This window comes from Lathyrus oleraceus, chromosome 7 (assembly GCF_024323335.1).
Source record: "Lathyrus oleraceus cultivar Zhongwan6 chromosome 7, CAAS_Psat_ZW6_1.0, whole genome shotgun sequence".
Taxonomy (NCBI): domain Eukaryota; kingdom Viridiplantae; phylum Streptophyta; class Magnoliopsida; order Fabales; family Fabaceae; genus Lathyrus; species Lathyrus oleraceus.
Genome location: NC_066585.1, coordinates 545,193,576 through 545,265,664, shown reverse-complemented (window position 1 = coordinate 545,265,664; position 72,089 = coordinate 545,193,576). Strand labels below are relative to the sequence as shown.

Below are 72,089 nucleotides of genomic sequence, written 5' to 3'. Positions count from 1 at the left end.
CCCTTTGATAGACGAAGAAACTGAGGGAGACACATCCGGTCAAGCAAGGGGGCAAGGTATAAATTTAAAATACCTAAAACAATATTATGCCAGTATAGTATTGTCCGACGATTCAACCGAGTATTAGAAAATAATAAAAGCTCGGTGTTATATTATGATTTTATTTGGTAACTTTTTGTTTCCATAAAGTACATGTAATTCTGTGAATATAATATATTTACCTTTATTACGCAACATTAATAAGGTAAACACTTTGTCATACCCCAAAATTTGCCCGTTAATATTACAAGGCATTTTTCAAGGCACTCCAACTTATTGTTAGAGACATTGACCTTAAAGGAGCAAAGACCCAGCTCACAAATGGCCCAATCCAGAAAAAGACTCAAACTGGCATGCTCGCTAGGCGAGCAACTCCTTCGCCTAGCGAACCCTTCGCTATGCCACTCGCCTAGCGAAGCTTGCGAATACCAGAAAATTCTGGGCTTCATTCTGAGCCCATTAGGTCATAAAAAGAGCATTATAAATACCACAACTTCAGTGAGAAAAAGGGAGAACGAAAACGGAAGGAAAACCGGAGATAGAAAGAAGGCACAACAAACCCTGGAGGCTAACCAAGAGAATTCAGAGCAACCCTAAAGGAAACCCTGAAGGAAACTCATCCGCATCAAGGTCACCTCCGCCCAATTCAATCCGACTTGCCAACTCAAGGTTGCAATTCGATTGCAAACAGGTTTGTATTACTATTACCGCTTTATGTTCTTAATTTGCATGTGATATTGTAATTGAATTCATAAACATATTTGAGGTTTTGCATGTGAATTTAAGTGTGCCTGAATATTGTGAATGCTGAACCATGTAATTTGTGTATTGGACGCCATAAGGCGTGCAGCAGGCTGAGGTCATACTGTTCTGAAATTCAAAACCCGCAGCCACTCGCTAGCACATCGCTAAGCGAGCATGCAGCGAGTATTCGCTAGGCCTTCGCTAAGCGAGGCAGAGGCGAACGTGACAGTCGCTAATATTTTGGGTGTTCTGTTCTGTGCTTATTTGATCTGTTCTATGTTTAATCATGCGTTATTTTGCCTGACATTCCTACTGCTGTGTTTCTGTTGCGGTGTAATCCTCGATTGCACCCCCATTTGGTATTCTGACCTGTGTGCTGAATGTTGTAAGGGTTCACATATTCCCAGGAACAAGTAGCTTGCTAGGTATTCCACTTTATTTGTGGGATACCCTTGTGGAGATTCCTCCTAATTATTTAGTTGATTTTAATGTGGAGATTCATCCTAATTGTTTAATCGATTTTAATATGGAGATTCATCCTAATTACCTAATTGATTACAACTAACTAATTGATTATAAGATATTGCCTTTGAATATGTGATCTTGGACCTCTCTTTGTTGCCTCACGATATTACAGTATTACGGTCATGTCCCGCGAATGTGGGGATACACTTAGCAAAGACCCTTCGATTAAATCATCATGTCCCTATAAAATAAATCATTGTCCCTCGGATGTTGCCTGCGAATATACGATTTTGTCCCTCAATGACCCTTCGTTGTAGCCTACGGTTAAATGATGATCGTCCCTTCGAATGCTAAGGTATCCTTACAAATGTTGCCTTCAATGACCAATTGATGACCCTACGATGACCCTTTTACATCCAAGGGGATAAGACTACTTACTTCTCAATAGTAAGGACAGTTTTACCCTCATAAGGATAGGAAATGCCCATAAAGACCTTGGATAGGTATAACTCCTAAATGCTTGCTCACAGCTTAAACTACTTTTCACACCTCACACTTTTCAAAACCTCTATTAGAAAATCACCACTTGACATACATTCGTACTAGAATCATTGTCAAGTTATATTTTTCTAAACAGCTTTCAAAATTAAACGAGATAAATACTTTGTATACATTCGTACAAGAATCATTACAAAGTTAAACTCTCTTTTCAAAACATTTTCTAAACAGCTCTCACACACTTTTTCAGACAAGAAAAACATAAGTGATCAAGCAATTAAGAGCCTATGGATAACCATGGATACAAAGGGTGCTAACACCTTCCCTTTGTATAATGTACCTCCCGAACCCAAAATCTAATTAAGGTCTTTCCTGTTCTTTTCCACCTTTCCTTATTGGATAAAAGAAAAGTCGGTGGCGACTCTTGCTAACCGCGACATTTGCTTTCCAAAGCAAAAACACACAAAGTCAGTTCACCGTATGTGTAAGACCCCAATTTTGGGCCCTAAGATCCCTCATGGCCCATATCATATCATACCATGGCCTCAAGGATCATTGCATACCTAGCTTCCCTCCTAGTGGGTGGGTTGCCTTGTGAGTTGGTTCTTGATCACCAAGCATGTCTTGCATTTGTATATCTTTGCTTTTCATATGTTTACTAACCAAAAAGTACAAAAATATTGTCATCTAACCATGTTACTTGCAGATGAAGCAATCATTAGTCAAACAGTCAAATCAGTCATTAAACAGTGGATGGTGGCCATTCTTGAAGAATTTGGGCACCATGATCAATAATCAAGAGTTCATATATGTTGTGATATTATTTGGAATCAAGATCTCAAGGAATTAGGGTTTGGAATTCATCAGAAGTGGTTCAGTCATGCAAAACCCTAGAAAAGTCAAACTTGGTCAACTGTGGATTTAATCAGTGATTTGATGGTGGGAATTGGTTTGAGGGAGCTCATTCATGTCCACATAGGCCTCATATATCATTTCAAACATCATCATGGAAGAATTTGAAGTCAAACAAGAAATTTCCAAAAATAGAAACTTGACCTGTAATTGGAATTTGCCAAAAATGGAAACTTCTTGATCCTAAACTTACATCATGATACAAGCTTCAAATGAATTTTTTCCCAACATGAAAGTTGAAGATCTTGTTCTCCCATTTCCAAAAAGTCCAAGAACACTCAATTCCCATGTATGGTTGGCAAGATATGATCAATTCATTTTCAAAAATTTGTGAACTTCAAAAGGCCATATCTCTCAAACCATTTGGCCAAATTTGGTGGGGTTTTTTCCTACAAGTCACATTTGATCCCCTCTTTCCAAAAATGTCTTCATCATGCATCAAAACTTCACCATTCAAAATGGCCTTTTTGGACTTACATTAATTAATTTCAAGTGTGGTGCAAAAGTGAAATGTTGAATTAACCACTTCCAGCCATTTTTGCCAATTGAATATGTTCTGAATTGTCATTTGAGACATGTTTGCCAAGCCCAATTCGTGCAGCACACACCCCATTGCCAAGTTGGTGAAATTTAGCAAAATGACCAAAATGATTCATTTGAGATAATTGTGTTTAGCATTCCACTTAGTAACCTTAAACAGCTAATATATAACACATTTTCTGTCAAACAGAACCCTAGCAGCCATTCACCAAAACAGAAATTCCATTTCCTCTCATTTTCTCACTTTGTGCATATTTGAACTTTTCTCCAAAAAAACTCAAGAGAACTCGAGCTGGCCTTGGTTTGCTTCACCATCCATCATCATTTTGAAGCTGATGCAAGCCCTAAATCTCTACTGAAAGCAAGTTTTCCAGCACTGCTACTCAAGAACACATCCATGGCCAATTTCGATTTGAGCATTTTCAAGGAGAGCTGAGCTAAAATCCTTCCACTATTCACCTTCTGGAGCATTGTGGTTCATCTGTTTTTACACATCACAGCTAAACAACATCCAAATCATCACTGTGCTTCAGTTTTGGTAAGATTTCGAGTTCCTTCATTTCCTAAATCATGCCATGCTTTAGTTAGTTTATGCTTTGCTGATTCCAATGAACAGAAAATGTTGTCTTTCCTTCTGCAGTTCCCCACTGAGATATATCCTCGTGGATGACGGTTTCTTCCGTTTCCTCCCAACACATATATTGGGATGGATTTTCCTATTTGAGTTACATCCTCATTAGGACATGTCTTGATTCAGTCCGTCTTTTCGGATTATTCCCGAATTGGCTATTTGTCAAATGTCTTGTGCTTCCCAGTGGGTTGTTCCCCAGCGGAATAGTTTTGGGCCTCTACCCTCATACCGGTAGTTATAAGTCCTATTTTTCCTGGCTTTCTTGACAAAATTTGTGGTTATACACCTTTTATTCCCCAGCCAGAGTTTTGGTTTTCTACCTCATACCGGTAGTTGTAAATCCTATTTTCCTGCTCTCCAGCAGTTTGTGGTTTGTTATAAGCCCTATTTTGGTTTCCCGTGCGGATTTGTGATTTGTTCTATCCCCACGCAGAGTTGTTGGTTTTCTACCCGGTAACCGGTAGTTATAAACCCTGTTTTCTCCACTGGCAGAGTTAACTTTGTTGTTCATTCCAACCGATGACAGTTACTCTTCTGTGGTTTTCTATCCAATTTCTTTCGGTAGATGTAAACCCTAAATTTGTGGTTATCTCCATCCAGTTCTTGATGTTGAGTTTCCTTTGCTCGGATAAGTTGCTCAGATAAGCACTTATATCCCCAGCAAATCTTTTGTGGATAATTGCCGTATGCTAGCAATTTTATCCCCAGTGGGTCCTGTCACCTTTTGTCAGTGATTGCGTTCCCCGGATAGTTTATTGTCATCATTTTATCCCCAGCCTGTTGTTATGGATAATTGCTGTTTATGCAATTCATCCCTGGATCATTGATTTTTACCAGTGAATCCTCAGCAGATCGCCTTTCATTTACCCTCTTGTTGGTAATGTCTGTTGCTCCCCTTGATTGGTCGTCATTATATACCTAGTTTGGTATCCCGATGCCTTTCTTTTCGGTTGATTTATCCTTTATTAACCCAGTAACCGGCTGTGGATAATCTTCCATGCGAGTATGTTATTCACGGTCTGCCGGTAATGAATAATATATCTCATGCACTCTTCAGTTGAAGCCTTTTGTGTTTCCCTAGTCGAGTAAGATTCGTTATTTCCCTTTGTGGAATCGAATATTTCTTTGTTGTCGGATGATTGCCGGATGCTTGCAATTTATCCCTTTGAGTTATCTTTCGTTTACCCGGATGCTTGGTATCGATTGTCTCTCTTTTTGGTTAGTCACCTATTATATACTTCGGTATCTCTGGTGTCTTTTCCTTTCGAGTATATTATTCACGGTCTGCCGGTAATGAATAATATATCTCATGCACTCTTCAGTCGAAGCCTTTTGTGTTTTCTTTGTTGAGTAAGATTCGTTATTTCCCTTTGCGGAGTCGAATATTCTTGTTGTCGGATAATTGCCGGATGCTTGCAATTTATCCCTTTGAGTTGTCTTTCGTTTACCCGGATGCTTGGTATCGATTGTCTCTCTTTTTGGTTAGTCACCTATTATATACTTCGGTATCTCTGGTGTCTTTTCCTTTCGAGTATATTATTCACGGTCTGCCGGTAATGAATAATATGTCTCATGCGCTCTTTAGTCGGAATCTTTTGTTGATTTTTCCCAGCTGAGCAAGATTCGTATTCTTTGTAGAATCGAATATCCATCCTTTAACCAGTTCGTGTTCTGGATGATGAGTGTTTTGGCATATATACCAATTCACGTTTTCGGTAGATCACCTATTATATACCCAGTAACCGGTATCTCTGGTGCTTCTTACCATGCGAGTTTATTATCTACGTTCTGACGGTAATAGATAATATATCTCATGCGAGTATTCTTATCCACGGTCTGCCGGTAATGGATATTGTATCTCATGCACTCTTTGGGTTTGTGTCCCCAGTTGAGTAAGATTTGTTTTCCCGTTGTGGATTCGAATGTCCATCCTGTAAGTCGATTTGCTTTTTTAAGCCCTCCTTTCGGATGATGAGTGTCTTGGCATATATACCAATTCACGTCTTTGGATAGTCACCTATTATATACTTCGGTATCTCTGGTGTCTTTTCCTTTCGAGTATATTATTCACGGTCTGCCGGTAATGAATAATATGTCTCATGCACTCTTGGGTCAATCTTTTGATTGTTTTCTCCGCAGAGTAAGTTTCGTATACCTTGTGGAATCGAACGTCCGTCCTATAAACAAGTCTGCTGTTCTAGCTTTCTTCAGGATGATGAGTGTTTTGGAACACAAACCAATTTCACGATTTCGGATCTTATCCTATAAACAACCTACAACCCGGTTCAGGATAATTTTCCATGCGAGTACATTATCTACGTTTTGACGGCTATAGATAATATATCTCATGCACTCTTTTGTCGAACACTTTGTTTGTTTCCCCAACTGAGTAAGATTTGCATTCTTTACAGAATCAAATATCCATCCTATAAACAAGTCTGCTGTTCTAGCTTTCTTCAGGATGATGAGTGTTTTGGCATATATACCAATTCACGCTTTGGTCGGTCACCTATTATATACCTCGGTATCCCTGGTGTTCCTTCCTTTCTGCTCCCTATTATGACCTCGGTCCCTTGTGGAGTCAGATTTTCCTGAGTTCATGTACCTTTTTCAGGTCTTTCTCAGATGTTCGGTTGATTGATATCTCTCACCCTTATACCGGTCTTAAATATTCATTCTTCCTGAGTTTGTTGCCCTTATACCGGTAACACCTCATTCTTTGGTGCTTCCTCAGTGAAGTTTCCTGTTGCTTCTCCCCAGGAGTCAGCTTGTGTCTTTCCAATGGATTTATTTTCCTTTGGAGTTCTTTTCCCCAGTGTGAGTCCTTCACTCCCCAGTTAGGTCTCCAGTTTGATTTCTGTTATTCCCTAATCAGAGTCGTGTCTTGTTCACGCATTTTCTTTTCTCTTACTATCCCCAACTAGAGTCTTGTTAGAGTCTCTGTTCCTGGTGAGTGTATTACTCCGATGGATCGTCTTTTCTTCTGTGTGAATCATATTCCCCACAGAATTTGTGTCTTTTGCATGCATACATTTGCATCATGAGGTCTCTTAGGGACCAAAATTTGTCTCATTACTGTTATTTAAGCCCATTCTACCGCGTCGAGATGAAGATTTCTAAACTTCACTTCTCCGGCTAGAATGACCTTAAATAGGGGCATCTGTAAGACCCCAATTTTGGGCCCTAAGATCCCTCATGGCCCATATCATATCATACCATGGCCTCAAGGATCATTGCATACCTAGCTTCCCTCCTAGTGGGTGGGTTGCCTTGTGAGTTGGTTCTTGATCACCAAGCATGTCTTGCATTTGTATATCTTTGCTTTTCATATGTTTACTAACCAAAAAGTACAAAAATATTGTCATCTAACCATGTTACTTGCAGATGAAGCAATCATTAGTCAAACAGTCAAATCAGTCATTAAACAGTGGATGGTGGCCATTCTTGAAGAATTTGGGCACCATGATCAATAATCAAGAGTTCATATATGTTGTGATATTATTTGGAATCAAGATCTCAAGGAATTAGGGTTTGGAATTCATCAGAAGTGGTTCAGTCATGCAAAACCCTAGAAAAGTCAAACTTGGTCAACTGTGGATTTAATCAGTGATTTGATGGTGGGAATTGGTTTGAGGGAGCTCATTCATGTCCACATAGGCCTCATATATCATGTCAAACATCATCATGGAAGAATTTGAAGTCAAACAAGAAATTTCCAAAAATAGAAACTTGACCTGTAATTGGAATTTGCCAAAAATGGAAACTTCTTGATCCTAAACTTACATCATGATACAAGCTTCAAATGAATTTTTGCCCAACATGAAAGTTGAAGATCTTGTTCTCCCATTTCCAAAAAGTCCAAGAACACTCAATTCCCATGTATGGTTGGCAAGATATGATCAATTCATTTTCAAAAATTTGTGAACTTCAAAAGGCCATATCTCTCAAACCATTTGGCCAAATTTGGTGGGGTTTTTTCCTACAAGTCACATTTGATCCCCTCTTTCCAAAAATGTCTTCATCATGCATCAAAACTTCACCATTCAAAATGGCCTTTTTGGACTTACATTAATTAATTTCAAGTGTGGTGCAAAAGTGAAATGTTGAATTAACCACTTCCAGCCATTTTTGCCAATTGAATATGTTCTGAATTGTCATTTGAGACATGTTTGCCAAGCCCAATTCGTGCAGCACACACCCCATTGCCAAGTTGGTGAAATTTAGCAAAATGACCAAAATGATTCATTTGAGATAATTGTGTTTAGCATTCCACTTAGTAACCTTAAACAGCTAATATATAACACATTTTCTGTCAAACAGAACCCTAGCAGCCATTCACCAAAACAGAAATTCCATTTCCTCTCATTTTCTCACTTTGTGCATATTTGAACTTTTCTCCAAAAAAACTCAAGAGAACTCGAGCTGGCCTTGGTTTGCTTCACCATCCATCATCATTTTGAAGCTGATGCAAGCCCTAAATCTCTACTGAAAGCAAGTTTTCCAGCACTGCTACTCAAGAACACATCCATGGCCAATTTCGATTTGAGCATTTTCAAGGAGAGCTGAGCTAAAATCCTTCCACTATTCACCTTCTGGAGCATTGTGGTTCATCTGTTTTTACACATCACAGCTAAACAACATCCAAATCATCACTGTGCTTCAGTTTTGGTAAGATTTCGAGTTCCTTCATTTCCTAAATCATGCCATGCTTTAGTTAGTTTGTGCTTTGCTGATTCCAATGAACTTTGAACCATTGAAAATGATTGAGTATTTTAAGAGAAATCTGACTTTTTAGTTTCACACTCAAACTTGTTCTTGCTCGATGCATCTTGTTTAGCATGATTTGATGAATTTGGTTGTTAGAATATGCATGAGTGATGTTTGCTGGTCATGTTGGTATGCTTGTTTTCATGTTCTGGGCAAATTGATTTTCCACGATTGAATGAAGAAGATGATGATAGCACTGTACACGATGAACCCTAAAATTTTCAGATTTTCTTTCCCTGTTCACGTGCTGCATGGGTCTCGCTACTGTTTCATTGGCATGGGCCAATCAGAACATTTCATTGTTCTGCCTTAAGCGCTGCGTTTTGATAAGTGGCCTTGGTATTTACAAGTTTGCCATTCCGTGCCTAATTGACCATTAATTCATGTTATTGTTTGCAATTTTAATTCCATTTGATGCATCATCTTGCAAAAATCATAGCATCTTCAATAATTGTCCAAAATTCATGAAATTTTTTGCATTATGCTCTGCTTGATCTCTAGTATTTTATCATGATTTTTCCTGAATTTTAGGATGGTTGAATTTTAAATGGTATTAGGGTTTTGTTCATGTATCAATATTTTGCACATTTTACCAAAACCTTTGTGAAATAGTGATACATTATCCAATGGCCCTGAAATTATTTGTACACAAACTAGACACATCCATGGTGATTTTGATATAGAGTTTGTGAATTTATCTTATCTGGATTGTGAGTTATGAATTTTTGAAGTAGGGTGTGACAATTTGTGTCACACCATTGATGTGCAACTTCATGATTTTTGATACCATGCTTCTTGACCTCCAATTGATCTGAATTTTTGCATGAACCTACTATTGGATGCCTAGTTTACATGTGAATTTTCTTGGAATTATTTGTGGCATTTCCTAATTGTTTGAGATTTTCTCCCCTGTTTGACCAAAATGTTGACTTGTGTGATACATGTTCCCATTTCATTTGTGAAATTCTCATACTTTATTAGATGGACATGAAATTTGGTATGTGATTGATAGACATCTTAAGCTTTGTCATGGTTTTGATCCCATTCATTTCTCATATGTTGTCACTGATTTATGAATTTTTGAAGTTGATACATGTTTGGTTGACTTCTTTGAGCATGTTTGAAATTGTTTTGACTTTCTGATTTTCATTGACTATCTTCCCATGATCCAATTGAGCTGAAATTTTATATGCATGTCATGTTATGGATTATGATTGATCATGAATTATTTGATGATTTTTGGAATTGTTTATGATTGGTTTTGAGTTAAGCCTTGCTGTTGACTTCTATGAGCTTTCATTTGCCATGCTTTGACTTCTTTTGCTTATGAAATGATGATGATGCATGATATGAACATGGAACCAATTGAGTTTGCTTCTTAAATGTTTGAATTTGATTTTGATTGGATATCACTTGCTGTTTTGACTTTCTCATTCTCTTTTGACCCTAGGCTTGTCCTAGTGGTCCTTTTGCTTATGTTTGAGTTCATGTTTTCAGGTTAAGCAACAAATGCTTCAAAGAGAACAATACAAATTGATTGAGCTTGATTTGTTTATCATGACTAACTTGCTTGTTTTGTATGTTGCTTGGCTCACATGCCTTGTGTCTTGTGCTTTGCACATTTATCTGATTATGTTAACTGTTGATTTCTATCTCCTTTTGATTTAACCTTTGAGTTATGTACTGATTCTGTTTGACTATTTCAGGTACCTTTAGTTGCTTAGTTCTTTAAGAACTTGCTTTGCTTTGCTATTTAGCAATTTGCATTGAGGTATAATCCCTTTTCTTCATGTAGTTTGGAAGACCTGGCCTGTTACTTGGCCAGGCAACTGTCTGAAGTCCTCCTTAAGAGGCAATGCTTGTGTGTGTTTACATTTGTCCCAAGCAGGAAAAGTCCTTTAAATAAGGCAATTGGTAGAACCCAAGAGATAAGCAACCTATCTCCTACTATTCTGTGAGTCTTCTCCTTGCTCCAATTACATGGTTGTAGCATTGAGATCCAAGCCCAAGATCTATCGAGTCAATAATATGTGGAGAGAGTTCCTACTTTCTGAACTCCCACACCTTCTGATATTTAAATGCTCTCCCTGACCAGGGATAAGAGCAATGAGGCACACCCCTCATATCCTTTTCATCTGCTTCACCTTATCCCCTCAATGGCAAGGTTAAGAGCACCATTAACCTATTCCAGTTGGCTTCAATGCCCAACCCTTTTGTATGAGCCTCATTGTTTGGTTATAGTGTGTGCTGAATGATTTCATTGATTGATTGCTTATCTTCATATGCACATGTTTGCTTGTATGCTTTATGCATTTATCATCATTAATTGCTCATTATTGCATGATCATTTCATCTGTCCTTGTGACATTATCATTGTTGATTTCCCCATTGAGAACAATTGTAAGACCATTTATTGGCCATTGTTCCTATGATATGGAAGTGAGTATAAGACCATCACATTGGCCACTCATCTTATCTTTGCTTGATGCATTTGTTTGATTGTATGTGAGGATGCAATTATAAGTCCCTGTAAGTTGGCATTTGTTTTCCTATGATCACATGTTGCGTTTGTTTGTTGTATGTGAGGATGCAATTGTAAGTCCCTGCAAGTTGGCATTTGTATTCCTAGGACCATACTGTGGAGGTTAGAGTAAGCCCAGATAGATTGGCATCTGACATCCATGTTTTGCTTTTGTATGTGAGGATACAATTGTAAGTCCGTGTAATTTGGCATTTGTATTCCTATGATCATTTGTTGGAGATTGGTATAAGTCCAGACAGATTGGCATCCGGTATCCACTTTCTTTTCTTTTCTTTGTTGAGGAGATTAGTGTAAGTCCATTGAGTGGCCTCTGATATCCATTTCTGTTTTAGGAGATTGGTGTAAATCCATCTATTGGTATCCGGTATCCGCTTTTTGTTTGTGAGATTGGAGTAAGACCATTGAGTGGCATCCGGTATCATTTGTTTGCTTATTTTGCTATTGCTCATTGCCTATTCCAAAGGACACACTTGAATCATCTCCCATATGATCTCAAGAGGTGAACCTTCTAAGAAGTTTTACAATCCATCCTCATCCATTCATCCCCATTTTGTCCTAAACCTTTTCACACATCACTTTCAAACTTGAGATAGATATTGTGCAAACATCTTCATGTTTTTTCAAATTAGAAACTTGGACCCCAAGTCCTTGACTTTTTTCAAACTCCATTTCATAATACTTCTTTGAATTAATCTTAATCACACTTTGACCCTACTTTCATAATCACAATCAATTAACTTCACCCATTCAATTGTTTTGGCTTTGTCCATTGTTAATCTTTTCATGCATTAGCCATAGGTTTCAATTATCTTTGTGGTTGATGTAAACCTCACCTTATCCTTAGTGAGTCGACTATAAGACTTCCGTACTGAAAACAGGGCTAACCCCTCTAGTACGTCGAAGCTATCCTCGCATGGTGGATGTTGGTCTTGGTCGAGTTTTCTCCCATTGATAATGAAAAGCCTCAGTGCTATTGTTTAAAATTGAATCCACCAACTTTTGGAAATCTTTTAGCCGAACTACGGCGTTTTGATCCTTACCTTTGATGGAAGGTACGTAGGCAACGGGTTCATCCGTTCAAACCCAATAAAATTGTACATTCTTTTCTCATCATCCCAATCATGTTTGCACAATATTTATGTCAAAAACAAATAACAATTTTATACAACAAGTGTGAAAAGGGCTCCCTAGGAGTACCTAGGACGTAGTGGGTGCCTAACACCTTCCCATTGCGTAATTTACCCCTTACCCAGACTCTCTGATCTTTTTATTAGTTTTCTACGTGTAAAACTTCTTAGGCTTTTGTTCGCTTTTTAGCCAGTCCTTTGGATAAATAAAAGTGCGGTGGCGACTCGAAATTCATTGTATGCTTTGCTTATGGTTTAATCGATAAATCATATAGCGACGAATACACCACTACAGTATGACACACTTATAGTTGGGGTTCAGCTGCGTTGACCCATCTATATAGTGCAATGTGTAGAACTGCAAAAAAGAATACATGTACTTTTTTTCATGTGCTTATTTGCTTCAAGCTTAGGGATGGTCTAGAATGTCGTCGCTCGCAACGATAAATGAGAGCTCATTCGTGTTCCCATTTGCAACCAAGTAAGTCTAACACTTTACCATTCACCATTTAGTTAAGTATATTTATTATTTAAATTAACAGTAAATAATATTTTTCACTTCTTTTTATTATCTTAGGTGGTCAGTAAGGGGAATGAACTACAATAGGTGTCTGAAACACGCTATTGTAGTCTATCGAAATCTATTGGACCACATTGGACATGACGATGTAATACTCCTACCAAACTATATTTTAATTTAAAAATACTTCTCAAATTATTTTCCATCTAACGATTTGGTATTGTTTTACAGTTTGTTTGGAGGCCACATCTGGGTCTGAATCATGATGTGAACCATGACGATGCTGCAGTTTGGACAGCGAAGACACCGATTATCCGATTCACTACAGTGGAAATGCACCAAAGTGACCGGGTCAAACTGCAGTTCAGAATGCTATAATATATTCCAGAATCTCCCACGTGTTTGGGGAATTGGCATCAAAAAATGGTCGATGCACAGTGGGATTATTATGACTGGAGAGACTTTGCAAAAGACATGTGTCGTCAATGGAGGAATCGAAGACAACACATCTTGAACGAACCAGACATCCAAGGTGTAAGACCGACTCAACAATATATGGCATGGTTTAGGTCTGTAACAACTCAGCAATTTGTATCTGAGCCGCGGTATTTGATGGATCCGCGCCAACTTGCTTCGTCATCGTATGCCCCACATCAATTCACCACCCAACACCAATGTGAACCCATCCAAACCCAACAACCAACCACACAACATCAACCGACCACATACACACAACAACCACACACCCAACATCGCAACCCGTTCATGCCAACCACCCAACAACCAACCATCCAACGTCGCAATCCATTCATACCACTCACCCAAACACAAAACCAAGAATCAAACCCCGCAACCAAAACCGTCTATAGCCCAGATGATTCATATGGGTCACGTCATCATAGCCCCCCACCAATGAACACCCAGCCACTGTTTAACTATAGTTCGCCCAAGGAACTATTGCTTCGTTTTCAAAACGACTCAATGGCCCAATTTGGGCAACTATACCGTCCCCAATTCACCCAACCCCAACGCCCTAACTACGATGACATGGGCACCGAACTCCATTACGGAAGCGTCGTTGGCCAGAGCCCCTCCGGATATTGGGAGCAAATGATGACACATCTGTCAAATACCGTTGGAACTTCCGTCGGACCTTCCAACCAGCCATCGATCGATCAGGTCAGCACCCAAAGACCACAAACACCTCAAGAAAATCGTGGGAGACCTCGGAGACAAACTAACGCACCAGGATGTGGAACTGGGGGACGTTATAATCGGGCGGGTCATTAGTTTTTTGTTTGTCCAATGTAACCAATTATTACATATTTAATGAATTTATTTATTTTCATTATTATTTTTTATGTATTAAATAATAAATATTAAATATTAAAAATATAAAAAAAAATTTAAAAAAAATTAAAAATAAAATAATAGGAGGGGGTGTATGCGTCAGATGAATTGGCGCATACACCCACCTTTAAAAAACCACTCAGGCGCCAGAGGCATTGGCGCCTCCTCATGAGGGTCAATGTAGGCGCCACAAGCATTGGCGCCTCCTCATGAGGTCCGATGCATGTGTGCCAATGCTACTGACGCCTCCTCTTATTGGTATGAGAGTGCGTCAATTCATCTAGCGCATCATCTACCAAATTTGGTTATTTTGATATTTTTTTTTAAAAATTGGTTATTTTCGAAAAAAAAATTAGAAAAATTTGATTATTTTGAAAAAAATAATCTATGAAGATATACTGTCTACCGTTTAGAATACATATTGAGATGACCAATGACTATTAAATTCAGTTATCGAAATTGAAATGGCTTCATTGGTTACAAAGAATGGTGTGCTACTTATGGGAAGAAAAGAGTCTTTTGTAGCAGACGGTATAACATATTATTCTGCTCATCAATTGAGATTTAAAAATTAATAAAACTATTTAAAAATAAATAATGTGTACATAATGTTTGACTCAATAAAAATAAAAATAAAAATAATATTGGTCTCCATTAAACCAACTCTCAATTAATAATTCTAGATTTAAATGTGCAACATCTTATTTATTCACTTTTTGAAAAATGACATTTCTATCCCTAAACTTAAAAAAAGAAATATTTGATTCGACCTAGGGTCTCACATTATTATTATTAAATTAAACTATATACTATATACTTTATAATAAGTTGAAATGTATAGGACTAAGATGTGGTTTTTCTGCTCAGTGCTAAGTGCTAACCATTGATAATTTTGTTTAGATCTTCCGTCAATCAAAGCTACTATGATGAGAGGACGATTCCTCAACTTCTTTCTCAATCCAACCCCAAAAAAATGGTCTCTTCTTTCTCTTACCCATCACAAATCTCAATCTCACCAATTCACCTCTGTTTCAAATCCTGTTGAACCAAATTCAAAGAATCTTTTACCTCATGATAATGGAAAAATCTTCACACCAAGTTTTGGGATCATCAAAACCTTGCATACTAGTTCTGTTGCTGAACAGTCTGAAAAAGAAGAGGTTGAAGATTCCATGTGGATGAAGATGAAAGAAGAAGCTAAAGATGATGTTTCTGTTGAACCTATTTTGTCTGGTTACTATCATATTTCAGTTCTGTCTCATAAATCATTGGAGAGTGGTTTGGCTAATCACTTAGCTGTTAAATTAAGCAGTGTAAGTCTTCCTAGTACAACTCTTTCGGATCTTTTTGGTGAAGTTTTGGAATCTGATAAAGATATTATGGATGCTGTGAAGAATGATATGAAAGCTGTTAAGGAAAGAGATCCTGCTTGTATAACTCATGTTCATTGTTTCTTGAATTTCAAAGGCTTTTTAGCATGTCAAGCTCATAGGATAGCTCATAATTTGTGGACAAATGGAAGGAAGGTTTTGGCTGTTATAATTCAGAATCGAGTTTGTGAGGTTTTCGGAGTTGATATTCATCCGGGAGCGAAGTTCGGGAGTGGAATTTTGTTCGATCACGCGACGGGGATCGTGGTCGGAGAGACGGCTGTGATTGGAAATGATGTGTCGATTCTGCATAGCGTGACGTTGGGAGGGACTGGTAAGTCTCATGGCGATAGGCATCCGAAGATTGGCGACGGGGTGTTGATTGGTGCGGGGACTTGTATTTTGGGGAATGTTAAGATCGGTGAAGGTGCGAAAATCGGTGCTGGTTCGGTTGTGATTAAGGAAGTGCCTCCGAGGACTACTGTCGTTGGGAATCCGGCGAAGTTGGTTGGAGGGAAGAACAATCCTATTAAGCTTGATAAGATTCCTAGCCATACTATGGATCATGTTTCAAATATTTCTGAGTTTTATGATTATGTTATTTAGAGTATTGTTGTGAAAAAACGATTTGCAATTTTAAGTTTAGAGTTTTGAGTTTAGTAATTTAAGTTTCAGGGTTCTTGTTTGTTATGTAAGAGAGAATTTTGGTTCTCCTGGTAGCAATAATAAAAGTGGAGATAATAAGAATAGAGTAAAATTCTCTTTAGACTATGGTGTTGCTTATGCACAATGGCTGCATTTATGTATGTCTGTGTTATGTTATGGTCATGTAAAGTTCTCTTTATTGGATCAGCAATATCTGTGAAGAGAATGAATCTCCTTTGTTTTTCTATTAAGGGAAATATTCTATTTGTTATATGTGAAGGAACCTTTTGGCCATACGATTTAGGCATGATTTTCCTCACAGTTCATTCAATTTTCCAACAAACTAGACTATGTAGTATCAAGGTTACTACTACCAGAAACACTAGTGAAACTGCCTTGTTTCAAATAGCTTTTTCATCTTCTGCAGTGATTTTACCAATTTTATGGCATTTCACAATTCTAGAACTAAAGGCATATTTTTGCAAATTTAAAGTATTAATTGAAAGTGTAGAATGGTAGCTTAAGTGAATTGAAGAAAAATATCTTGAACTAAAAGTTTGAATATCATTAATCTCTAATTTTAGAGTTTTGGTGATAACACTATTTAATAACAATTTATACTCTGATGGGAATGCTTACACATCTACCTAAAAGAGTTATAATTATCTCCATCTAAAATGAGCTATGATCATCTACCTCTAGATAGTGAATATGATCATTTGTGCTAAAGTCACCCATATTTTGGGGTGGTAAAACGGGTCCAGTATGTCAAGCATGTCCGTTTAGCCCGTATTTTTTTGAAACAGATCAAGATCTAAACAGACCAGATTTTGGGGTGGCAAAACGGGCCTAGTATGTCACCCATATCCTTCTTGTTTCGGTCTTTTTTTTTCTCCAAACTTTTACGAGACAGATCTAAACAGGACGGTCATACCCGTTTGCCATCCCTACCAAGATTGATGATCTAAACCTCACCAGAAATATGATTATATATATTTAGACATAGATTATCATTTACACCCAATTCAAAGTAATCACTTGTGCCCATATATAAATGATTTGTTGAGATGATTCATCATTCATTCAATATTCTCCAACTGTCACATCATAACACTTGTGTTAGTCCAGTATTATGATAGTACAATTCCCAACAAATCTATTCTCCCATGGTTCAACAATTGACCAATCAAATATTCAAGACCTCTATAAAATGAAGAATTCTAATATCTAATTTTGAAGACTAAACCTTTTAAGAAAAACTTTTGACACTCACATTCTTACAACCTTACAACATTCCTGTATTTTGCATTATATTGTCATATACAAAAAGACAAAGGCTATTATCACTATTTTGTTTTTAGAAACATTGTTAACTTGAAATTTGAGTTTTATTGAGTTTACCTCTCTTTTTAAGTTGTTGTTAACAAACATCTATTTTTAATTCAAGGAAATCTTTAAGTGTGAGACAAATGAGTACTTATAGATTTAAGGCAAAGAAAGCTAGGAGTAAAGAGTCTTAATGGTTGTAGTAATCAAGATTGATGACAATGAAAATTCTTCAAATGTGAAATGAATGGACTATTTTTCAGTTGTTTAGTGAAATAAGGGAAAATTCCTTCTGTTATTAATAGAATAATTGTTTTGCCTCATATATGGAATGCGTATATAAACATAAGTGAATTTTTATAAAATGGAAGTTATTTGATAGCATGACGGAACATGAAGAATGCAAACCTGACCACAAGCAATCTTTTCAAGTACAAAAGTAATATACATCTCAATGTATTTTTTTAAGTTGGTGTTGAATGGAATTACCTTATAAATAGATAACATTAACATTGTAACACTGTAATATAGTGGCTTTCATGACAGGACATTGAATTTCTAAGAGTAAATTTCAAAACCAACAATATTCAAAAATATTAGAAATACCATGATACTCTACTTCTTCATTATAACGAGAAAGAGTCGTTTGTCGTTTAACAGACCATGAAACTAAATTATCTCTAAGATAAACACAATAATCGGGCATGGACATGCGGGTATCTAAACATCTTCCCTAGTCAACAACAATATATGTGGTGATTTTGTCAACCGAGAAGGGAGAAAGATGTAACCTGTGAATGATTCACTTAAAGGCGGTCATGTGTTGCATTCTTGGATCATATAGAGAAAAGCATACCTATTGAACGACATAAGAGATATTATGTCTTATGAAAATAAGATATTACGGTGCTCCAACAAGACTTATATATTCAGAGGGATCGTGATATGAGTTGCTTGAGGTTCCACTAAGTTTCGCTTTTGTATTCACTGGAGTAGAAATCAGTTTTCAAGCAGACATGGTGTAACACCCTAAAGCTCCACATACAAATTATCGCATAATTCAATAAAAACTACAATCACATAGGATGTCACTCACATCAAATATATCCTGCTCCATAACACGAGTTACGTTATTTCACATAAAACCTATCATCGCATTCTCACCTTCACTTAGGGTATCATCGCAACGAAATCATCATTAAAAAATTATTAAAGGTATAGCATCCCATGATATTTAGTCTCAAACTTCAACTTTCATAACATAATTAAAATGAGTTATATCAATTAACTCAAACGAATCTGTTGGAATCTCCACAAAACAAAAATGGTATTTTCTTCAACATAAACAGCATAATAAGTAAAACAAACGCTCTCAACCTGATGTTACATAATCAGAGCAAGACACCACTAATCAAAACGATAAACTAAAGAAGTACTCCAAGAGGAAGCTTTCACTCACTTCAACGAGATCTACTCCTAAGTAATTACACGATGCACATGTAAAGGCAACATTCATACATAAGGGGTGAGAAATACTTTCAATAATAAAAAATAACGCATAAACAATCGAAGTAGGTTAAATACAATACAATTCAAATATAATCCATTTTGTACCACAACACATGTATTCAAGTTTCACCCATTTCATCATAATACACAACTAATATGCAATGTGACTCTCAACAATATTATAGACACATATGCATGAGGTACCGATCTCAACAATGATTATCATTACAGGAACTGGGTCACAATCAACTACGAATCTATGGGCTTCACTCAGCAACCCTGAGCTCCAACACCGAGCTCCAAGCCTCAACATCAAGCTTTGGACAATTACCGGTCACCAACATCGAAACATGTAATCGCCTATTTCATAATAACAATAACAACTCATGATGCATGAGTGAGTGAATGCATCATCATCACAATTTAACAACAATTAATGGTATCACATCAAATCGTACAAATCATGTACAATAACCAAAGGGTAGTTCCCACACCGAAACTATGCATCTCAACTCAATATGTTATCATTATAAGTATAATAATTCATCTCATAATCACATCAACATTATCACAACAATTGCAACAGCATAAACGGTATCACATCGAACCTCATAGATTCCTGTACAACATCAACAACATAGTTTCACATAAAAACCATGCATCTCAACTCAACATGTCATCAAAATACGACAATCAACAGCCTGCAATTATATTAGCAATTTACCACAACATTTCATCATCAACGGAAACTTAACATTTTGCTAAAAGGTTCATGACATCATCATGAAAACCACAATAATACACATATAATACTAGTTCAATCATCCCAACTTTCACTACCACTATGTAGTTCAGCGTGTTAGCTTTCCAACACTTTGAACAATATCTAAATCGGACTCACATAATGAAAGTTATGACCAAAATCGTCGGGATATGTCAACTAATTCAAAACAGATTTTTCTCAAAATTACATTATGCAATCGATTGTCACTAAAGGGTTTTCCAAATATTACACTAGTGCAATCAATTTCAATCAGGGTGCAATCGATTGTCACTGAAGATTTTTCTATAAAAAAAACTGTTTTCTCTGTTACGATTGCAGAACCAATTTCAACCCTTTAAATCTCATACCAGTCCCAAATTAATCAATCAAAAACTCTCAAAACCACATTTTAACATCACCAATGGATCAAACAAAATTAAATCCACACAACTACAATTTTTCCTCATGATTTCATCATCCAAAATCATGCCCTAAAACACCAATTTTTTATCAAAACTCAAGAACACACCATACAACAACCACCTATCATTACAATTCAAATCAATCCATGGCAAACATAATTAATATCAACATACAAACAGATTTACCATTCAAATGTTTATCAATTCACATCACATTTCATTTATGATCAAACACTATTTGAGATTAAGGAAACTTCTCTATCCTTTCATGATTTAGCATCGATAGATGAATAATTCTCCCTCTCTCCTTACCTGATTATTCCAACAAAGATGAAAGAATCCTTGAACTTTTTCTCCTAAGTCCTTTTTCTTCTTCCTCTTGTCCTAGCCCTTCTTTTCTATCTTCCAAATTTTTCACGTAATATGTAAACTGGCTTTTTCTCCACTTTTCTCCTATTTCTAATAAGCATATTCTTCCTAATTATGTTTTCTCTCTATTGCCCCCAACTCATCCCCCACAATTTACCAACTATCCTTAATTCATTTACACCTCTTTATTTTCATCATTATTTTAATATTCCCATATATTACACCTCTAAATAATTCCATTAACTTCTACACCGCATAATCATTTTAATTGATCCAATCCATCAATAACTCAAAGCACACAAAAACATATATAATTCACAAATACTTCGATAAAAATGAGTAATTGAAAATGGGGTGTTACACATGGAAGATATCTCAATGATTTCTTCGACATATTTATGTTGAGAAAGAAACTTACCACATAAGTGTCTTATAACTGAGATACCTAGGAAGTAGTTGAGATGACCTAAATCTTTCATAGAAAAATCAGAATTCAATTTAGATATTATAGACTGGCGAAGAGTGTCCAACGATGCAGTGAGAATGATATCGTCCACATAAAAAAGAATATATGTCGTGTCATCTACACTATGGTAGATGAATAAGGAGTGATCACATAACTATGAGAGAACCCCAAAGAATCAACAAATTTAGTGAAGCAATGATACCAAACACGGGGCGCTCGTTTGAGAACATAGAGAAACTTCTTAGTCAGCATTATCTTTTTCATGACAACCGGAAAGATATGGTATACCAAGAATATGACACTCTTGTGGAGTCAATTGATGATGATTAGTACCATTGGGAATACATCGAGTTATTGGGATAATCTCGTTATATGGCAGCACGACTAAATTGGATAGTGTTAGGGTAGAAGTGGGTCCTGCCCTCTGACTAGTCGATTTCCCACGCGGACTTTGGAAATAGGATTTGCACCATATTTGATGGGTGTTATATCCCTTTTTATGAATTTATGTTCTCCAGGATAAAATGTAGGTTGCCTTTTAATAGGTTCAAAGAAGGGATGTTAAGGCATCTAAGGATTTCCCATTCCCAACTACACCCGGTAGCCTGAGCCTTTGTAAATGTGTTATAATATTAGTTTAAATACCAGAACCAGGAGACATCTTTGTGTTGGTGTAAGCCCTAGAGGTCAATACTTTTGGTACTTGTATCGAATTATTTATTAATAATAAAAGGATTTTTCTTTATTATGTTTGTTTAATAAAGTCCCTAGAATAGCTAGTCCGTTTAATGTATCAAATGTGACTTAATCATGAGATCCCATTAAACATAAGGACACTATTCTTAAAGTATCAGTAGTCGAGCTTTGTTGTGAAGTGGGATAACATTAAAGCATTAAGACTATTATGCATATAGACTGATGATCACATCTCATGGATCATGGATAAGGAGTTATCAAGTCTTAAACATAAGTATGAATATTGAGAGTAATATTTATACTGGATTGAACCGCTATGAGAATATTATATAGAATGTTATGCTAAGTGTCATAGGTTATTCTCATGGTGATAATGGTGTATACCATCCTTTGACCTGAAACCACTATGTACCCTAGATGTAGAGTCGAGTGCCTTATTGTTGATCAAACGATGTCCATAACTGGATGACCATAAAGACAGTTGATGGGTACTCCACGAAGCATGCTGAGGGACATGAGTGACCTAGATAGAATTTGCCCATCCTGCATAACAGGATAAATGTCTACGGGCCCAATATTGAACTAGACAAGGATGACACGGTCTATGCCTTGTGTTCAATATAGACATAGGGGCAAAATGGTAATTATACACATAAGTATTATCACAAAAGGATTTGTCAGATCACAAGACATTTTTGTATCTTGGGTAGCAGTGATGTGTTGCTAGATACCGCTCCTTATTTATTATGTTAAATACATGATTTAATATAATTACCAATGTCGCGAGAACCTAAAGGGTCACACACAAAAGGACGGATTGATGAGAGATAGAGTAAATAAGGAATACCATAAGGTACGGTGTACTTAAGTGAATTACAGAACATCGTAAGGTACGGTGCACTTAAGTAGAATATGAAATATGGTAAGGTACCACGTGCTTAAGTGATTTTAGTATATCATAAGATATGGGCCACAAACACTTAAGTGGATTTTTTAGCTTACAACTCACACAAGTGGTTCTATAAATAGAACCCCTGTGCAGAAGCATTTGTGCAGTTGTAATTTCGTTTATCATCGATTTAAGTTGAAGAGAGGTTTCTACGTGTTTGATGCCAATGTGAGCTTCTCGATCGATAAGGCCTTTTGTGGAGGCCAACACTGAACCCTCCAATTTATTCTCCTTCTTCCTAAGATCTTCAACTTGCTTTATCAGTTGCTCAATTTGTGCTTCACATATGGAAATTTGTCCTCTGTAGGCTGATAATTGGTATTGATCTTTTTGGGCCTTTGCCTCCAAAGCATCCACTTTATTATTGTAATGCTACACTGAGGTCTCACTCTTTAGTCGATTTGTCAGCTTTTTGTCGAAGAAGGTCAACATATTAGTATTTTCTGCAATTGATTGGCCAATTTGATCAAAGAGGGGCTCGAAGTCCAACATGAAGGGAACTGCAGACTTAGGTATTTTTTTACCACTGAGTTTCTTCAGCATCTTCATGATGTCAGACTCTGCCAAAGGGTTTTGCTTAAGGGCCTGGAAAAGATCGACCCCAAAAGCATAGGCTTTTAGTTATTTAACCAACAAACATACAGAGTCCTTGTTGAGATTGCTTTCAGCAATCGAAGAACTTGAGGAGCGACTAACAACACTCATACCTCGACTCTTGACCAACCTTCTCAAAGCTTTAGTAGGACTTTGTTCCTTGATAACCATGACATCTTCTCGACTGAGGGATGTGTTAGATGAGGAATCTTTAATTGATGGGTGAGTAATATCTGCAGCACCAAAGTACTTGGTCACACCAGGTTGTGATTTAGCGCCAAAGGAATCTGCAACTTTGCTTGTTACCTCATTTGACTAAGGTCTTGCATCCTCAAGGTCTTTATCATCTTCTGAAGGAGTGTCCTTAGAGTCCTCAAAATCCTCAGATAAGGCATCTGAATTCTCTTTGTCGGAAGCAACTAGACCTCCAGTCGAGTCATCATCGTCATCTGATTTATCTGAGTCTTGATTCTCCTCGGGAAGTGGCACAGGTTTGGTCGCTGGTGCTGGATTGGTAATTTGATCACCATATTTTCTCACATCTTCATATTTAATGTCCTTATCGGCTGGTCCCCAGTGATGGTCAGATGTATATAATGAAAGCTAGTGTTGGGAGGTGTCGACCAATCGATGCTAGAAAAAGAAGGTGCTTTGGGATCCTTGTCGAGGAGTGGACCTCCCTACAAAAGGAAAGAAGAAAATAGTCAGTCGACATAACTAAAGTTATCAGAAAGATCTTGAAGGGGCTGATATACCGTGGTTCGAGCGAAGGAGTCGTCAGATGACTTATTCTCTAACACAGCGTTCCCCATTGGCGTAGGAAAGACACTAGTTCGAACTTCAATGTTATTTCCTCCAATATGGACAACAACCTCATCTTGAACTTTTGTTGAGATATGGTTCCAGAACCAGACGGGTAAGATTTCTTGAGCTTCTTCTTTTTATTTTTCTCAGTCGACCGAAGCTCAGAGGCGACAACAGTAGTTGGTCTAGGCTGAGGGACTTCCATTTGGGTAGGCTTTAGTGATTCCTTAGGGTCATCATCCTACTCCATCTTTTGAGTTTTTTGGAAAAAAGGAAATAAGCTAAGATAAATAGATAAGCATAAATAAAGGAGAAATAGAGTTAGATTTTCAAACTTGAGGTCTCTTCGATGTGCAGCAAGCACATCCTTCTACTTTTCTTCGACGGAGGAGGAGGATGAGGAGCGGTTGTAGTAGTTGCACGCTTTCGACCCTGGAAGAGAGAAGTAATTATCAAATCAAATGTGTAAGCTTTTGCCTTTGAAATAAAAAAAGACAATGTGCAAACCTGTTTTGCCACTTCCTCTTCGACATAAACTTCTTTCTTTTACTTCACATTCCCTTTGTAGGTAGCAGCAGTCGAAGTAGTTTCTTATTTCCGACTCTATAAATTAAAAAGATGAGTTAGATTGCTTCTATAAAAATTTAAAGGTTATAAAAATACTAGTATTACCTGTAGCGTTGAGTCAGAATGGTCACTGACAGCAGCATCCTTTGTGTTTTTCTTAACAATAACATTTGTAAAGAAATGTGACATAGTTAGTCCAAGATACATAAAAGGAAGGAAAGTTCAATCCAACGAGCCTTGATGCCTCACCATCATCAATGTAGGATAAGACTTTGATGTGATTGATGTCGACATGATGGTGACCCTGGTAGTTATGTATGTCGTACTTGGTCGGAATCACTCTCTGGATAGGTTTTTCGTAAGCGTTTTCTTGGTCTTTATAATGTTTCCACAAATAACCCATCTTGGGAATGGAGGAGAAAATTCTAAGACCATTTCACATGAAGGCAAGGGTGGAAACTTTGTCTTATAGAAAAGTAAAGCAAAAAGATATTTATCCTTCACATATGGAGGAAATTTTAGCTTTGATAGTTTTTAATAAGTTTTTCTTTTAAAGTAGCAGTTGCAACAGAGATGGTTCGACGAAGGTCACGAGGGTTGTACACAGTTTCAAAGTAGCATTGGAAGGCGCAGATTTCTTTAATGTGTGTACTCGTTCCTTTCTTAAACTTTGTTTGCAAAGAAACAAAATTTACGGTTAGATGATGCACCTTGGTTATCACATCGGAAAATTTGGCAGCTTGATAATCCTTCCACCAGGTTTCTAACTCCTGAGTATAGTAGAAGGACCTTTGGAACTTAAAATGGGTAAGCTCTAAGTTATTTTCAACTTGTTCAGCACGAAGTTCGAAATTCATCTCCTTGGACATTCTGACAACTCTCAGACATAAATCTTTCTTGCGCTGAAAATAGGAGTTGGGTTTAAATTAACAAAAGACTAAACTGTTGAGCCACAAGGTTGGGTTGATACCAAAATAAACCTACTTGACTTATCTTGGATGAAATCATTTTTGGCAGCAACTTCGGTGTTAGAAAAGCTTTCCAAATTTCATTAGATTCAGCTTTATGTGTAGCATAGCACGCAAGGAATTCTCTTTTGAACCATGTAGGTCCATGAAGTCTATCCACAAAGGGGGCATGTAGGGAGTAAAGATGTAACATTTTGCAAACATCATGTAGTATTTAGTGAAACTCTCTGGTGTCAAACACTCTTTGTCAATAGGAGTAAGCAAGGTCAATTGACTTCCTTTAGTAGACCAGCCCTTGGATTCTCCAGCAGGGTGATTGGGTTTGTTAGCCACCAAAGATAGCTCAAAAGTGGCATTAAGCCAGAGTTAGAGGAGCCAAAAGGGACCCGATATTAGAAGTGTGCCTTTGGTATTATTCGTGGGCATAAACGTCTTCATGGCACTAGATGCCAGACTTGAAGCTTCATAAAGTGAAGCCAAAATTAATTAGTTTAAGCAGACGTTCCTCCCAGCATGTAGTTGGTTGGAAAGAGTAACAAACGATTTCGCCACTTGCAAAGAACTTGAGCAGAAAATAAAGTGTGATAGCCACAGAGATAAGAAGGCAACATACTTTTCGTCAAAAACTTATGTGGTAGCTTCGTCGAGATAGTCAGCAACGAAGTTGGTAAAGTTGGCGCATTTTGAGTTGAACCTAATAATGTCGTCAATTTAAACAAATGAATCAAACACTTTGCATGTTGGTCGAAGACCTGTGATGGCAGTTACATCAAACAATGTTGGCATAAGCATGCCACAATGCAATTGGAAGGTGTTCGTCGAACCCTCCCAAAAGTGGAGTGCAGCTAGAAACATGTTCTGGTTATATGCAGAGCCTACCCTAGATAATTGGATCAGGTCAAAAAGATCTTGATCTTACCAAAATTTCCCTTTCTTGGACTCTACCTTATTTATCCAACTAAGGTAGTTCAATTGGTTGGTATAAGGAGCAGGGCAAAAAACACGAGTAGACATATAAGTAAAGTCTAAAGGGTGATCTATGGATGCTAAAGGTTTATTCGATGGTAACAGGGGGAAAACTCACTAATTCTTGCTACGTTCGTGTTTAGATCATGGAAAGGGCCAGAAAAAACACGTGTAATGTCAGAAATGGTTAAAGGTATTATTAATACATGTGATTTCCAAATGAGTATTTTTTCCTTCTAAAAAGGAGGCTCAGGAACGTATAGTTGATTCCCAGCGAGAGTAAAGGTAGTAATGGATGCAGCCAATGCAATCTCTTGGTTGGGAGTTGATGTGAATGCCATTAGAGTGAGTAGAGTTTGAGTTTTTGCAGAGGAAAACTTGAAAGCTTAGTTGACGATGAACAAAGTTTGAAGAAAATAGAAGAGAAAAAGAAGTCTATTTAAAGTTTTAGAGGGAAAAATTGTTCGATTTCTTTATTTTTCTTTAGAAGGAAAATTAAAATCAAACTTTTTGACAAGTGTCCCGCTAAAAGTGAGAAAGTGAGAAGATAGAGTTTGTGTGTGGCTCGTGTTCTTCCTAGGAACTCGGAGCCATGATGGTTCTTCTGAACCTGCACGCCTCGAAGAGATGTTATAAGGAGTAGGCATGATGACGGTGACTTTAGCGCATAACTTTGAATAGTGGTGGAACTTCAAAAACACCACTTGTCTTTCAAAAATGAATCTAAAATGACATTTTTTGGGGGCAATTTGTCGGATAAAAATTTCCAAAAGGGGAAATTCAACAGAGAAAACAGCTGGAATTTCTGCAATCATAAGGCAAAGTTAAAATTCTTTTCGACCAGAAATCTTGGAAGGAAGCAACAACATTCGACATTGAAGAATTTGGTTTGGTACTTAGTGGAAATTTCAAAGATTTGATCATTCATCAATTTGAAAAGTAGAAGAAGGTTAGACTAAAGCATATTCAAATTTCAAACCAGATAATTGTCTTTTGTTCTTATCCAAAATGCCAAGGACACGTGGAGATCAATCGAAGACTAGTCAAGCATGCAGAGATGACGTGTCAAATGGAAAGGCATTTGAACATTGGAGATTGTTAGTTTTGTAGAATTATAAATAGGAATTCTAGTGTTAGGATTAGGGGTGGAAGAAATCATTGTAAACTTCAATATACACTAAAAGTACCCATACGCAAGCGAGAAACGAGTTTTCTTAAGAAATGTAGTTGCCCACCACTTTATCACTTATGCAAATAAAGTTCTTTTCCATTTAATTTACTTTTACTTGTTTTATTTACTATTCAAGTTACTAATTTCGATCTAGTCGAAATCAGTTGTTGCATTTGCTTTTGAAAATTAACTATCTTTCTAAAATAATCAACATTCAATGCAAATATTCTGACAAATTAACGCATGCTTTCTTTCCCCAGAAACTTAGCACAAACTTGCCCCAGGATTTACTAGTTTGGTCCTTCAAATAATAAATTTAAAATTAAGTGATTGTTTACAAAAAACACTGATAAACAACACCTTAGTAGCCGTCTGGGGAGTAACCTCTGTAGTAGTCGAAGCCTCTGTCTCAGAAGGATGGGACACCATTGTCGTCTCAAAAGGATGTGGCGCATCTGACTCTGCCATCATCTACATGGTATCCTCAACTTCTTCCTTAATATCCTCAACTTCTTCCTTAATATCCTCAAAAACAGGCTCATCGTCAGCATCTCTGGTCCATCCAACAAGAGCTCTAGATTATCTATGTCGAGTATGGGAGTGTCAGGTCAAGGTTGGGGGTTGCAGGATAAAACCTCAAGGGATGAGTATTCCCCTAAGGTGATTTATTTTCCCACCCTAATATGTTCTCCCAGACCCTTGGCAAAATTCAAAAATGCCCTCAATTTTCATAGATGCATTTTTGAACGCATTATTTCCTCACTTTTCCAAAATTTAATTCAGAGATGCATCTTCGTATTTGCTTTGGGGTTTGTTTGAAGATGCACCTTCGAAAGTGTTTAATGTATATATAACGCGCGCCAAACCCTTCCTTTTCTCCTTCTTCATTTTCAAAAACTTTTTTTATTACCATTGGAGCTTGTGAGCAACATACATCCAAACCATTTTTCAAGATTCTTCAAAGATAAACACTACTTCTACTTCAAGCATTTCAATCCCAACTAACTTCACCCATTCCTCTTCAATACTTTTTTTTAGTAAGTTTCTCATTTAAAGTGAGTAGGGCTAGGCTTCAAAGTGAGCAGGCGAGAGTTAGGCGGGGATCCATCCCTAAACCTCATGAGGGGGATGCATCTACCTCTAGGAGCCGCTTGTCACAGGGGCCCTCATCACAGGGGCACGTTTCCCCTGATCACGTAGACCGGGATGAAGCTCTTGTTGCTACACATGATGGTGTTCCTCCACTTGCAGGCCCTTTTCTAGGAGGGTCATCTGAACCTCCTTACTGATATACTATAGAGATCGTTGTTGGGCATGTCTGGGCTGGAGAGGTATTTTTGTTAATGATTGTTATTTATATGTTTTAAACATTTGCCCTATGACTGGTATTTTATTTTACTTTTATGTTTTTACAAGAGCGCAATTGTTTGAAGTTTGTTAACCACAACAGAAAGATTTTGAAGTTTTATCATCCAAATGATCATTGGTTCCAGAGTGTCCTCCGGTACTCCGATCTTGCAGGCATGTGTTGCTCCGAGTACAAGACCATTAGCCATGGCATGCAGGGGGTTTTGTTAAGAGATGGCATAAGGAAACTGTAACACCCCAAAATTTGCCCTCCTCATTCATGCATTCATTTAGCATTTCATATTGCATTTCATCATGTCGATCAGAATTAGATCCAAGAAACTTTTAAAAAAAAACGAAAATAAATAAATAAATAATTTTTTACAAAAAAATAAATAAATAAAAATAATAATAAAAAATAAATAAAATATAATAGAAAAACTTGGACTTGGACCTCTCTCATTTGAGCCCACAAAGCCATGAAAATCAGGTTATAAAAGAGGGAGATCAGACAGAAAAAGGGAGAGAAGCAAAAATACTCTGAGGTTTCCTTGAAACAAAACCCTTGACAAAACCTGGAGAGAAACCTGATAGAGAACTCAGAGCAACCCCCAGGCAGCTCTGAAAAATTCAATCTGACTCACACACTTTCATCTCACGCAAACCCTAACATTGCCTTGCAAACCCAGCCGTGCCATTTGATTTCAACCGGTCTCTCCCATCAGGTTTGCCTCATTCCCATGATTTTATGCTCTTAATTTGGATCATCTGAATGTATGAGGTATGATGGATGAATTTCATTATGTTTTTTCCCACGGGTTTAATTATGCATGAATGGTTGAAACTTATGCCTTGAATGTTTAATCACATGATTTCTGAAATGTATGCCACGGGGTTTGAGGTTTCTGAAACCATATTGTTATCCATGAAAAAAATGCTTATCGTGTTTCACTAACCCTTTTGTTGAGTTTTTGTGAGGGCTCACAGACTCTTGCAGAGATGGTTTGCGTGGTTTTCCCACTTTATTTGTGGGATACCCCCTGGAGGTTCATTCCAATTACCTGTAGTGACTCACCTTTCTTTGATGGCATTAGCTTGGGAGATCCCTGGGTTTCTTACTCCTTTAATTGTTGTTACTTCGGATCTTTATCCATGTAGTACTTTTACCTCTTTTTCCGCATTATATCGCTTTCTTAGCTGGAAGACCTCGATAGGAGGCATTTGTTTTCTTTTGTTTATTTACTTCTGAGCCCCTTGTTGGCACATTTACTTTATACATGTTTGTTTTGTATGTGTTCGTATCCCTGCAGGTAGCGCGGTTCCTTCGTCAAGGACTGCCTTTTTGCTCTTGAGCATCCCAAACCCTAAAACCCAAAGCAACACGTTAACTCCTTCTACTACAGGCGAGTAAGTCTCCAAAGGTCAAGCATCTGGTAGATTGCGTAGTGACGTCGTTCGTCCAAAACCCAATCCATAACCCCATAGTTAGCCGAAGTACGGCTTGCTCTGATTCTCATTCCAGATGAGATACGTAGGCATAAGACGCGATGTCTTAGCGAGCACACATCCCCCCAACCCATAGGTCAGCCGAGCTACGAAGACTCTGATTCTCATATTCAGATGAGATACGTATGCAGTGGATGCTACATCCGCGCGAGTCATTTTCATTTAACCCCCTTTTTTTTAGTAAATAACACATTAGATAAACCCACACCCTTTAGACAAGAACTACAAAAGTGGATCCGTAGAGTACTACGGATGCGTAGGGGTGCTAATACCTTCCCTTCGCATAACCGACTCCCGAACCCAAGATTTGGTTGCAAGACCCCGTCTTGTCCTTTCCTTTTTCAGGTTTACTTCGAGCGTTTCCTTTCCCTCCTTTGGGATGAATAACGCACGGTGGCGACTCTTCTGTCATTTTCTTTCGCCAGTTGTTTTTTCGCGCACTGTATTTTTCAGGTTGCGACAGCTTGCGACTCTGCTGGGGACACTAAGAAGTTGACCTCTTGCTGGTCCATCTTCCCTAAGCGAGTCCCTCCTAGCTTGTGTGATTTCTTGTTTATTGGGTGTTCATGCTTATGTACCTTTATTTGCTTACCTGCTTGCATGCATCTGTTGTATCTGTTGGATCTGTTTGTTTGTTTGTTGGGATGGGGTGTTCTATGAGAGATAAGCCCATTACCTAGGCTTGAGTGTACACACAGGTTTTAGAGTGGATAATCATGAGGCTTGCGTGGCGTGTTGCTACGTTAAGTCGTTCGTGAAGAACCACACCCAGACGAGGTTTCTTTTGGATATATTATGTCTTACGGGTGTTCCGTAACGGCAGGATGTTCCTCTAGAAATCGTCGACTCTGGTGACCATTTCCCGAGAACTCAGTCGAGGCCTCTCCTCCGAGACGTGATTATGTTAGCTCTGGTGGGCGCATTCTCGCTGCTCAATCCGAGGATCCCGAGACTGGGAACTTGCTATTAGGATGTCCTGTTGAGGGGAGTCAATGGAGGTCTTTTGTCCCGTAATAATACAAAATCTTCAGTGGTAAACGTATTATTCGCGACTGAAGGGCTGAAGCTGACGAACTTCTGTTCTTAGAACCTACCAGTGAGGGGCCGGCTAAATTCAGGAAACCTTAATCTCCAACCAACCCGGTTTTCTGGAGCAGAGTTTTGGTCTTGTATTATATTCCTCAGTGAATTTCTCTCCAGGCAGTGCAACCTGACAGATGTTCAAGCGGATCCATCAATTCTGATTGACATGTGTCATACGGTGAACTGACTTTTTGTGTTTTTAATCGCAATGTTGCGGTTAGCAAGAGTCGCCACCGACTTTTCTTTTATCCAATAAGGAAAGGTGGAAAAGAACAGGAAAGACCTTAGTTTAGATTTCTTAGGTTCGGGAGGTACATTATACAAAGGGAAGATGTTAGCACCCTTTGTATCCATGGTTATCCATGGGCTCTTAATTGCTCAATCATTTATGTTTTTCTAGCTTGAAAAAGTGGTTGAGAAATGTGTAGGAAATGTTTTGAAAAAGGGAGAATTTAACTTTGTAATGATTCTTGTATGAATGTATACAAAGTGGTTATCTCGTTTAGTTTTGAAAGTAGTTTAGAAAAATATAACTCGGCAATGATTCTAGTACGAATGTATGCCAAGTGGTGATTTTCTAAGATGTTTTGAAAGGTGTGAGGTGTGGAAAGTATTTTAAGTCATGAATAAGCAATTAAGAGTTATACCTATCCAAGGTCTTTACGGGCATTTCCTATTCTTATGAGGGTAAAACTGTCCTTACTATTGAGAAGCAAGTAGTTTTATCCTTTGGATGTAAAAGGGTCATCGTAGGGTCATCGATTGGTCATTGAAGGCAACAGTTGTGAGGATACCTTAGCATTCGAAGGGGCTATCATCATTTAACCGTAGGCTACACCGAAGGGTCATCGAGGGACAAAGGCAACATTCGAGGGACTATGATGATTTAACCGAAGGGTCTTTGCTAAGGGTATCCCCATATTCGCGGGACATGACCGTGATACCGTAATCGTGGGGTAACAAAGAGAGGTCCAAGATCGCATATTAAAAGGCAAAGTTTTATAATTAATTAGATAACTATAGTCAATTAGGTAATTAGGTCCACATTAAAGTTAATACATTAAGATCAATTAAGCCATTAGGGTGGATCTTCGCCATAAAATTAATACATTAAAATCAATTGAGTAATTCAGGGTGAATCTCCATAAGGGTACCCCACACATAAAGTGGAATACCTAGCCGGCCATTTCCTCGGGAATATGTAAACCTTTACACAATTCAGCACACGGGTTAGAGCATCAAGGTAAAGTACAATTGAAAATTGCACTACAACACAACAGTCATAATCTCAGGCCAAATGATGCAGAATTATAATAAGTCTTGGATAGATAGACATAAGGCAGAATAGAAAAGAAACAAAGCAGCCACTGTCCCGTTCGCCTCTGCTTCGCCTAGCGAAGGCCCAGCGAATGCTCGCTACAGGCTCGCTTAGCGATGTGCTAGCGAGCGGCCACGGGTTTGGAGTTTGACAGCAGCATGACCTCCGAAAACCTGAACTTTTATGGCATTTGATTACAGGAATAGCATGGACAAACATTCATGATATTCAAGCATATTTAAATTCGCATGTGAAATCAAATTACATATTCGAAACTTCAATCATGATGCTTTATGTATATAGAGATTACCGATTAAAAGCATAAAACAATAGTGATACGCAAACCTGTTTGCAACGGAGCTGAAGACAACCTTCATCTATCACCGATACCAAGAGTGATCAGTCCTTCCCAACATCGCAGCTCCGTTGCAAACAGGTTTGCGTATCACTATTGTTTTATGCTTTTAATCGGTAATCTCTATATACATAAAGCATCATGATTGAAGTTTCGAATATGTAATTTGATTTCACATGCGAATTTAAATATGCTTGAATATATCATTCTTCACTGGACGGGCCTGATCGAACTGAAGACAACCTTCATCTATCAAGAGAGCTGTCTTTGGCGAAGTTGAGTTGCCAGTTAAGATTGGACCGCATGTATTCAAGAGTACCTTTTATGTGATGGATATCCAGCCTGCCTATAGCTGTCTGCTAGGTCGGCCTTGGATTCATGTTGCCGGTGTTGTTACTTCTACCCTCCAGCAGAAGCTCAAATATGAACTAGAAGGTCAGGTCGTCACTGTCTGTGGTGAAGAGGATATTTTTGTTAGCCACCTGTCTACATTTAAGTATGTAGAGATGGACGGCGAGATGCACGAGATGCTGTGTCAGGGCTTCGAAGCCATAAACATCAATGAGGTCGCGCCCGAAGCTGTCTTTTCACCTGAGTTTGAGAAGGTCGGGACTTCTATCTCTTTATACAAGCAAGCTGTCGAAGTGGTTAAAGCTGGTAATGCCCAAGGCTGGGGCAAATTTGTGGAGCCAGTCATCAAAGAAGACAAGTTTGGATTGGGGTATGCTCCGGGATCTCAGAAGAATGAAACTGGTACTCTCTCCAGCGGGGGTTTGGTTTCTCCCCACATCGTCAATGCTGCAAATGAAGACAAGGCTGACAGCGACTGTGACTTAGATAGCTGGATTCGCCCGTGTGTCCCGGGAGAAAAGCTCGACAATTGGTCGTCTGAAAAAACCGTCCGGGTTACTCTACTGAAAGAGTGATTTTTATTGTTTTCCTTTATTACATGCATAATAAAGTCTTACACTTTGCCCAAGGTGTAACGGCTCATTTGTAGGGTCATCCATTTAGTTACATTTCGCAATTATTTTTATCATCAATAAAGGACGGCTTTTGCAAACAATTTTGTGTTCTCTTTCTTTCAGTTTTTTTCTACTTTTACAAAAATAAATGGCAATGTTTCTTTTTTCGTTTTTTCTTTCTTTCCAAAAAAAAATCTCATTCTAAGGTAAAGCATGATCCTCCATCATGCAGAGCTGACCACCCGGATCTCACTACTAACAACACTGCTATGGCCAAGTATGACTTCGACAATCCTATCTATTAAGCCGAAGAAGGGGTTGAAGAAGATTGTGAATTGCCTGAAGGGTTAGCCAGATTGTTGAAACAGGAGGGCCGAGCTATTACACCTTATCAGAAGGTGATTGAGACCGTCAACATCGGTACCGCAGACGACAAGAAAGAGATCAAGATCGGGGCAAGTCTACAGGCCGAGAGGAAAGACCGTTGATCATGTACTTGACTGTGTTAGAAAGGTCAATGGGTTGTGTGCTCGGTCAGCATGACGAGTCAGGTCGAAAAGAGCATGCAATATACTACCTTAGCAAAAGTTTACCGACTGTGAACAAAGATACTCATTGCTCGAGAAAACTTGCCGCGCTTTGGCATGGGCTGCTCGCCGACTAAGACAGTATATGTTGACTCACACGACTCTATTGATATCAAAAAGGGATCCAGTCAAGTATATTTTTGAAAAGCCAGCACTTACCGGAAAGGTTACTAGGTGACAAATGATACTGACAGAGTATGACATCCAATACACTTCACAAAAAGCCATCAAGGGAAGTGTCTTGTCAGACTATCTTGCAGAGCAACCGATTGATGATTACCAACCTATGAGGTTTGACTTTCCTGATGAGGACATCATGTTTCTCAAATCGAAAGATTGAGAGGAACCACTCCCGGAGGAGGGGCCTGACCCTGAATCCAAATGGGTTATGATGTTTGATGGGGCGGTCCACGTCAATGGTCGCGGAGTTGGTATAGTGTTGATCACACCGGAAGGGGGTTCATATGCCATTTGGTGCCAGAATAACTTTTCCCTGCACCAACAATGAAGCCGAATACGAAGCTTGTATCCTAAGACTTGAGGAAGCCGTCAATATACAGATTAAAACCCTGGATGTATACGGGGATTCAGATTTGGTCATCAATCAAACCAACGGGAAATGGTATACACCTCAGCCTCATCTGGCTCCTTACAGAGACTACATGAGAAGATTGTTGACTTTCTTTTGAAGAAAACCAATTTGCTGATGCTTTGTTTACCTTGTCTTTGATGATTAAGGTGCTATGCTGGAACTACGTACCCAGAATTGACGTATCTCGGTCAGAGACGAATGAAGAAAGCATTTGGTCAGAAAGTGCGCCCTCGGGGGTATCAAGTCGGTGAATTGGTACTCAAAAGATTTCTTCCTCCCAACACAGATCACAGGGGCAAATGGACACCGAACTATGAGGGTCTGTACGTGGTTAAAAGGATTTTCTATGGCGGAGCTTTGATGCTAACAACCATGGGTGGCGAAGGATTCCCGTCCCCTATTAACTCAGACGCAGTTAAAAAAAATACTTCACATAAAATAGACCCGCTGGACAATAAAAAGAATAGTCCAGGCAAAAAAAGGGCATCCCGACGAACCAAAAAAAAATAATAAAGAGGTTCGGGCAAAAATTAGGGATATAAAAAAAGAGTACACCCGGTGAGTCGAAAACCCAAAAGGGCGGCTCAGGCAAAAATGGGTATCCTGGTGGATTGAAAACCCGAAAAGGGGGCGATCCAGGCAAAAGTTAGGGAATAAGCGAATGACTGTGATCTGAGTTCATCAGTGTTATATCACCGTTTCATTCAATCCGGCAATCTTCGAAGGTTAAAGATCGACTAATCATCCACTTCAGAAAGCAAGATGAGCAGAGCGTCTTGAGGACATACGAGCCATAGCAGAGTCGAAACTCGGTGGGACCCCGTATCCCCATTGCCATTAGGATAGTTCTCTTTTTATAGCGATCACCTCTTTTCAGGGATCAGCTTCCTGATACCCTCGCCTATTCCTGGCACAAAGTTTCTCCCCAGTAAGAGTCGAATAATTCAATTAAAGAGCCTCTTTATTTTTCATTTATCAGTTTGTTTGCAAAAATGTCCGAATTTTTGATAAAACATATTGCATATGAACATAATGGTGGCTTTTGCAGATGATTTGCACAGGAAAACATTTAAAATTGCTTTGAATGTGCTTAATCCCGGACGGTGAATTCAAACCGAGTAATTCCCCCGAGGCATACGTGTATTTTTGGTTGCAGGTCACAGGAACCGGATGCCAAGTCATGAATCCTCAACCCCAAGCGGTTGACAAAGTCTCTCCTCAGCAGAGCATGTTCCCCAGCAGAGTTGACAGTATCCAGACTATATATCCCCAGCAGAGTTGACAGTGTCAGACTGTATCTTCCTAGCAACAGCGGAGTGGTTGCATAACCAACAGATGAGAGGGTGGTGTTCCCAGTGTTCATCTCATTCCCCAGCAGATTATTTTTAACAGATTTGTTAATCCCCAGCTTGAGGACGATTAGCAAGTTCATATCCCCAGCAAAGGTCGTTTCCTACGACATTTCCCCAGGAAGTGTTTTCCCCACAGACTCTCCTCATATCAAGCATACACATAAGCTGATAAACAGGTTCTTCCAAGCAGACTGAAGAGTTACTTTACAACCAAGGTCATGAGATCCAGCCAGAGGATCAAGCGTGAGTGATCCAGCCTGAGGGTCGTTTTGAAGATTCAGCTTGAGAATCGTTTTCCAGTGATCCAGCCTGAGGGTCATTTCGAAGATTCAGCCTGAGAATCGTTTTCCAGTGATCCAGCCTGAGGGTCATTTCGAAGATTCAGCCTGAGAATCGTTTTCTAGTGATCCAGCCTGAGGGTCGTTTTGAAGATTCAGCCTGAGAATCGTGTTCCAGTGATCCAGCCTGAGGGTCATTTCGAAGATTCAGCCTGAGAATCGTTTTCCAGTGATCCAGCCTAAGGTTCATTTTAAAGATTCAGCCTGAGAATCGTGTTCCAGTGATCCAGCCTGAGGGTCATTTCGAAGATTCAGCCTGAGAATCGTGTTCCAGTAAGCCAACCTAAGGCTCAATTTGAAGATTCCCCAGTGAAGTCGCCTACAAGCTTTATTTCCCCAGCAAGCCCAAGTCTAATTGAGGAGTCGTTACAACATGTTCTAGCCCGAAGAATATGTACGAAGCCCAAAAGTGGAATATTCTCGAAGCTGCATATCTAATATGAAGGTTGGGTGTAGATTTCAAAAAAGGGTCAACCAGCGCATGCCTCAGATGCGGGATCCTAATGATGGGAATTTATCATCAAAACAATCCAGATCTAGCCAGAAGATCGAAGTAGATTCAGCCAGAGAATCGAAACAAAGAAGATATAGCCAGAAGATCGAAAATCGCAACAATTCAGATCTAGCCAGAAGATCGAAGTAGATTCAGCCAGAGAATCAAAGGAAATAGATTCAGCCAGAGAATCGAAACGAAGGAGATCTAGCCAGAAGATCGAAGAAGATCTAGCCAGAAGATCAAAATCGTATCCAGCCCGAGGATCAAAATTAATATCCAACCAGAGGACTAAATTGAGTATAGGTTCAGCTAGAGGATCGAAACTCCAGATTAAGCCAGAAGACTGATTCAGATCCAGCCAGAGGATCGGAAGAAAAATAAACATCGCGGTGTATTTCCGCGTTTTTGTGGTGTTCTCGGAGCGCAAATTTTCGGTCTGTCTTTGGCATTCAATCACAGCTCACCCCGTTTGTCTGATAAGCTGTTCGCTTTCATCCTACTCGGGTTAGCCGATGATTGAATAAGGGCAGCTGTAACACCCCAAAATTTGCCCTCCTCATTCATGCATTCATTTAGCATTTCATATTGCATTTCATCATGTCAATCAGAATTAGATCCAAGAAACTTAAAAAAAAAAAAAACGAAAAAAAAAACGAAAACAAATAAATAAATAAAAATAATAATAAAAAATAAATAAAATATAATAGATAAGCTTGGACTTGGACCTCTCTCATTTGAGCCCACAAAGCCATGAAAATCAGGTTATAAAAGAGGGAGATCAGATAAAAAAAGGGAGAGAAGCAAAAATACTCTGAGGTTTCCTTGAAACAAAACCCTTGATAAAACCTGGAGAGAAACCTGACAGAGAACTCAGAGCAACCCCCAGGCAGCTCTGAAAAATTCAATCTGACTCACACACTTTCATCTCACGCAAACCCTAACATTGCCTTGCAAACCCAGCCATGCCATTTGATTTCAACCGGTCTCTCCCATCAGGTTTGCCTCATTCCCATGATTTTATGCTCTTAATTTGGATCATCTGAATGTATGAGGTATGATGGATGAATTTCATTATGTTTTTGCCCACGGGTTTAATTATGCATGAATGGTTGAAACCTATGCCTTGAATGTTTAATCACATGATTTCTGAAATGTATGCCACAGGGTTTGAGGTTTCTGAAACCATACTGTTATCCATGAAAAAATGCTTATCGTGTTTCACTAACCCTTTTGTTGAGTTTTTGTGAGGGCTCACAGACTCTTGCAGAGATGGTTTGCGTGGTTTTCCCACTTTATTTGTGGGATACCCCCTGGAGGTTCATTCCGATTACCTGTACTGACTCACCTTTCTTTGATGGCATTAGCTTGGGAGATCCCTGGGTTTCTTACTCCTTTAATTGTTGTTACTTCGGATCTTTATCCGTGTGGTACTTTTACCTCTTTTTCCGCATTATATCGCTTTCTTACTTGGAAGACCTCGATAGGAGGCATTTGTTTTCTTTTGTTTATTTACTTCTGAGCCCCTTGTTGGCACATTTACTTTATACATGTTTGTTTTGTATGTGTTTGTATCCCTGCAGGTAGCGCGGTTCCTTCGTCAAGGAAGGCCTTTTTGCTCTTGAGCATCCCAAACCCTAAAACCCAAAGCAACACGTTAACTCTTTCTACTACAGGCGAGTAAGTCTCCAAAGGTCGAGCATCCGGTAGATTGCGTAGTGACGTCGTTCGTCCAAAACCCAATCCATAACCCCATAGTTAGCCGAACTACGGCTTGCTCTGATTCTCATTCCAGATGAGATACGTAGGCATAAGACGCGATGTCTTAGCGAGCACACATCCCCCCAACCCATAGGTCAGCCGAACTACGAAGACTCTGATTCTCATATTCAGATGAGATACGTATGCAGTGGATGCGACATCCGCGCGAGTCATTTTCATTTAACCCCCTTTTTTTTAGTAAATAACACATTAGATAAACCCACACCCTTTAGACAAGAACTACAAAAGTGGATCCCGTAGAGTACTACGGATGCGTAGGGGTGCTAATACCTTCCCTTCGCATAACCGACTCCCGAACCCAAGATTTGGTTGCAAGACCCCGTCTTGTCCTTTCCTTTTTCAGGTTTACTTCGAGCGTTTCCTTTCCCTCCTTTGGGATGAATAACGCACGGTGGCGACTCTTCTGTCATTTTCTTTCGCCGGTTGTTTTTTCACGCACTGTATTTTTCAGGTTGCGACAGAAACGTCATGTTCCCACTTCTCCATTGACGAGATGACGATCACCCTGGATGATGTTGTTTGTCTTCTACACCTTCCAGTCAAAGGAAGGTTACTTGATCATTCCAAGACGGTTACATGACTTGGTTCTATAGTGTCTCACACCATGTCATGACATCAGACGCTCTTGGACGTCCACCTAGGTCTGCTCATGAGGAGATCTTGGAGAATGAGCAGGTCAGGGATGACCATGCCATTGACGTGTTGCCGATCTGTCAAAATATTATGTGGATTACGTATGAGGGTATAGAGTTTGGGTTGTTTGAGAGAGGTGGTGATAATATGGTTGCCCTAGAACGTTCCATTCTTACCGAGACACGAAATGCCTTGGGTTACCAACGACAGAGGAGGAGCCACAGGGTTAGGATTAGGCATACGCAGTAGGTCATGCTTTTATTTCTATTTTGGGATGTTTTTGTATTTTTTACCATACTTTAAGAACAATGTTCGTAATATGATTGAATGTTTTTTAATTAACGCATTACTTGTTCTACAATATTCGCGTTTATTGATGTTTGAATCAAATAATGGAAATGTTAGTCTAATTAAAATGACTTCGGATTCATAAAAAAATACAAACTTAGGACAGTGTTTCGGCTAAAAAACATGAAGAATAGATTTCAGAGATGCGTTTGCGAATTCACCCCAAAAATCTGCATATATTCATTTTCGGACTAAATTTTAACAAAAATGATATTTTGTACATTCGAAGATGTATCTCCGAAAAAACCTAAAAGCATTTTTAGATTTTCAAAGATGCGGCCTACACGACCACGATGAAATTACTTCCTCTAATTCTCTGAGTCTTCCGTTAGATACTTAGCCTTAGGATCATTTTACTTCTGTTTTTTAAGTGTAATTTGTGCCACATAATAAAAGCTGTTTTTTCCACTCTTTTTAACTTTAATGAACACCTTTTTGTGTTTCAATGTAAAAAAAATGTAATATTTAGAACTTCATTTTAAAAATTAATATTGTTTTTTAATTATTTATCGTAGGGGAAAACAGATGAAAAGGAATAATAAATGACAAAATTATCAATACTTACCTAGATTATTTGCATATTTTAAGTGTAGAAACTACTTATCTTAACCATTACATAAGGTGACAAAGTTAGATGGTATATGTAATTTATGTTCTTCACCTAAAAGTTCAAGCTTTTTAAAGAGAAAATCTATACTTTGTCCCTGAACTTTTATTATGATAGTTCTATCATGAAAGTATAAATAAATTTCTTCTTTATGAGATTTCAAAACTCCAACAAAAAAATCAGAAAATACAGATGATTAGCCAAAGCACATTCCAACATATAGGTTCAAAAGTATTTGAAGAGGAAGTACCTCATTCGTTACAGGACTACATTTGTAATAAGTAAATAAATTTAAAACTAATCAAACTAGTTAGTACTAATTGTAAAGATGTCAGGCCCCTGAAATAGGTAGGTTGGTGCTAGAGATCTCGAATCTCACTGGTCGGTCCATACAAATCTTTACTATGTCTTCAATTGGGCCATCCGCTATTAGACGCTGGAATCTGTCCCTGTAGATTAGTCGGTCCTGGAGTCGGATTGGGCCACCCGCTATTAGACGATAGGATTTGTCCCCGCGGATTAATCGGTTCTGGAGTCGGATTTGGCCACCCGCTAATGGACGGTGAGATTTGTCCCCACGGATTAGTCGGTCCTGGAGTCGGATTGGGGCACCCGCTAATAGACGGTGGGATTTGTCCCCACGGATTAGTCGGTCCTGGAGTCGGATTGGGACACCCGCTAATAGATGGTGGGATTTGTCCCCACGGATTAATCGGTCATAAAGTCGGATTGGGCCATCCGCTAATGGATGGTGAAATTTGTCCCCACAAATTAGTTGGTCCCGGAGTTGGACTGGGCCACCCGCTAATGGACGGTGGGACTTGTCTCCACGGATTAGTCGGTCCTGGAGATGGATAGGATACGGATGTTCCAAAAAAAATGCAAACATTTAAATATCTTAAAAGTCATCTTTATAGAAAATATTTAACAATATTACTTAGTTATATACATGACATTGTATATTCGTTCTATAATCAGACATGATTCAAAAATATTGTGACATTCAATTTTACCATGATTGATGAAGGATAATGCTGCAAAAGCATGTTTGAGATAAATTTCTTTACTACAAGAAAAGAACGCAAAGAGATGGAGAACCATGTTACAGATATATTCAGACAGTAAGATTCTATCACAATTTCACTATCTAATATCAGTAGCAACAATAGTCAGTTAGGGGAAGTAGAATAGCCCTCAGCTAGATACCAGATTCCATTCTAATACACACAGCCAAGTGCTCATAAGTAAACATTAAAAAGAAAAACAAGTGTCATGAGAATTGATTAATTATCATCGATTTTTTTATTGTGTCGTCAGTATAACTCCATGTTCAGTATTATTTAGGTTTATGTGTGTCCAATCAATTATCAATTTCTAATCATTTCACTTCATCTATAATGCATACCTTGAATATTGTAACCAAATGTTATGAATAAGGACAAAGAAATTACCACAGTAAATGATGGAGAAGAACACGTGGCACATGATCCACATTTTGAGGAGCCTAGACGTGGATTGAGGACTAAATTCCCTAACAGAAAATATGCTGCAGAATTTTAATAAGTACCACAATGAGTGGCAATGATAGGGTGGGAAGAATTTAGTGGATTGATATCCTGACTCTCTCTCCTCTCTGGAAGCTTCTATGCTTTTCTGTTACTGTATTCCTCTTGCAATTGGCTTAGCCATTTTCCATCAATATAACCACTATTTCTCTGCTACTGCATTTTGATTGCACTGTCAGTACTATTTTTAATTGCATAACCAAATTGTGTGTGTACTGTTCGATTGGTTTATAACATTTGGTGCTCTCATTGAGCTCTTCAATGGCTGAGAATACACGCATGAAGAGTATGGAGAACTCCATCGCTGATATGCACAAAACGTTGCAGAAGTTTCTTGAAGATTCAGAATGCCGTCACAACGAATATATGCAATCTCGTCACCTGGATCAAGCTAGATTCGAACGGGTTGAAAATCAGCTTAGCTCCCTTCATGTGACGCAAAACTCTTCTAACAAAGCGACCCCAACTCCAACGATTCAACCGTTTCAGATGCGCAACATCAAACTCGATTTTCCGCGTTTTGATGGATCTGAGGTAATGAATTGGATCTTTAAGGCTGAACAATTCTTTGAATTTTATGCTACGCCGGATAACCACCGTCTTACCATTGCCGCCGTGCATATGGAAAAAGACGTTGTGCCTTGGTTCCAAATGATTTCTCGAAATGAGCCGTTTCAGTCTTGGGCCATGTTTACACGGGCCTTGGAAATGGAGTTCGGCCCATCTCCGTATGAATCCCCACGACCCACTCTATTCAAACTCACACAAACCACTACCGTCTCTGAATTTTACACTGCTTTCACTGCATTAGCCAACAGAGCACAAGGTTTGAGTCCTGAAGCCACCCTTGATTGTTTCATAAGTGGCCTTAAACCGGATATCAAGCGTGACGTGATTGCTCAAACACCGTCGTCGTTGTCTCGCGCCTACGCCTTGGCCAGACTCTTCGAAGACAAATACTGCCCTACACCACCACCAAAACCTAACAATTCCACCGTCAACAAGCCGTACCATTTCCCTGGCCCAAATTCCACACCTCGAAACCCCACAAATCCACCATTACTTCCTAACCCTAAACCAAACAACCCAGTGAAAAGCATTACTCGTGCCGAGATGCAAATCCGCCGCGAAAAAGGGCTTTGTTATTACTGCGATGAGAAATTTTCCATTACCCACAAATGTCCAAACCGTCATTACTTCTTATTACAAATGGAGGAGGATGACAATGACCCACCACCAGATTCCCTTGCCACCACTTTCCATGAACCACCAACAATTGGAGATTCTGAGCATCACTTGTCACTTAATGCATTGAATGGCTCTCATGGTATGGGCACAATGCGCTTTCAAGGTCAGATTCAAGGCATTGCAGTTACAATTTTATTGGATAGTGGCAGCTCTGATAATTTTTTACAACCAAGGATTGCTCAATCCTTGCAATTGCCAGTCCAAGCTAATACACAGTTTCAAGTTATGGTTGGAAATGGGAATTCCTTGACTACGATGGGTTACATTGAAGACTTACCTATAGCTATTCAAGGAAACACATTACATATCCCTGTTTACTTATTACCTATATCTGGAGCTGATTTGGTGTTGGGAGTCCCGTGGTTAAAAACCTTAGGACCACATATTGCTGATTACAATGCTCTGTCTTTAAAATTTTATGTCAAGGATAGCTTTATTACACTTTATGGTGAGAAATCTAAGGGTCCAAGACCGGCACAGTTCCATCACATCAGGAGATTACAACATACTCATGCTATTGATGTTGCTTTTTACCTTCAGTTTGACAAGATTGTACCTAAGGATAACACTGTCAACGCTGATCCACACCCTGACATTGAAGTTATATTACAAGCATTTGTTGATGTGTTTGCTGAACCAAAAAGTCTTCCTCCAGCTAGGTTCCAAGATCATGCTATTCCGTTGGCGGCAGGTAGCAACCCAGTGAAAGTGAAACCATATCGATACCCCCATAGTAAAAAAGAACAAATTGAACTCATGGTGAAAGAGATGCTTGACCAAGGTATTATACAACCTAGCTACAGTCCTTTCTCTTCCCCTGTGTTACTAGTTAAGAAGAAAGATGGCTCATGGAGATTTTGCACGGACTATCGCGCTTTAAACTCTATCACTATCAAGGACAGTTTTCCTATCCCAACTGTGGATGAACTTTTAGATGAACTCTTTGGTGCGCAATATTTTTCTAAGTTAGACCTTAGATCCGGGTACCACCAAATACTGGTCAAGCCTGAAGATCGACATAAAACTGCCTTCCGAACACATCAAGGCCTTTATGAATGGTTGGTCATGCCCTTTGGCCTTTCGAATGCCCCTGCATCCTTCCAAAGCTTAATGAATCATGTATTCCAGGCTCAACTCCGAAAGTCCGTATTGGTATTCTTTGATGATATTCTTATATACAGTCCGACGTGGTCAGCTCATTTATCTCACTTGACTGAAGTGTTGCAGCTCCTACGCCAACATTCTCTATTTGCAAAAATGTCCAAATGTTGTTTTGGATTCAGTGAAGTGGATTATCTAGGTCATACGGTTTCTCACCAGGGCGTACAAATGGACAAATCCAAAGTACAAGCTGTATTGGATTGGCCATTGCCTAGAACGCTCAAACACTTACGAGGTTTTTTGGGTCTCTCAGGTTATTACCGCAGATTTATTCGAAATTATGCTACTATTGCTGCACCCTTGACAGCATTGTTGAAGAAAGATGCATTTGTATGGAACCAACTTGCAACTGAGGCATTTCTAGCTTTACAGAAGGCCATCACCGTGGCTCCTGTTTTGGCACTTCCGGATTTCTCTAAACCCTTCATTTTAGAGACTGATGCATCGGGTACTGGCATTGGTGCAATTCTGAGTCAGGACAAGCATCCAATTGCCTATTTCTCTAAAAAGCTCAACAGCTCGATGCAACACAAGTCTGCATATGTTAGAGAACTTTACGCCGTTACTGAGGCTATGGCTAAGTTCAGACATTACATATTGGGTCATAAATTTATCATCCGCACAGATCAACAAAGCTTAAAGGCCTTAACCGACCAAACGATACAAACCCCGGAGCAACAAAAATGGCTGCATAAGTTTCTAGGATATGACTTCACTATCGAATATAAACCAGGCAAGGACAATGTAGCTGCTGATGCCTTGTCTCGGTCCTTTTGTATGGCTTTGTCGGGACCTGTCAATCCTCTGTTATCACTTATCATCACTGCAGTCAATGCTGATCCCTCTCTATCTCAGATTAAATTGCAATGTTTGCAGGGAACTTGTCAAGACCCTTTGTATCAAGTGAGACAAGACATTCTATACTGGAAGGACAGAATAATAGTGCCCAATGTGCCTAGCATTATTCAGTCAATTTTGCAAGAGTTCCATTCATCTATGTTAGGAGGACATGCTGGAATTGCACGCACCAAAGCAAGAATTGCTTCTCAGTTCACATGGCCCTCAATGTCTCGAGATATTCGCTTGTTTGTCTCTCAATGTCTAATATGTCAACAAGCTAAATACTCTACTGCTGCCCCAGCCGGCCTACTGCAACCCTTGCCGATTCCATCGCAAATTTGGGATGACGTATCCATGGACTTTATTACCGGGTTGCCACCATCCAATGGATTCACGGTTATCATGGTCGTTGTGGACAGACTTTCAAAGTATAGCCATTTTACTACTCTCAAATCTGACTTCACTAGTGTGAAAGTAGCTGAAGCATTCTTGCACAATGTGGTGAAACTCCATGGTTTTCCAAAAAGTATAGTGTCGGATTGTGACAAAGTCTTTACAAGTTCTTTTTGGAAGCAACTTTTCAAGCTAAGTGGGACTACTTTAGCTATGAGTTCAGCCTACCATCCACAATCGGACGGTCAAACTGAAGCGGTTAATAAATGTGTTGAGATGTATTTGCGATGTTTTGCTGGTCAGGTTCCTCAGAAATGGTCTAAACTACTAGATTGGGCCGAGTTTTGGTATAACTCTTCCTACCAGTGTAGTATTGGCATGACGCCCTTTAAAGCAGTTTATGGTAGGGAGCCTCCGATTATTCTCAAATACGATACTGCTGCAGCTGATCCACCGGCCTTGCAAACGCTGCTCACTGAGAGGGATAACGCCTTACAACTTCTCAAAGCTAACTTGCACCGAGCTCAACAGGTTATGAAGAAGTATGCGGATGCTAAGCGAAGATTTGTTGAGTTTCAATTAGGGGATATGGTGTTGGTCAAACTCCAACCCTACAGACAACATTCATTGGCCTTACATCAGAACCAAAAGTTGGGACTTCGATACTTTGGACCATTCCCTATCATTCAGAAAATTGGTGCTGTAGCTTATAAAGTTTTACTTCCACCTTCTGCGAAAATCCACCCTGTGTTTCATGTTGTTAATTTGAAGTTGTGCAAAGGAGAACATCATACTCAATATTTGCCTCTACCATTACTCACTATTGAAAATGGTCCTATTTTACAACCTGAGGTAGTAGTGGATTCTAGAGTTCTATTGCAGAATGGTATTGAAGTGCCTCAAGTCTTGATTAAATGGTCTAACTTGCCTATCTCTGAAGCTACATGGGAAAATTGGAGGGAATTTTCCCATAACTATCCAAACTTTAACCTTGAGGACAAGGTTAATTTTAAAGGGGGGAGTAATGTTATGAATAAGGACAAAGAAATTACCACAGTAAATGATGGAGAAGAACACGTGGCACATGATCCACATTTTGAGGAGCCTAGACGTGGATTGAGGACTAAATTCCCTAACAGAAAATATGCTGCAGAATTTTAATAAGTACCACAATGAGTGGCAATGATAGGGTGGGAAGAATTTAGTGGATTGATATCCTGACTCTCTCTCCTCTCTGGAAGCTTCTATGCTTTTCTGTTACTGTATTCCTCTTGCAATTGGCTTAGCCATTTTCCATCAATATAACCACTATTTCTCTGCTACTGCATTTTGATTGCACTGTCAGTACTATTTTTAATTGCATAACCAAATTGTGTGTGTACTGTTCGATTGGTTTATAACACCAATCATTTCAGTATTATTTAGGACGTATTAAGAAATGCCCAGATAAAATGGCATAAATATGAATATCAGCAGGAACTCCTCAATCCAGTTAAGTAACCATATTAACAACACGCTTCACGCTCAAGTAAATTAATCTTGGGAAATTTAGACCATTATCTCAAGTTTTTACAAGAGGAAATCCCAATTTTTAAATACAGTACAATCTACACTTAGACCCCTCTCAACAGAATGGGATCAAATAGATCCATACTTCAGTCTATAAAGAATTACTCTGAACTAGAATGTAATGGTGATGATATGTATAACATGCATGGGAGACATTCAGTAACCATGACCAAGACAATAGAGGTTGATTCTTAAACTGATGTTTGATAGTTTTCTGCTACAAATTTTGCCTCTACTCATTTTTCCTTCAAAGATACAAGCCAACCTCGCTGACTTGACAAAGTAACAACAGTCAAAACCCAAAACCATTCATTTAGTGATTTTGTCTCCACATAGAACTATACATGAGGTTTGGAGGCCGTGATATAATTACAGGAATTCACCAGTTACAATCCTGCACATCAACTTAGTCAAGAGTCCAAAATAGTGTGCACAACACCCCACAAGCCATGCATTATCTATGCACCATACTTAAAACCACCACTTACCAAAAAGATAAGGGGACATTGCTAGTAATGCTTGAAGAGTATAATATGATAGTGGCACAAGAAGAGGTCGGGCCATAATTAATCATGAATATCTGATGGACTTTGTTTTCAAATATTTGTCGTGCTGAGGGGAAGCAGATTGCATAAAATACCTGCCTTCCATATTCACTCAACTATCATTCACCTTCTTCTGCTATAGTAGATCCCACCGCCAGAATAGTAATTATGATGACGATGCCGTGATCCGCCACCCCTACCACTGGTTCCTTCAAAAGAGTTTCCACGACCACCAGCTTTGTTACCTCCACTTTGCATCCAGTTTGTTGGTTGGGCCCCTAATCCATTAAACTCTTCCTCCTCTCTATCATTATACTCCAAGATAAGCCTCTTAATGTCTTCTTTTTCCTGAAGCTCAGCTGCTTCTTTTTGTTTCGTACTCTGCACCAATGAGGAATCACTGGGGATGTACATCTGCTTTGTTTGTTGTTTGTTCCCACGCTTAACCAGAACTTTCACCTGAACCTCTTTGTTTAGGCCAGTATCATCATCTAAGGCTTCATCGCCACTTTCCCCACCAACTCCTCTCCCATGATGATCCTTGGCAGATCCTTCAAATACATTCATTGGAATCATCATATTCAATGTAGGACGACCCCGCAGCTCCAGTCGTCGCTGCTCCATACTCTCCTGCATAAATTATGATACAAGCACCATGAATATGTTATAAAACCAGCAGCCAAACATTGTACACATCAAGAAAATGCTAGCCCCTCCTTTACAAAGAAAATCTAACCTTACAAAAGCTTGTTGAGATTTAGGAATTTGGTGGGCAAGAGAGAAGACAAGACATGATATATTTTGAAAATAAGGCTCTAACTAAATGAGATATTGTGCCATAAAAAAAAACTAAACTATTTTGAAAACAATCTGTGTCCAGGTAAATCATAAAACTTCGCAGAAAATAAATCAGGAGCAAGTAAACATGATAAAATAAGTAAAACCCATACCTGTAAGACAGCCTTGAGCTCCTGATCAAAATTGGCTTCTTCCAATGGGTCGACTTCTGTCACCTTCTGTCTTACGTGGACCTCATCTTCATCATCAGAAGCAGGTCCGTCCTCATCCTCGTCGTCATCCTCAGTCTCACACCCATCATCATGATTCTCCTCATCCAACTCTTCATCATCATGTTCTTCTACATCAATTACGTCACTCCCGGAATCATGCTCACCGTCATTAACATTATCTTGCACTCCATTTTCCTCAGTGCCGTTATCATTGTTCTGTTTATCGCGAACCATCGCAGTGGAAGTGGTCCTACTTAAGGGCTTATCAGTGTCAGAAAGTTTTTCACTACTAGCCTTATCAGAAGAAACTATTCGATCATGCTCCTCGAGTTCCACTAGAGCTGCATTCACCTCATCAGCCCATATCATCTGAGGCACAATTCAAATTGCAAAACCGTTGCAAAATTCACATTGCAGCTTCCTACTTCTAATGCTCTTTGTAAGAGAGTGGAAACTTAGTCGAAACTACTATGCTTACAAAGTATACTAAAGGCATATAACTCCTTTTGATAATTTGAAAAAAAAAACACAACATTATAAATCCTCGGCGAAAATATTGTCCATAATCACAAAATTGAAAGGTAATTTATCTAGAAAGACATGTTACAGCTTCAAGATTTAAGATTTACAACCGGAAACATCAAGATGACTATAGCTACGTGTTTCCAAAAAATCATCGTTTTATTGATACATGGAAAATAAAACAACATAATCAGTTACATCAATTTCTTTCTACGAGCTCCTCCAAACACAAATTAGGAAAACCGAAATCCTCTTTGCTAAATTTACTGACCAAAGAATGAATTATGCTTTCTTTGAGTTTATATCCCTCCCTAAACATTAAATCTAAAACAATCAAAATATCATCTAACCTATCTTCATGTGATAGACCGTCAATCAGGTGCTCAAAGGTAAGCACTTTGGGTTTCAGCTTCCAACTCATCATCTTTAGTAACCATTCCATACCTTGTGCAACATTTCCTTCTTTACATAGCCCAACTATAATATCATCATGTGTACTAGCAATTGGTTCCAAATGCCTGTCATGCATGCCTTTCAACAACCTCATTGCGCCCCCAATTTCACCGGCTTCACAAAGGCTTTTTATGAGAGGAGTAAATGAAGAAACTGATGGCTCAAAGCCCTGTGCAAGAAGTTCATGCAACAAATCAGTAGCCTTGACTAGCTCGCCTTTTTGGCAAAGGCCTTTGATTAAAGAGTTGTAACTAATCAAATCATGAGCAACACCCTTTCGAGACATCTCATGAAACAAGCTCAGAGCTTCATCAACCTTTCCATGCAAACACAAACCCGAAATCATTGTGGTATAGCTAACCACATTTTCTGCATAACCTCTATCACACATATCCTCATAGAGCTTCTTTGCCTCAACAAAATCACCGATCTTACAATAACCATCTATCATTACATTATATGTATACTCATTCGGCACAAGTCCTTTATGAATCATCTCAAACCACAACTTCCTAGCCTCGCCAAGCGACCCCATATCACAAAGACCTTTGATCACTGTTGTGTACATAACCTTATCTGGAAAATACCCTCTATCCTTGAGATCATTAAAAACCCTAAAACCCTCATCATTCTTCCTCTTGAAGAGTCCATTAATGACTTCTTGATAAGTATAGATACCCGGATTACACTTCACGGAAATCATAATATGAAGAATCTCAGAAACTCTATTATACTGTCTCTCCTTACAAAAACCAGTTATAAGCGAGTTAAAAACCGTATTATCAGGACACAAACCCTTCTCAAGAACCTGTCTAAGAAGTTCATACCCATTAAAAACTTTATCTTCAACACAAAACGCTTTAATAAGATACCCAACAGTTTCAACATCAATGCTAGCTACAACACCAGATTCAAGCATATGTTCATACAATTTCCAAACCAAATCGGTTCTCCCAACTTTCAAACAAGCCAACAAAGACGCATTAAAAGTTGACACAGAAGGTAAAAATCCAACCTGTTTCAATCTAACAAACACATCAAGTACATCCTCAACCATTCCGCCTTTTCCGAGACACAAAACATAAGACTCCAAAGAACCCGGCTTTGGATTAAAATCAGGATAATCATCAAGCAATGACTTTGCAGCTTTGCAGGCACCAGCATCAACAAGGGAATCAAAAAGCGCATCACATGAAGATTGATCCGGTGAGAAACCACAATGAGAAGCGAGCCATTGAAGGAAACGAAGAGAGAGGAAGGAATTGTTCTGATGATTGAGATAATGGAGGAAGAAATTTGGGTTTGAGAAATTGAAAGATGGGTATTGTGAAAGAAGGGTATTCTCCCAACGTGGTTTAGTTCGAGTGATGGTGCAAATTTCACTGAGAATATGAGTAAAGTTTTGATCTTTGGAATAATCACCACCTTGTTTGGTTTCTGTGGTAAGGTTTCGGATATAAGAGGTTCCTCTTCTCCTCAGTAACATGGTCATTGGTTTGTGAAATGAAGCTCAAAGGTTGTTGTCGGAGTGGAATAAGAAAACGTTAATGTCACCGAAGTGTTCGAGTTTAGTTTGCAGTAACTGATTAGGGAGTAAAATACTAAAATCACAGGTTATCTCTGTGGTCAAAGTGTAAAATGAACTTGTTTAGGGACGAGTTATAAATTAGGTTAAATTGCAAAATAGTACCTTAATTAGAGATTAGGCTTGAATCCGTCGCGTTAACGCCGTTAGAATGAACGGTTTGGCTGCTGTGTCTACGTTTAACGGCGGAGACGTCACCGGAGTAAGAGGTGGCGCCGCCGTTCATGGTAGTTAGAGAATGATGAAAGTGGGGATGACATCATGGAGTGGTTGGGAATTGGATTATATGGATCGGAAAATTTGAGGTTGTAATTGACGGAGTTTCCGAAGTTATTACTACTCCCTCCGTTCTTTTTTAAATGTCACTTTCTTGATAAATTTGTGTTTCTTTTTAATTGTCACTTGTAGAATTCAAGGTAGTATTAAATGTACTTTTGTCAAAATTACCCCTATGTAATTATTATAGAGAGAGAAAAAGTAAATGAATGTAGAATATAGTTAAGGGTATTATAGGTAAAATAAGAATTATTATTTAAAAAGTAACAATAATTAGTTTTATTGATATATGTAAAAAGTCATAATGTGACACTTAAAAAGGAACGGAGGGAGTATATGATGTTCATGTTGAACTGTGCGTTTTTATTTTTAGGCAACGTTAACTTGTGCCCCTATGTGCCCTAGGGCACAAGTTAAGAAAGTCATTTATAAAAAGTTTGTATTGGAAAAAACAATTAAAAAATTAATTTTATATTTTTATTAAAGTCAATATATAATTTTTAAAATAATATTTCTTCATTTGATTCTTAACTTGTGCCCCTCGGGGCAGGAGCATAAGTTAGCATTACCCATTTTTTCTACCCGTTAAGTCCTTCTTTTATGATAAAGTTCATCTCTCACGGGTGGGGTTTTATAATTTAATTTCAAACTAACTTCGACTGTCTCTAACATCTCTCGTACAATCCTCATATATTGGAACATTTATTTTGGGGTTTCTTTTTAGATAGCTAGATTGAGTAAGTTTTTGTGTAAATCATGTGAAACAATTCTGTAAGTCATATTATGCTATACTCATAGAGGTTTTGTTAAGTATCTATTTTATTTAGGGTGATGATTAGTTAAACAACTAAAATTGATAATTGACTTGGTTTGTCATAACAATAACTAGAGAAATCTTGGGATAATAGTTTTTTCACGATGATAGTTCAAAAATTATTATTGTTTTTTTTATAAAGTTTATTTATCTTTAAGATAATATTTTTTATAATTAAAATTATGATTCGTTCTCGTAAATAAGAATGTCAATTTGTATTGTTAATGGAGATATCTACGGAGATTATTTGTTCGAAAATTTGAAGTTGGACAATTTTCTCCCATTAAAATGAAAAAAAAAATGTTTTTTCAAAGATATTTTAGAATGAGAATTGAGAAAGTATGTTCCGTTTTGCGGATTCTTCGACTTTGTTCATATTATTTAATTTTTATATTTTTATATAATAGAAAAATATATAACTTTACATGTTTTTTATTTAAAAAAATAATATGTTAAAAATAAAGAATCAATTAGAGGATATTTTGTTTTGCTTTGTATTATGGGATACTTATGAACAGTTTTTTATTTATTTATTTTAAGTTTAATAATTTTAATTTGTTATTTTTTCTATGTATTTTTGAGATATCTTAGTTATGAATTTTTGGTTAGATGGTTTTGCTGGCAGTGCCTGTGTTTCTACAATTCTTCATGTAAAATTCTTTGTTTTATACCATATACTGTGGGATCAAAGAATCAGAGATTGGTTTGTAAATTCGATTATATTTTTACTATCTATCTAGTGAAGACACAAGTTAATCCTTAACATTTTTTTTTTGTATATATTATTTTAAACATTAAAAAGTTGTTAGGGAAAGACTAACTAATCATTCTTACTCATTCTTAGAGAGAAGTTAATATTATAGTTGATTGTTGGGTTAAGATTAGGAATATTGGATCGGTCTCTTGGTTGAGATTTTCTATTCCACCTGATTTCTATTATGCTATTATAGATAAATATATTTTAAAAATATTTATTAAATAATTAATAATATATTTGATTTTTTTATAATAATTTGATATTCGAAAATATCACATGAAATAATGCTCTTACAATCAAATATCTTTGTCTAAGAGTTAATTTAACATACTGTGATATATTTGATTTAAATATATCATTAATAGATAAAAAATTAATAAAAATATATAAATAAGTTTATTTGAAACCGTAGAGAGAAATTATATTGACCTTGCTAAATTTACTTGAATTAAGATTGGAGATGACATTGATGTATTAAAAAATTTATTTGCTAATGATATTTATGGGTACTTAAGATTATGCTATTCTTCAAGATTTAGAACTATGGGTTAAGTGCAATTTTTAGAAAAAGTATTTTATTAAATGTGACCGAAATTCCATTTATTTAAAGTGAATAAATTAAATGTTGTGAGTTTGACGCGTGCTAATGTTTATTCTTACATAGTTATTGAGTAGTGAATTTTAAAAAAAAAAACTTAACATTCTCTTTTATTTTTAATCCTCTTATTTTAAAAATAAATATTTCGGTTTCTTAATTTTGTCTTATTTAGAATTTAATTGGTCTCTCTTCACTTTTAGATACGTGTTTTTATAATTAAGAAATATATATATATATTTTATGATGTGATGATGAGTGGAATAATTTATTATTTATTGTTTTTTATAGAATTAATTAATAAATATATTTTATTTTAATTAAATAATCAATTATTTTTATTAAGTTTTTTAAAATATTAAATAATTAAAATTGTGAAATTAAAATTCTTATTTTATTAGACAAATAACTCAACATTCAATTCACATATCTATGTTGGTGTAGCTTATATAAACATTAAAATTAATTGTTGTCATTAAAACAAGAGCTTTTACAATTAGCTTACAATAGAATCTCTGGTAACTTTGCAGTAACTGATTAGGGAGTAAAATACTAAAATCACATGTTATCTCTGTGGTCAAAGTGTAAAATGAACTTGTTTAGGGACGAGTTATAAATTATGTTAAATTGCAAAATAGTACCTTAACTAGAGATTAGGTTACGTTGTGCGCATAGACAAGGCTAGCCTCTCTGCAAAATCAGCGTTGGGTGGCGGAGAAATCACCGTCGGCGAAGAACTACAGGATATAGGATTAATGCGGAAAGAAGATGGAGAAAGGAAGAATCGACGTGAGAGAGATCCGCGTAGAACAAAAACTGCGTCGTGGTGGTTTAGAGATGAATGAGTTCGTTGTTGAGTTTTTTTATCGGAGTGAAGTTTGTGAGAAAAGACGAGTTTTCCAATTGATCCACCAAAATCTGAGATAAAAGGGATTATCAAGATTACTACTGTTATTATATCACTAATAGAAAACATTTAATTAATAGATTCGCTTTATTCATTGCCATGGATTCCAAAGTATAACAAAGATAGAACCATATCTAATCTAATTATATAAATTATCTCCTTGAAAGAATATTACATCAAAGAAGTCAATAGATTTCCAAAAGCGAGTAACATAAATGATTCAAGATATCATAAATGATTCTTACTTGGAAGTTAGAAACTTTCGCAAAAAGAAGAGCATCATCTATATATAAAAAAAAAGTGATAAAGAGGGTCCAATGCGAGATAAATAGGTTTTCATTGTCTTTCATCGACTACTTTGATGATGGCCTACGATAAGAATTCTATGTAGATAACGTGAAAAGGGTCGTAATCCTCTAATCGAACAAAATTTGATAATTATCTCCCATTTCAAAAGAATAAACATAGAGGAGCTAGTTACACCTAGTTACCCAATGCATGATAGACTTTATAATAATAGGAGGAAACTCGATTTGTTTTAAACAAAATTCCAAGAAATCCCAACTGACATGATCATAGGCTTTTTCAAGATCTATTTTGAACATCATATTAGCTTTTTTCTTTTTAGATTTATGCATATAATGAATTGTTTTTTGGAGGATAATAGCATTGTCAATTGTTCCTTTACCAAGCAAAATATTACTTTGGAAGGGTCTAATTATCCGATTTAGATAAGGATGCAATATGTTAACCATAATCTTCGTAATAAACTTGTAGCTAATGTTGCACAAGCTAATGGGTCTGAATTCCTTAAAATTTTGGGGGCATTCTATCTTAGGTTTAATGCGATTAAAATCTCAAAAAGAGAAGAGTGAAAGTTATCTATCACAAAAGCACTTGATATAAGTTGGACAACATCATCTCCAACTATACGCCAAAATTGTTTAAAGAAAAAACCTTGGAACCCATAAGGGTCATGCGCCTTGAAAGGGTACATTTGATTCAATGCATAAGTAACTTCTTTCATCGCCACTTGCTGAGTCAAAGAGTGTTGGACTTCTTCAGTAATGATCAGAGTCATAGTTGAGTCACTCATACTAGAAGGGAGTATACGGGATATAGGGCAGAAAAGACCTTTAAAGAAAGCCAATGATTCTTTCCTGAGAACAATATCATCATTGAACCAAACACCATTAGGAAAATAAAGGTCATTGACTTTATTTCTCTTTTGCCTGATTTTCGTCTTAGTGTTTACTATGAAATTTGATTAACCGCTAGTCTCTTATTAAAGGTTACTTACATGGTCAACTAGAGAATCATAGGACATAGTGCTAAAGACTTTGATTTATAGTTTTGGTAGAAATGAGAATAATTTCGACTAGGTCGAATAGTTATAAAAAGACGTGAAAGCGTGACTTCGACAGTAATAAAAGCAAGGATTTTGTAAAACAAAATGTGAAGTAACTAAAATTCTGGTATGCAGATCCTAAATGTCATACACGATGTCACGACACCAGGGTCATCACATTGTCACACCACAAACAATATCAAGATTTAAGTAAGTAACACTTAAGTAAATAAAACAAATAGTTGTTAACCCGGTTCGGTACAACGTCACCTACATCTGGGGGCATCCAAGCCAGGAAGGAAATTCACTATAACATAATTAGTTCGAAGTTCTAAACAACCTCAGGTTTTACAAACTTCTCACATAATCTCTATATGTGGAAGTTTCTATCTAAGACTCTCCTAGATATGAGATCCCTCTCACTTCCCTTAAATCACACAATAATGACAACAACTTATATCAGAAAATAGAATCCATTATTGCTTAAAAGCTCATTAGGGATAGATAATTACAACTCAATAAAACAAGTCAAATTCAAGTATCGAAGAGATACTTGAATGGCTCACAAAAAGCAAAGACAACTAAACCCTAACACGGATAATATTCAGCATTGCTTCGATGCCTTCTTAGGTTTAGAAACGATCTTTAAATAGACTTAGAAAGGCATGGGCTTCGGGCTTGATTAATAGTAGATTCAGGGACTCTCCATAATCTTTTGCAGATTTGATTCCAATCATATCAGATGTTTCCTAAAATGTTTTGACATCTTTACTTCGAAAACAAGTCAAAGCAAAACAACTTTTTGCTTTTCAGAACACGCGTTTACTTTTCATGAAAAATCTTCAGATGATCTTCAGATATCTCATAACAGAAATAAATCTTTCAAGAAACTGAAACAGGGCACACTCCAATGTTGAACCAACATGTCAGGATATCTAGTCCAACATCTTGCTTGAATACATGTTTTTCCAAAATGCAGCCAATCACTACACACCAGACTTAACAATCTCCCCATTTGGTAAATCTTGGCTAAACAACATTTGCATAGCTCTATTAGAAAGATGGTAAAGATCACAGCAATAAGGAGCAATATAAATAACACACAAGCAAGAGAAAAGAACTGGTCTTCTTCAACCCAAAACAACAAAGGCAAGCGCAACATAAAAACCTAGGCTCACAACAGAGATAATAAAAATCTCACACGAAGAACCTGCATAAGAGAACAATAATTTATCTCAGTTAGGATGTTAAGACATTTGATCTGACTTCATTAAAACAAGCACCCCGCACAAACTAGCCTATCACCATAAGGCATAAGCTTGAAACGCATATGTTCCCCCTGAGTAGTAGAACAGGGGAAAGAGTTACTCCCCCTCCATAAGTACTCCCCCTCAAGGGGTAGGAGTCATGACAGGGCTATCAAAATGACCACGGAACTACTCCCCTCTTTTAGGCAAAAAATTGACAAACACAATCACACTTAGAAGTAGCAGAGCAACCAATCAGTTAAGTTACAGACCAAGAGCACTTAAAATGCATAAATATTCAGGGATATCTGTAAGACCCTAATTTTGGCCCTAAGATCCCTCATGGCATCATAACATTTCATTTACATTGCCTCAAGGATCATAAGCATCTTGGCTCCTTCCCTTTGGGTGGGATCTCCCCTGTGAGTGGTTTGAAATCACCAAGCATGCTTTAATTGTATATCATTGCTTTTCTCATTTTATTTACTAACCAAAAGCACAAAAATATGTCACTAACATTTCTTGTTTGTAGCTTGAGCAGTCACAAGGTCAAAAGCTTCTAGGAGATCCTTTGTGCAATGATATGGTCAAGAGAGGATGAAAGCAAACATGGTAATGGTTCCCAAATCTCTTATCCATCAAATATGCCTCCCAAGTATCTCAATTCATCATTTTGATCAAAGCAAGTCAAGGGGTTTGAGGTTTGTTTCCCAAGGAAACCCTAATTCATCTATGCATCAATTGTGCCTTGCTCATGAAGCAACCTCAGCCCATGGTCAAATACAATCAAGGGAAGTTCTTTAATTCATCATTTAATGCATATTTGAACTTATTTGAGTGTCCTCAATCATCAATTCATCAAGATATGAGGTGTGGACTTGAGAAGTTGATCAGTCAATTCATCTGACTATTTTGCAATACACTGAGACCTAACGTTTTATGTGTTGGTCAAATGGAGATGATCCCAAGAGAAAAAAATTTCTTAAGGAAAATATTAACAACTTTCATGTTCATAAAAATTTGATTTGGAGACTGGGAGGTCATCATCCATTCCAAGACATTATAGGTCATTTTGACTGAAACCCTAATTTTGGGTCAACTTCCCAAGAACATAACTCATTCATTTTTCATGATTTTGGGATGCGACTTAATTCATTGGAAATATTATTTTGCCTACTTCAAATGTTATGTTGATAAAAATTTCAAAATCTCAAAATAAATACATGTGATAATGCAAAACATTATAGGTCACTTTGGGCCAAATGCATTGAAATGTGAAAAAGTCCAACTTCAAGTGCCCATAACTTCTTCATTAAAAATCCAAATGATGCAAAATTTAAGTCCAAATTTATTGTATTGAAAATATCTACAACTTTCATGTTTAAGATTTTATCATTTGGAGCTTGCATCATTGAGACAGTGGGGCTTGAACATTGGCCAAATTTGGAAACTTCACATATGCATGTTTTGCACCCTACACTTCAAGCTCAAAATTCTCTAATTTCCAAGGCCCAATTGAAGTTTTGATCAACATAGAATTTGTTCTTTGTGCAACAAGCTTTCTAACCATTACTCATAAGGTAGCATTTGGAGTTTGGAAGCATCATTTTCGAAGACATGAAGAATTAAGTGCATTTTGTGAAAGATATTCCAATTGCCATGCATGAGCTGATTACATCAAATGTACACGTCCATTTTCCTTTCACATGAACTCAGCAAGTTGTTTCAGCCTTCATTGGGCCTTCCACATGCTCACACAGGCCCATGCAATTCAAAATCCATTTGCCATGCACACGAGTTAGCTCATGCATTCAGCTCTCTCCATCTATAAATACCATGCCTTGCCTTCACAATTCTTCAACCTAATGGCGCCTAAATCCTTGCTGAATTGAATCCCCACCCATACCAAAGGAACAAACTTCATTTTTCTCTAAAAACTTCAGATCTAAAATTCAATTGCATTTGGTTGAATCTTAAGATCTAAAGTTCCTAGACCTTCTTCATTTGATCCATTGAAGCTTCTGTTTGCAAAAGGAACCAAAGCGAGTGACTCAATTCTTCACAATCCAAAGGTTTTGCTCGACTGAAATTTGCTTCGAATCTCATCATACTTTGCTCCATTTGCCTTGATCTTGTGTTGTCTGAAGTCCTCTCTATAGAGGCATCATTATTGTGTGCTTAATTGTTGAAATCGAGCAAGTTAAGTTGAACACCACCAAACTTCCATCTCTGATTTCTCTCTTAATAGGAATCTAGAGTGGAATTTAGTGGCATAGGAGTGATGTACATCACTTCACCTTTCGAGTGGTGCCTGGATCGTGCTTTTTAGTTAACATTTAAATCTCTGCATTTTTGGACTCTCACCGGAGCTTGCCGGAGAAGACGGTGGCGCTGGCCACCGTCTGGTCTCAAGATCAGATCTGGATCGTCCCTTTCCATCGCCAGATCTAATCTCAGCAGTCCATTGTTATGACTTTTTATTAAACCATGTGTGGTTGCATTGACCGTGGAACACATTGGACGCGCGCTGAGGGTCATGTGATGTGCCAGCTCAATTAATGAGCCATCATCCAACGTCTCTCCTTTTTTCTAATTTTCATTTTCTGATTTCTATTTTCTTTTATTTCTTTTAATTCCATTTTATTTCTAAAATCCATATCTCTTTTATTATTGGTCCAAAAATTATGGGACCAATTGCATTATTTATCTATTATTTTCTAGTTTCTAAAAATGATTTTTAATATTTTTTATTTTATCATTTGCTATTTTTTAATAATGTTCTCTTTTCTGGTTATTTTTAATTCATTTTAAATAGTTTTTGATATTCAAAAAATACAAAAATATTTTCTCAACCTCTTTGAATGATGATAGATCCATGAAAAATATTCTCATCAATTTATTAATTGATTTGAGATTTATTTGAGATTTTAGTTTAATTAGGTTATTTTTATTCATTTTTAATTGATTAAAAATAGTTTCTGACTTTTTAAAATGCTGAAATTTTTTGTGACCTTGTTGAACTTGGGATAATTCACTTGGACTTTTCAAAGTTAATTTGAAGTGAGTTTGAAGTTTGACCTTCCTTTAATATTTTAATTCAAGTTTTATTTTAAATATTAAAAATACCAAAAATATTTTGTTTATTTCTTGATTTCCAATCTTCATATTGCTTCTGTTTTCTATTATTTGACCTTGATCTTCCTATCTTTGGTCAACATTTGTTGATTGGTACATTCCATTTCATTTAATGCACTTTAATTCTTCTTCTTCTTTTTCTTTTTTGATTAATGAGTTAAAGATTGGTGGTTAGCATTGATTAGGGAGGTTTAATCTTCCTTGATTCAAATCTAATTCATCTTGATCAAATGATCAAGTGAATGGCTTTGCATTAAGGATAGATTGCTTTCTAAATCATGCAAAGGACCTAAATCAATACAAGATCATTTCTCATTTTCTTTTTGGCATGGCAAGTTGTGGGAGTTTGATTCACTAATCAAGACCTTTAACTTGTGTTGTTGCCTACATTATTATTGATCGGCCTCAGATAGTTGTGACTTCTATATAAGTTCAATTACGGTTGCTTAACATAGCGCTAAATTTGCCTTATGGCACACTAACTACTAACACTAACCATTAACTATTAACATTTAATTCTTGCACTTTACTTTTATGCAATTTACTATTCTTGTACATATTATTCATTTGCTTTTGCTCTTTGCTCACTTGAGCACATGTTTATGTTAATGCAATTTGCCTTTTGCTCACTTGAGCACATAATTGTGTATATATTATTGTGCTTGTGTTTTGTTTTGATTGTTATGGACCAAATGCAAAGAAATGGACAAATGGACTTAGTTTCTAGGATTTTCCCTATGCAAATTGGAGTAAAAGGACTTTAAATGATGAAGATGGATTAGAAGGACCAAACCTCTAAACTCACTCTTGTCCATTCTTGATTTACTTCATGGAACTTTTGATGTGTGTGCTTTTTGTGCTAGGGAATCCTATGAGAGCTCAAATTGAAGAACCATTTCCATGTTCATCCAAAGTGAAAGATACAAGATACATTGAGGATCTTCTAAGAAGCTTGTTTGATTATGTTGATTGCTTGAGCTTACTATTATTTTGCTTGCATATTCCAAAGGATGGGAGCTACTTGGATCATCAATATGATCTCAAGAGAGGAACTCCATTTTTGGTCTTGTTTCTTATCCCTTATCTCTTGTATGATTAGGACTTTAGCCTTTCTTCTTCTTCCCTCCACTTTAACCCAAGCCAAAACTTTTGTACAAACATTTAACACTTCTTTTCAAACACTAGAAACCTAAGCCTTATGCTTTTGATTTTCAAACTTTCTTTTCATAACACTTATTGTGAATTGAACTTCTAAACTAACTTTGACCATATTTTTGTACATACTTTTCATTGGTAAATACCACTCATTCAAATCCCTTTTTGTGGTTTCAATGGCCACTTCCGTAATCAAAACTTTTCATAACCTTTAGCTATTAGGTTTGAGTTATCCTTGAGGTAGATGTAATACTCACCTATATCATTAGTGATGGACAATGAGTCTTCCATGCTTATTATAGGGTTAACCCCTCACTAGCATGTTGAAGCTATCCTCACATGGTGGATTTGTGGTTTTAGGTTGAGTTTTCTCCCTTAGATAACAAAAGACCTTAAGGCTTTTGGACCAATCAGTTCACCAACTTATTTTGAGATTTTTACCCCGAACTACGAGGTTTTGATCCTAATCTTTTTTTAAGATGGTACGTAGGCAATGGGTTTATCCATCCAAACACAAAATGTAAACAACTTGTATATTCTCTTCTCATCTCTTCAATCATGTTTGCACAAACAAATTTTCACAAAATACCAATCTTACAACAAGTATGAAAAGGGCTCCCTAGGAGTACCTAGGATGTTTTGGGTGCTTAAAACCTTCCCATTGCATAACCAACCCCCTTACCCAGATCTATGACATTTTTACTAGTTTTTGATTCAATAAAACTTTTAGGTTTTTGTTCGCTTTCTAACCATTCCTTTGGATAAATAGAAGTGAGGTGGCGACTCGACTTGTATGGTTTACCTTAGATTTAGTCAATATCTCTAATGGTAACGAATACCCCGCTACAGAAAAGTGGCGACTCTGCTGGGGAAAATTTGCCTAGTGGGTTTTGCCTACTTTTCATATTTGTTGTATTGTTATGTATATTGCTTTGTGACATATTTTTGTGCAATTTGGGATTATTGTATTGTATGTAATGATTGAATTGCTTGAATATTAATTCCTTGTATGCTTTGTGATCTTTGTGAGATGAGTTCTATACCCGAACTCGAGTGCACTTAGGATAGGAGAATGGCATAATCTTGTTGACTTGTGTGGAGTTATTCCTTAGCAAGTTGACTTGTAAGTCCATTCACTTGGTGGAGGTCATGTTGGGATCAATAATGTCACACAAGTAGTTGTGGTTAGACATTACTCTTTCCAATATAGACCTTAGAAGCCAAGGACCTTAGTTTACCAAGCCCATCTTGGCCTATTCTTAGGATGTAGTGCGAAAATCATTCAAGTGTAAGATTTGATACGATTGTTACACGATACTACACTCATAAGAGTCTCTCTTAAGAATATTTTTGGAATACGAGTAGTCGTTTCTCCGATAATATCTGAAAGATGGTATGATGACTATGGGAACCTCTTGTAGAACATGTTTGGCAAGTTTAAACCCTAGTACACTCCCTTTGGGTGGTTCTTAACCGAGACTCCATGCTCGTGACTTGCAACAAACCCTTGATTCATGGTTGATCCGTTCATGTGTATCCTTAATATCAATGGAACTTGAGTGTTGATAAGGTGTAAACCATAATCCACCAAAATGGATGATTGATATTAAGGATGACATGATTCATCCCATGACCTTTGTTTGGTGTGCTTTGCTTGATCCTTGAGTGTGATTGTTGCATTCATGCACTCATGCACCCATTTGCATCCATATCATCAATAATAAGAAATTTTTCAAGGAACTTAAGAGGTCTATTTGCAAATTTTCAAACATGGAAAGACAAAGAAGGAATACGAAGAAGTACAGTTTTAGACAACCCGGCTTGAAAGAGCTAAGGAATTTGACATCCTATGTACTAGATCCCTTGGGTTTCAAGGCTCGTTTTGGGAAGCTTCTGTCTATTCTGGCTACTCAAGTGGACGAAGGATTGATGAGTGTATTGATGCAGTTTTATGATCCCTTGTACCGTTGCTTCACATTTCCGGATTTTCAACTTTTGCCCACGCTTGAGGAGTATGCCTACCTTGTGGGTATACCTATTCTAGACCAGTTGCCATTTAGTGGCTTAGAGAGTATTCCCACTTCTTAAGAGATATCTTACATGTTGCATATAGATGAATCTCTGGTTGGTGCTCATATGACTACCAAAGGTGGAATTCAAGGTCTCCCTTCTGGATTCCTCATTACTCAAGCTACTATGTATGGGAAGGCCATGAGTGAGGACGCCTTTGAGGCCATATTTGTACTTCTCATCTATGGGCTAGTGTTATTCCCCAACATCGACAAGTTTGTGGATGTGAATGCTATTAGGATTTTCTCTACTCTTAATCCCGTTCCGACTCTGTTGGGTGACACTTACTTTTCTTTGCATATGAGGAATGCAAAGGGTGGTGGTACCATTGTGTGATGTTTGCCTATGTTGTACAAGTGGTTTATTTCTCACTTGCCGCAGACGGTCGCCTTCAAGGAGAACGAAGGATGTCTACGGTGGTCTACGAGACTTATGTCTCTCACCAATGATGATATCTTTTGGTACAACCGTGTGTATGATGGTGTGCAGATTATCGACTCTTGTGGTGAATTCTCCAATGTGCCTCTTCTTGGTACATGTGGTGGGATTAACTACAACCCTATTTTGGCACGTCGTCAGCTTGGGTTCCCCCTAAAGGATAAACCCAATAACATTTTGTTAGAAGGTGTGTTCTTTCAGGAGTGTAAAGATCCTCATGGCTTGAAGGGCAGGATGGTCCACGCTTGGCTCAAGATCCATAGGAAAGGAAGGAAGGAGCTAGGTTTGAAGAACTGTATCGCTTTGGAGCCTTATACTTCTTATGTGAGGAGGAGAGCTTCTGAATACCTCATGCCTTACGAGTATCCAAGACCTACACCTTTGGTTGTGGCTGGGCCTTCAACCCTCCCTGACCAAGGAGTAGAGGAATTGAGAGACGAAGACCGATCACGTGCTTGGATTCGTGAACGAGAGGAGTTACTTCAGCAGATCAAGGAGAAGGATGCTTTGATAAAGTACCTTGAACATTAGGTTATTGATGATCCTGATGATGCATGGACTTCTCTACTTCCTCAGTCTTCCAAGTTTTGGAAAAGGAAGTACGATCGAATTGCCAAAGAGAAGGCAAATATGGAGGCAGCCTATGAGAGGGAGGTGAAGAGGCTTCGTGCATCTTATCTTCCTGTGTCCAGAGCTTTAGATGATTGCTTCTAGGGATCCATAGGATGTTCATTTTCCTTCTCTCTTATATTTGGTTACCAAGACTGTACTTCTTTGGTGTAAAAATATTTCCAGATATTATTTGATGAGATATTTCCATATGTGATAAATGTTTAATATTTCCAATATTTGAAAATAGAACTCTAAAAGTTCTTTTGATAAATAAAAACAAATCATATGCACAAGCATTGCATGCATCATATGCATAAGTAGGTTTTGCTCCAAGTTTCTTGTTCTATGGTCTAACTCTGTGTTCTTCATTTATTTTGAAGACAAGCTGACTCACCGGTACGACACCAGAGCCAACATTTCAAGACTGATGGATCATCTGGAACAAGAGAACCGCGAGCTGAAGGAGGAAGTAGCCAGATTGACTGCCCTGATGGAGTCATTCATGGCTGCCCAGAGCCAGTCTTCTCCAACACCTTCAACTCCTCCCTAAAGGACAGTCATTTCTGAGATTGTCTCTTCAACTGTGCCTACGGCCATCGCACACTTTGCTCCGACAGCCATGCCAGCCGGATTCCCGTGGGGGATGCCTCCCAATTTCATGCCTGAGGGTCCTGCACCTACCTTTGCTTCTCTGTCGGCATCTAGCTCGGTCCTTGCTGTTCCTCCTATTGTCGTGCATACTATGCCCAGAGTAGACGACACCATCTATCATTCTGAGCCATCTGAGGGCCCAGATGTCTATGAGAAGATAGACGCTATGAACGATCAATTTCTTGAGCTTCGCAAGGAATTGAAAACTCTCAGAGGAAAGGAATTTTTCGACAAGTCTGCTGCCGAACTCTGCCTAGTTCCAAATGTGAAGATCCCTGTGAAATTCAAGGTCCCTGACTTTGAAAAATACAAGGGAAATACTTGCCCTCTCAGCCACCTGGTCATGTATGCCAGGAAAATGTTGACTCAGACCGACAACGACCAACTTCTCATCCACTATTTTCAGGACAGTTTGTCTGGTGCTGCCATACGTTGGTATATGGGTTTGGACAACGCGAACATCCGATCCTTCAACGATCTTGGCGAGGCCTTCGTCAAGCAATACAAATATAATGTGGATATGGCTCCCGATAGGGATCAATTGAGGGCCATGTCCCAGAAGGACAAGGAAACATTCAAAGAATACGCCCAGAGGTGGCGAGAGGTAGCAGCACAGATCGTGCCCCCGCTAGAAGAGAAGGAAATGACCAAGATCTTTCTGAAGACCTTGAGTTCATTCTATTATGAGCGGATGATTGCTAGCGCTCCTTCTGACTTCACCGATATGGTGAATATGGGGATGCGTCTAGAAGAAGGAGTCAGGGAAGGGCGCCTGACCAGAGAAGAAGGCTCTTCTGCCAAACGTTATGGGGCGTTTGCGAAGAAGAAAGATGGCGAGGCACATGCTGTGACCTCCCATATGAAACCAAGAAGACCCTCTGTGAGGAGGAAGACCGTGCGTCCCGCCGGTAACCAGCACCAGGTGGCTCATATAGCACCTGTCTTCAGAGACAATCAACAGTTTCAGCAACACAATAATAATCAACAACAACATCCGCAATATCAACAACAACAACACCGTCCTTAATAACAGGCCTACCAGCCTCGAAACAGTAATCAAACCAGCACAAGTTACAAGAGGAAAAGGGTCACCTTTGATCATATTCTCATGACATATGCAGAGTTATATCCCTCTTTGATAGAGAGGAAATTGATTACACCATGAGACCCACCGGCTATACCTACTAACCCCCAGTGGTGGTATAAGCCCGAATTACACTGTGTTTATCATTCTGGTGCTCCCGGCCACGACGTGGAGAATTGCTACCCTTTGAAGACCAAGGTTCAAGACCTTGTAAGGTGTGGTATTCTGTGTTTCAAGGACGTAGGTCCTAATGTGAAGAAGAACCCATTGCCCGAGCATGGGAAATTTGTCAACATGGTCCAGGGATGCCCTGGCAAGTACAAGGTCAAATACATCAGTCATATTCGACAATCTCTGATCGAGATACATCGTTTGTTGTGTGATTATAGTCATTACGAGCACGACCATGATAGATGCCGAGTCTGTTCTGTTAATCAAAGAGGTTGTCGTCAGGTGCGTAAAGATGTTCAAGAAATGCTGGATGAGGGAGTCATTGAGATTCTTCAAAACAGAAATGTTGACGAAGATGCTGATGAGGTCAATGTTATTTCTCCAGTATTCCGGATCCCCTAGCCTATTATCATCAAGTATGATGGTAGCAAGTAGAAGGTTTCTCCTACTCTGACCATCAAGTCAGCCGACCCTGTACCATATTCTTCTGAGAAGGCGGTCCCTTATCGCTACAATGCGACAACATTGGAGAATGGGAAAGAGGTGCCCCTGCCCTCTTCATCTGTTGTTAATATCGTCGACGTCAGCGGCTTGACCCGCAGCGGTCGTGTTTTCTCAGCTCCGCCAAAGCCGCAAGCTGATGCTCGAAGGAATGATACCGCCGATTATGCTGAACGCCCGATTGGGAATGATGTGAACACTCCGAATCTGGCACTTGTCGCTAAACCTACCTCTATGTTGAAAACTTCTGTCTCTGTTGGCCCGAGTGGCAATACGAAAGAAGACTGTGATGAGATACTGAGGCTCATCAAGAGTGTTGGTGTAAGCCCTAGAGGCCAATACTTTTGGTACTTGTATTGAATTATTTATTAATAATAAAAGGCTTTTTCTTTATTACGGTTGTTTAATAAAGTCCCTAGAATAGCTAGTCCGTTTAATGTATCAAGTGTGACTTGATCATGAGACCATATTAAACATAAGGACACTATTCTTAAAGTATCCATAGTCGAGCTTTATTGTGAAGTGGGATAACATTAAAGCATTAAGACTATTATGTTTGTAGACTGATGATCACATCTCATGGATCATGGATAAAGAGTTATCAAGTCTTAAACATAGGTATGAATATTAAGAGTAATATTTATACCGGATTGACCCGCTATGAGAATACTATATAGAAAGTTATGCAAAGTGTCATAAGTTATTCTCATGGTGATAATGGTGTATGCCACTCTTCGACCTGAAACCACTATGGACCCTAGATGTAGAGTCAAGTGCTTTGTTGTTGATCCAACGTTGTCCATAACTGGATAACCATAAAGACAGTTGATGGGTACTCCACGAAGCATGATGAGGGACATGAGTGACCTAGATGGAATTTGCTCATCCTGCGTAACAGGATAAATGTCCATGGGCCCAATATTAAACTGAATAAGGATGACACGGTCTATACCTTGTGTTCAATATAGACATAAGGGCAAAAGGGTAATTATACACATAATTATTATCACAAGAGGTTTTGTCAGATCACATGATATTTTCGTGTCTTGGGTAGCAGTGATGTGTTGCTAGATACCGCTCACTGTTTATTATGTTAAATGCGTGATTTAATATAATTGCCAACGCCGCGAAAACCTATAGGGTCACACACAAAGGACGGATTGATGAGAAATAGAGTAACCAAAGAACACCGTAAGGTATGGTGCACTTAAGTGGAAGACGAAATATGGTAAGGTACCAAATACTTAAGTGATTTTGGCACATTATGAGATATGGGCCAAAATACACTTAAGTGGACTTTTTAGCTTGAAGCCCACACAAGTGGTTCTATAAATAGAACCCTTGGGTAGAAGCATTGTCATTTCAGACTAACACTCAAGTGAAGACTTGGAATTTCGTTTCCCTCTCTCTCTCTCACTCAAAGCCTTCATTCCTATCATCTAGCACTGAGATTGAAGGAACCCGTTCGTGTGGACTGAGTAGAGACGTTGTCATCGTTCAACGTTTGTGGTCGCCACAAGAGGTAACGATTCTATCACTGATTATGCCCATTCGTAAGGATCACTAAATGGAGAAATTTTTAAATTCCGCTGCGCCTTGGATGGCAATTCTCCTTCAGTGGTATCAGAGCCACTTACGAAACCATGAATCTGATAACTGTTTTTGTTCTGTATTAATATGATTAAAGACAGAATGAATCAAAGATTAAATTGAGATCGATCAAGTTATATATATGATATATGTAATCCTGATGCAAAATACATTATATATGATATAGTGTTCTCATTTCGTTCATTCAAACACTCAATCGTTGTTTTCCTTTGAGCGATCAATGGTCATTTGCTTCTTGATCCGACATTAGTATGGTGAAGCAATGATGTGTTGATCAATCATACTGAATCAACAATCGAGATGTGTTTGACGGTCTGAAATTGGTGCATCAGGGTTAGTGACGGCACAAGGGTTATGTTTTCAAAAAGTTATGCGATTGGGGTTGTGACTGCACAAGAGTTGTGCTTTCTAAACACTTTTTGGAACAGTGTTAACCGGTTAACGCATATGCTTAACCGGTTAACGCAATACGAAATAAAATTTTGAGATTTTCAAACAGTGTTAACCGGTTAACGCTTTTAGTTAACCGGTTAACGCAAGACGAAATAAAATTTTGAGATTTTCAAACAGTGTTAACCGGTTAACGCTTTTGGTTAACCGGTTAACGCAAGACGGAAAACAGTTTTCCAAGAGATTTTCAAACAGTGTTAACCGGTTAACGCATTTGGTTAACCGGTTAACGCGAGGCAGAAAACAATTTTTTTAAACAGATTTCAAACAGTGTTAACCGGTTAACGCATATGGTTAACCGGTTAACACAAGGCAAAATTCACCCGTTCGGCTAACTCAGTGCTTTAAAAGTATCAAGTGTTGATGCGAAAAACGACGTCGATTTTAAATGAATTGTTCATTAAAATTTCGGCTTTGCGTAGTGTGATCGGTCGTCGAAATTTAATTTGGTTTTAATTAATTAAAGGAATTAATAATAATAATAATAAAGTGTTTATTATTGTCTTGTGGTGATCGGTTATAGCCTTAGTTTTCCTTTATTTTGCTTTGGGTTTTAAAATACGACCTGCGTGTCGTGCCTCTCTCTTAATCTCTCAATGTAACTTCTTTTCTCATCTCACTCCCTCGTATGTAAAACGAGTTTCTTTTATGTAATGTAATGATATGAAGAAAGCAAAGAAGTCAGTGCCAAAGGAGGACAACCTTGAAGATCTTGCTTGGAGAAGCTTAGATCGTTGTTAGGTTAGCTTAGGTTCTCTCATTGGCTTGGGAGAACAATTGCGATAGGGGCCATAACTGTTTCATTATGTATGTATGTATGTTGATGCATGTGAATGTATGTTGATGCATATGAGAGGCGATTTATATGATAAACAAGCCGGTGAGATCAGAAAAATTGCAATTCCCTCAAATTAAATATTAAGTTTATGCTTTCCAAGTTTTAACACTCATCAAGACTAGTATCGAATAATGTAGGTTTCGCCTACGCGAGGTGCATGTTCTATATTAGTAAGGTGCGATGGGATAATTGTAATATCCAACTGTTAAAACAATGGGTCAAACTTAACTAAACAAATTATAATAAGATTATATATGTTTAGAAGCAAGAGTTGGGAATGATCCATATGATGGATTGGAATAAGGAGTTATTCACCCAACTGAAATTTTCGAGAGTTGTATGAGATACAATTGGAAGGAGTTCCTACCTAAATAACCTAGTTTTGTGTAATCCGCCTACGCGGACTTAGAACGAAGTGAAATATGGATCTCGACCCACTAGAAAATCTTCCAACGGGATTTTCCGAATCAAATGATGAGGGTCATTTGTTTTGAGTAAAATAGTGGGAGCATATTTAATTAAAGGCCTAATTAAATATGTCAATGATACTTATATTTTCATTAATCCTTGTGTAGATTACCATGACAACAAACACCTCTAACAACATCTTGCGATCAATCCTTGACAAGGAAAAATTGTCTGGGACAAATTTTCTTGATTGGTACCAAAACCTGAGGATTGTCCTCAAACATGATAAAGGGAAAGGCAAGGAAGTTGCCAAACCCAAACCCACTATTGCTGCTTTGAAGCCTAGTGGAAGCATAGAAAAAGAAGGCACCTGCTTCCATTGCAGTAAGACCGCACACTGGAAGAGGAACTGCCCAAAGTACCTGGAAGATAGGAAGAATGGAGTAGAGACTCCAACTTCAGGTATTTTTGTTATTGAAATTAATTTATCTACTTCTGCATCATGGGTATTAGATACTGGATGCGGTTCTCACATTTGTACAAATGTACATGGACTAAAAAAGAGTAGAGATTTGGCAAAAGGTGAAGTCGACCTACGAGTTGGCAATGGAGCAAAGGTTGCTGCCTTAGCCGTAGGAACTTATGAATTGACTTTACCTAGTGGTTTAATAATTCAGTTAGAGAACTATTATTATGTACCGGCAATTAGCAGGAATATTATTTCCGTTTCTTGTTTGGACAAGTTCGATTTTTCATTCATAATAAAGAATAATTGTTGCTCAATTTATTTGAATGATATATTCTATGTTACTGCACAAATGAACAATGGACTATATGTCCTTGATCTTGAAATGCCTATTTATAACATTAATACTAAAAGGATGAAACCTAATGAGTTAAATCCAACTTACCTTTGGCATTGTCGATTAGGCCACATAAATGAGAAACGCATTTCCAAACTCCATAAAGATGGACTCTTGGACTCTTTTGATTATGAATCATATGAGACATGCAGATCTTGTTTAATTGGAAAGATGGCAAAGTTTCCATTCACAGGAAAAGGTGAAAGAGCTAATGATCTTTTGGCACTCATACATACTGATG

At 38.0% G+C, this 72,089-nt stretch overlaps 3 protein-coding genes across 3 annotated transcripts; 1 reads left to right on the top strand and 2 right to left on the bottom strand.

The window, feature by feature from the left end:
* Positions 1-14,926: 14,926 nt before the first annotated feature.
* Positions 14,927-16,423, top strand: LOC127105413 (serine acetyltransferase 1, chloroplastic). The gene has a single exon (XM_051042598.1). It carries the CDS (start codon positions 15,059-15,061, stop codon positions 16,109-16,111), a length of 1,053 nt encoding a protein of 350 aa, XP_050898555.1. The 5' UTR covers positions 14,927-15,058; the 3' UTR covers positions 16,112-16,423.
* Positions 16,424-47,754: 31,331 nt separating this feature from the next.
* Positions 47,755-49,847, bottom strand: LOC127105412 (regulator of nonsense transcripts UPF2). Its single transcript, XM_051042597.1, has 2 exons — positions 49,298-49,847; positions 47,755-48,977 (listed from the first exon to the last, which is right to left on the bottom strand). Exons 1-2 carry the CDS (start codon positions 49,724-49,726, stop codon positions 48,471-48,473), a joined length of 936 nt encoding a protein of 311 aa, XP_050898554.1. The 5' UTR covers positions 49,727-49,847; the 3' UTR covers positions 47,755-48,470.
* A 150-nt stretch (positions 49,848-49,997) lies between these two features.
* LOC127105411 (pentatricopeptide repeat-containing protein At5g18950) lies at positions 49,998-52,219 on the bottom strand. Its single transcript, XM_051042596.1, has one exon. It carries the CDS (start codon positions 51,822-51,824, stop codon positions 50,079-50,081), a length of 1,746 nt encoding a protein of 581 aa, XP_050898553.1. The 5' UTR covers positions 51,825-52,219; the 3' UTR covers positions 49,998-50,078.
* Positions 52,220-72,089: the final 19,870 nt, after the last annotated feature.

Coding starts and splice junctions, on each gene's coding strand:
- LOC127105413 (XM_051042598.1), top strand. CDS start 15,059: ATGATGAGAGGACGATTCCTCAACTTCTTTCTCAATCCAACCCCAAAA.
- LOC127105412 (XM_051042597.1), bottom strand. CDS start 49,726: ATGATATGGGCTGATGAGGTGAATGCAGCTCTAGTGGAACTCGAGGAG. Junction 48,978..49,297: donor AGCTCAAGGCTGTCTTACAG/GTATGGGTTTTA, acceptor TAATTTATGCAG/GAGAGTATGGAGCAGCGACG.
- LOC127105411 (XM_051042596.1), bottom strand. CDS start 51,824: ATGACCATGTTACTGAGGAGAAGAGGAACCTCTTATATCCGAAACCTT.